The 72,089-nt window shown below is 38.7% G+C and overlaps 1 long non-coding RNA gene across 1 annotated transcript; it reads left to right on the top strand.

Moving 5' to 3' along the window:
* Positions 1-13,982: 13,982 nt before the first annotated feature.
* LOC129148713 (uncharacterized) lies at positions 13,983-62,615 on the top strand. The gene is made up of 3 exons (XR_008555674.1): positions 13,983-14,071; positions 54,759-54,848; positions 62,597-62,615. It is a non-coding gene; the product is annotated as an uncharacterized LOC129148713 (long non-coding RNA).
* Positions 62,616-72,089: the final 9,474 nt, after the last annotated feature.

The following is a 72,089-nucleotide window of genomic DNA, read 5'->3' as shown; positions in this document are numbered from 1 at the left end:
TTCACCAAATGAGGATGATTAGCAGCGTTAGAGAGTCAAGAAAGCCTAAGTCGGACTGCAGAATGGCTGTGGACTAATTACCTTTCTCAAACCTCAGTCTAGGGAATCGTATTGCCTTAATTCACTAAAAAATGCCTGAACAAAATGTTAGCCCCTCACTCAAACACAAGAAAGAGATGTAGAGCACATGGAATTTAGCACCAAAGGAATTATGAACTGATATTTGCTCAGATTTGTTATGTTTATTTACTCACTCTAAGAAAAATATTTGCCTTTTGTAACGAGATTCTTTGAATTCACAGGAGAGCACCACTGATCCTGTAAATTTGGTTGTGGGGAGTTTAGGGGTGAAACAAATATACATTTTGGAAGCCTCAGTCATGGCCTCCAGGAAATATAGGCTCTTGGCTTTTTACCCTCAAGGCTCAAAGAAAAGATTTCAAATATTGTACAAGTTTCAACTGCCCAGACATCAGCATAAAGGGAGCATTTATGTTTACAATGGGACTCTGACTTTCCCATTCTAGCCTGCCCTGCGGTGCCAGATCCCTGAGTCCCTGGCTCACTGGCAGCATTTTAGCTAGGCTATTGGTATTCAAAGGGTCAAGAACTGAAGTCATAATCAGAAACCAAATGGAATAGGCATTCACCTCAACTGTCATTTGTAAGGCTGATATAAACAGCGAAACTATTGAACCTCTCTTCCTCTCAGCAGTGAAACAAATCTTAAAATATGGAGATCAAGGACTGCTGGAGATAACAGACACCGAAGAACTGAAACCTCTTAACAGCAGGTGGTATCAGTGGGGCTTGCCTTTTGAAAAATGTGCCAGATCCTTTTAGAACTCGGTTAAACACTTCTGGTTCCTATGGTGATGCTGATAATACTTTGTCAATCATTGTGATATCTAGATCCACATTGAGTAGTTTAAAAAGCACCTTGAAGGGCTTGAACATACTTAGTTTCTCCTCTAAATTGCTTGGTGTCCATTGTAGTTGTGATAATTGGAGGAGATATACTCAGTTTGTGAGAAATACTGATCAATGTTTGCCTCTTCTAAAGCTCAGAGAAAGAGAAGCCATAACCTGAGCCCCTTCACAATAGCCCCAGACACTAATCAAAGTCCACGTCTTCTTCTGTCTGGAAGAAACTAAGTAATTCATTAGTCTTTGGGCTGTGCCCAGACCTTCACTTAAGGAATGTCATCCATTGCTCTATTTCCTAATCTCAAGGATGGCAGTTTATTTGTCTGGTTCTTCCTTAATTAATTTGTTTCTTAGGAAGGGAATTTTCTAATAAAATATTGTGGAAACATTTTCACAAGTCCGAGGTAGGCATAAACCACCTGCCACTGATCCATATCAAAAGCTGGGGTTATTTGGTGTTAGATTAACCATCAACCACAAATTTTATGATTGAGAGGATGGAAAAGATGGGTTTTCTGTGTTTTTTCTTTCACTGGTTTTTGCAATTATTAATTTTAGTAACAGTAAATAGAATTTTGCCATGTTGTGAGATAATTATTGAATTTCCCAGTAGACAGAATTCCAGAAGTTTTGTTAGACTCATTTCTACAAAAGTCTGGATTGATTACTGTGTAGACTTTTGTGTTCCTCACTCTGAAACTTTGCCGGTTTCTCTTTTGAAGTTGGGTTGACACGCTGTCCTCCCAACTGGAGGAATCATTCCTCCTCAGTTCTAATCCCATTGCTCTTTAAAGCAACAGCACTGTTCCAGGGTTTTGATGGGAAAGGAGGCATTTTCCACGGGATTCATTAACAAGTTTATTCTGTGACCTCGGTGCCACTCTCAAGTTATTCTCAATGAGTTTGTGAAGATTCTGTTATCAAAAGTCATTATTCTTCAGAACATGGAAGATGTTCTTATGCATCTAACACACTATATGACTTACCTTGAAAAAATAATTTTAATACACTACCAAAAATATTTCAGAAAAGTATTTTTTACTGCTAATATAATTCCAAAGTAAAAAGAAAAACTAATTTTTATTTGCACTATTGAATGAGAATACCAAAACTTTTTAAAATTTTTTTATCTTATTTTTAATTACAGTTGATATATAATATTATGTTAGTTTCTAGTATACAATATAATAATTAGACATTTATATAATTTATTAAGTGATCCCCCCAATAAGTCTAGTACCCATCTGACACCATGCACACTTATTACAATATTATTGACTATATTCCCTATGCTGTACTTTACATTCCCATGATTGTTTTTATAGCTGCTCATTTGTACTTCTTAATCCCTTCACCTTTATGAGTGTGGTATTTATGGTTTTAGTTTATAAAGGATCATAAGTACATTTGCTTATTGTCATTACATGAAGTCAATACTATCTTTTGCCTATTTTCAGGTTATAATAATAGTAATAATAGCTAATATTAACTGAGCACTTATGGTTATGCCTGCCATGCCAACTCACATAATCCTTGTATCAACTTCATTAAGTAGAATCCATTACTGTTCCAATTTTGCAAATAATAAAACTAATGTCTGGTGAGGTGACAAAAGAAGGATAACAAGAAAGGTGTTCTGCCTGACTAGTTCCTGAGATCTTGATCACCACACTCCATATGCACCATTGCCAGCCACCCCTGCCCCCTAAATTTCACATTTCCTCATAGTTCATGTAAGTTTACAGATGTAGTAGTCTGCCAGGGGTGCCATAACAAAATACTATAGACTGAGTGGCTTAAACAACAAAAGTTTATTTCTCACAGTTCTGGAGGCTGTGGAGTCCAAGATCAAAGTGCCAGTAAGTTTCATTCTAAGGCCTCTTCTCTTGGCCTCCAGGTGGCTGCCATCTTGCCATGTGCTCACATAACCTCTCTTGGGGAGCTTGCAGAGTGAGAGAAAGCTCTATGGTGTCTCTTTTTATAAAGACACTGGCCCTATCCAATCCTATTTTATCAGATCAGGGCCCTACCCTTATGACCTGGTTAAACCTTAATGACTTCCTCTAAGGTTCTATTTCCAAATACAGTCACACTGGAGGTTAAGGCTTCAACATAAAAATTTGAGGGGAGATGAGACACAAACATTGTCTATCACAAGTAACACACCGTATTTGCAAAAGAAAATTAATCCAAGTTCATTAAAATGTTAACAGACAGGTACTTCTCAATTCCAAAATTTCCCCTTAAAAAAATTTTCTATGTCATATGTATTGCAGACTTCATGTGGATAAACAGATTTAAGAAGTAAGATTCTTCATTACTCATAGCAACTTGGCTAATTAGATGAATAACGAGGTGACCTTTGAGGAAAGCTGTATCAGAGAACAAAAGCAAAAATTTAAGCAAAACAATGAGCCCCTGCCTGAGTCACTGGGAAGTCAGCACTGATTAGACTCCAGATAAATTCATCAGCCAGTAGTGTTAAGTTGATACCTTCAGCCTGCCTGGAGCATACTCTACTTTCAGTTATTATGGTAGAAAAAAAATCATTAATCTACTCAAATGTTATAATCTAAGCACGTGTATATTTATGCTCTTGAAGAGATTAGCACACTGTTGGGTGCAAGGTCCTCAGCCAGGGACTTGACCCCTCTGGGTGCAGGAAATTGGAAGAACACATGAGTGACCGTAGGGAGGTGGGACATGCTTTATTACGACCAAAGCAGTAATGACTGACTGGTCAGTGGCACCTTATATACACGCTCAAACAAAAGAGGCCCCGTGACAATTAGTGATGTCCGTGCTACATTAACATACACGGGATATATAAGGGTGTGCTTGTGCAGTATGTATAGTGCTACTGCTGAGGCATTGCCCTCATGCATGTGGAGAGCAAAGGGGCCTTTAACATAGTAATACTGCTGTGTCAGTGCCTGCACACAGTGTATGGCAAGTGGGCCTTTAACATCTGGCGTACTCTGGTCAGGGCTCCCATGCACACACACACATTCCAAATAATATAAATAAAAAATGATCAGTTGTAACATTTTCCAGAAATGTAGTTTGCACTTCTTTTTTCATTAAGCCTAATCATTGAATGATTTATGTAGAAAAACAAGATTGGAAGTAAGCATGTGTATTATATATAGTTCTTGATTCACTAGAAAGAAGGTAACTAGAAACAAAGCTCCAAGGCCTCCATAAAAACATGTGCTCTGTTATATTTCAATTGTCTGACATGGTTCAGATCCTACTCAATTCATTATGATATTCTCTGTCAATATTTTTCACTAGCTCAGTGAAGCATACCACAGTATTTGAAACCATAGCCTGTAACTATTACTGTTACACAGCCTTCTGCTCCCACGATGGTGAATCAAGATATATGCTATGGATTTTCTCAGATGTATTCTTTCCACTATCCACAGTAGCAGGCTGGTCAAGCAGAGAAACCTCTAACATCTATGCAACTAATTTAGGACCTTCCATGGAGCCATAATCTCTATTAGCAGGTGCCAAATTACAGTGTTCCATGAGGAGAAACATTTTGCCCAGAAGAATATTGTGGCAGCCCTTGTAGAACTTCAATGTGATGGATGACTAATTGACTGAAAGTACAAGTCACTTACCAAATATATAAGAAAATAGGTAGATGGTAGACAGAGATGATAGATAGATGGTAGGTAGGTAGGTAGATAGATAGATAGATAGATAGATAGATAGATAGATAGATAGATAGATAGATAGATAGATAGAGCTTCCTAATTGTTTGCCAGACTTCCAATTCAATGGCAATTGGAAATGATAGCTCTCCTTTGGGACAGAGGAAAATGGCCTCAGTGCTGAATTTATTTCCTTTTGGTAAATGAGTTCACATTTTTTTCTCTTTATCCCCACTTTTTTATCTTGTTACTCTGTTACTGTTTCACAAAGAGTCAAGGAATATCATGCTGAGGGGTAAATATAATTCACACACCTCCAGCCTGCTAATTCTTTCCCAAACAGACTAACGAAGCACGTTTCCCTTTGGGTGTTGGAATCAAATGAATTGTAAGAAAAGGTTTTTGTCCTTTGTTCTGTTTTAATTCCATTCCACGTGGCCTGACTTGTTTGTCTTCTTGTCAACCTTCTACACTTACCTTGGCATTTCTCCTAATCAGCAAGCAGGACTACATAGGAATGTCGGCCTGTAAGTCAGTTAAGGTAAACCTAGCCACCTGCCTTCCTGTTAGGACTTCCTCAATGACTGTAAACTCACATCATCCAGTGCCAACCAGACAAAAATAACCACAGGATTCCAAACTGGCCCTTCCTCTGGGAGGATCACTCTCCCTCTCCCCATTCCTTTCTGTTGGCCTTTTGGAAAGAGGTGTCTGGCTTCTTCAGCCCTCTCATATCTTATTCCTTTGCACAAGAGCATTTTCCATCACTAAACCATTGATACTGAATGAGGCATTATGAATGATATAATTTTTATAACTTCTAAAATCTAATTTTTCTGTAATACTGAGATTCCCAAATTCCACAAGTATTTACCAAGCAGCATATTAATGGATATAAGACACAGTCCCTGCCCATAGAGTAATTTGTGCATAAATAATAATTCTGTTAACACATGGCAAATAGAATATGAAAGGTATAAAAGTTCCAGGAGTAATTCAGCACAGAACAAAAAGAAAGGTGAATTATGAATGGGAGAATGAGCATTAACAGGGAGAGAACAGCATGTGAGCTAGATCTCAGTACAGATGGATTGAGAACTGAGGGGGAGGGGTAGAGAGTAATCAAGAAGCTTACAATTCAAACAAAAGAGAATGGGCAATGAATGGAAATTTTCAAATGCATTCATGAAACAATAAAAAATTACATTTAATACTGCTTAGAACTTTCACTTTATTCTGTAGACCCATGTTTCCCAAAAGCTGGCCATGGGCCAGTGATAGTTTAAATCTAAGTTTTCACTTGACTGGAGAGAAATGGGAAAAATAAAGACAATTTGTAAGGGGGTTGTCTTGTTTCTTTCTTTTTTTTATGAAAGAAAGTTATTCAATTTAAAAGCCTTTCCTTTATTTTGGGATTATGTATTTTCTATATTTGGAATCAAATACAATAGCTTTTATGAAGTGGTGGTAAGAGTAGATGGCAGTGTGGTAGAGGGTACTAATGTTCTTACTTCTCAAGAAAAAAATTGACAACACTCTTTTGGGCTCCCTAATATATTTTTGTTTCACTAGTCCATGAGATCCAAAATTTGGGAGCCACTTCCAAAGGTAATGCGGACCCTTGGAAGAGTAATGTAATGGGAATTGTTCTTTATGAAGCATAACTCTAGAAGCAGTAACACTAAAAGAGAAAAGAAAGGGTGGGGAGGAGAGGGAAGGCAATAAATGAGACAGATAATGGTAGTGTACAGGGAGGTAGTTAGAAATCTATGGCAAGAAGCAATCAGGATCTAAACCAGGACATTGACATATAAAATTGAAAGAAAGCAATGTATGCAAGATACCGAACCTACAAGATTGGCAACTGAGTGAACCTACAAGATTATATGCTGAGCCTAGAGTCTGAGCCACTGTACAAAAAGACAAGAAAGAATGAGCAGAGTCTTGGGAGACACCTGGAGATGTGACAGGCTGGGAAGTTGGCAAAGCCTGAAGAGATACTCCCAGGAGTTATTCACATAAATCTAAGAGCTGAGAGAGAATAGTCAAGAGAGAGCCCAAGAGAGAAGTCCAAGGGATAACACCTCCACCACTTGATTCCACTGGATGTACCCTGATCAGTGAACTTTGATTTTTGCTGTCATCATTTCCTTATTGGTCAACATCTCATACTATAATTTTGGAAAATCTCAAAGTTTCTCAAGATCCTTTGTATTGCTGCATTTCTCTGTTACCACATACTTCAATGAACTTCAGCAACACATCAACTTGGTGTGAGCTGAAAAGTTATGAAATAGCCATCATTGAGCCTAAGGGAATTAAGTCTTTCCGCCAGATATAAGGAGGGAGAAAGAATAAAATTTGAACTAGAATGACACTTCAGCATTATAACAACTTGTGTAATGTTTACAAAAGAAGGGCACTCAGATTTAAAAGCTCTTTGGAGATACTTTTTGGCCTGGATATTAGGGTTGTGATACCATTTATTTTTCGTATGGTTATACTAGCTAATATTTATTGAGCATTTATTATGGTCAAGTCTTTAACAATCACAACTTTAATTAATCTTCACCAAAAAAAAAATCAGGTAGATAATTTGAGTAGTTGTTGTTGTTTTTTTCAAGTGATTAAAGCAATTTTGAGATAAACCACTTGTTCAGAGTCACCAAGCAGTAAGTGACTGAGCTGGTGTTAGAACTCAATTACATTGATTAGACTTCATTCTTGGCAAATGATAGAAAGCCCAAACTACAGAGTTTATGGAAAGGGGGAATTTATGAGTTCCCATAAGTAAAACCTCCAGGAGCAGGACTAAGACTTAACTGAATAATGAAGAACAGAGATAAGGCTTTGTACATTGACAGGCGAACCCTGCTCTTGGAGAATCCTTCAAGATTCTTTAACAGTTATTCAAAACTACTAACACTTTGCAAAAAGAATTATAGGATGAACTACACCTGTTTCTGCTGTGGGAACAACAGATCTGAACACACTCTTCCAAAGAGACTTCTTTTGGGGAGCCAGGAAGGAGAAGATGAACATTGAACCTTTGTCTTGTTTCACTCTTGAAATGATTGAGAGAGAGAGAGAGACGCAGGCCTCCATCTCTCCCTTTGAAGCCTAGTGTTTATGCCAGAATTCAATGTCAAATTTCTGTCCATCTAGAAGATTTTCTTCCATTTCCCCCCTAATACACTGGATTTAGATTGGGACAATGAGGCATTAGTGCCCATTGCTCCATTTATCCTTTTAGAGCCTATTGAAGATCCCACAAAAGAACCAATCTTATTTCTGCAACAGGTTTCTCCAATTAGGAAAAGACAAAAGAGAGAGTGCCCTGATCCTATTTATGATCGTCCCTTTCTATTTCTCTAGGAATATTAACTTTCTGGTTTCCTCCAAACCTTCTTTCCCCTTTAATTTCAGCTCACACTCTGACATTATGGTAATAAGAAAACAAAGTACATGGATGCCTGTTACTTCATGGATATATTGATGAAATGGTTTGCAATGCAATTAAATCCCAGTTCTTTGTGCTTAGCAAGAAAAAGGAAACACCCTTTTGGGCCATCTCTTAGCAGTAAAAGTTCAGTGAAAGTCTGTTACTTCCTCTCCTTTAAAACTCCAGCTTGCTAGACAATATTGCCAGACAAATGGAACAGTTTATTTCTGTCCTTTATGTTGTAGTGAATGTGAAAAGAAGAGTCTGTACTTCAATGGGATGGGTTTCAAATGAGAATCGAAAAGCCTGTGTTCTTTTATAGTTTCAATACTTCATTTAATAGTTTGCTTAGACTCAAAAATCCTATAGGAATAGCAAATGTATACCTTTGCGCATAAGCAGCAAAAATGTTCCTTTTGAAACTTAAGCATAAGACAAATGGTGAACTGAATCCAAAAAGAGAACTAGGTATGGTTTTCTTTTTTTTCCAAAAGGTTGTCAAATATAGTTGGAACAATTTTATGAAACATTTTTTGAGTGGGAGACTTATTTTTATAGTCTTTACTTTTCTCTTCCCAATTGTGTTCTGATATAAAAAATTAAACTAAAATTTCTCAAAGAAAATATGGGTTCCTATTCTTCATATTGACTTTCCAGACTAGTTCATCCAGCTCCCATCCCACACTTCACTCCAGCTGGTTGACCAGCACTTCCCTAGGGAATCCCCTCTGACTTTCCTTTGCTCTGTTGCATTCTGGGATGCTGATGCATACAAGACAACTTTTTCACTTACTGAAAGAATAGGCAGAGCATCAAAACAAATAGGATGGCCAGGCAGGCCAGGGCTAATTAATTTGTGAGCAGAGTCAGCAGGTAAGCCAGAATTTATTATAAAAATATATTAATATATTCTGCAAATCAGTAGGACTTGTTCTATATTTGAATCCTTACAAATTAGAGCATACAAGTATGTTTACTCCCACAAATATTTTTGGAATAATTTTGTTAATTTTCATAATAACAATTCCATATCATGTTAACCAAAAATGTGGAAACAATTTTTACATGCACGGAAGCAGCATTTTCCAGAGTATGATCTAAAGAAGGTGAGCCATTTCATATTTAAATAGATTTGTCCAGAAGGTCTGACTATCAAAACCTTATCAAAATGACTTCAAGCTACCATCTTCCCAGGGAACTTACCTAACTTAAGTACATTTGTCTTTGCACCTTGCAATGTTCTTCTTCCGTGGAACTTTAGTCATGGAAGATTTTCAAATCATGTTTATTTTCAAATTCATCACTGTACTGAATTGAAATATTAGAGAGAAGCAAGCAAGTCAAGGTGCATAGATGTTAATAAGTTTTTGGTCAGGTTTAGCACCAAATAGATGACTGGCAGTAATTAGCTATAGTTCAATAATTCTGAGATGTAAAAAGTGCCTTAAAGGATGAGTTGAAGCTTGACATGGAAGGACTTCTTAAAATTACATTAAGTGTAGGGCCTGAGAGAAAACTTTCCTTTTTAATTAAGGCAAAAAACTGAAAGTAAGATGTCCATATGTCCTTCACAAGCCTTTTTGAAGTATTTTAGCTTGTTGGTAATAATTTGATTTGGACAATGTTAACTACTAATAAGGTGAAAATGTGTGTGGGGAGAAACCTCCTAAGGATGTTGCTTTACATGATAAAATAATATTTGAAAAGCTGAGTCGAAGGTCAAGGGGAAAGAAAGAGAGAATAAATTTCAGAATACTGATATCTTTTCTCCTAAAATAATTGGGGAATACCCAATAATGAACAGTGAACAATGTTATGATTAGAGTTACTTACTTTTTTAAGGATTTTTTCTTGAAATTTTCTCAAACTTGCAAAAAAATTGCAAATAATTACAATGAATCTTTTTCTAGAACTATTGAAGAGTAAGTTAATGATCTGATGCCCATCCACCCTCTGATGCTAGTGGGTAGTTCTGACAAACAAGAACATTCTTCTACTAGATTTTCGCAGCATAACCATCAAACTCAGGAAATGAACACAGACATGTTACTGCCAATTCACCCTCAGAGCCTCTTTATGTTTTGCCAATTATCTCAATAATATCTTTTATATTAAAAGAATCACACATCACATTTACTTGTCATGTCTTTTCAAAGTCTTTCCCTCTGGAACTGTTCCTCAGTCTCACATTGACTTTCATGACCTTGACATTTTTTATGATGGCAGGCTAGTTATTTTATAAAAGGCCCCTCAGTGAGATTTTTAAAGTCTTCTCATGATTAGATTCAGACTATGATATTTGGCATGAATATCACATAAATGATGCTGTCATTCCTTTTCTCTTTGTAATTAATAATTAATTGTGTGACCGGTTTCTTTTAAACTATGTAAAATTCTATTTTTCATATTTTCATGTATTTATGTATTTATATTAAAACAGATTTGTGCATCCCAATTTTATTCAATGGCCTACAACTCATTATCAGTATTTATATTGATGTTTAATTTTCCCCAGATTTGGTTAGTGGAGCCCCTTTCCTCTGGGCCCTGCATCCTTCTGCTAGGCCCCTATTATTCTTTGAGCACTTTTTCACTCTGTGGCACAGTATGTTCCAGCATTGTTTTGTAATCCCTTCACCCAAGCCTGGAATCAGTCATTCCTTCCTTTCAGTAGAAAACTGGATTTGGAAATCAAGATCTAGACATTAGATCTGCCACTGTCACTGAGGAGTTTTTGATCCCAAACCCTCTTACTGGCAAAACAAAGGAATACCTGTTTGTGTGTGTATGCATTCATTTACATTTATGTTTATTTCTTTACCTGTCTACATGCTGAAAACCAAGTATTTATACCAATACGTGGTTTTTTACACCAATTCATCTAACACCATAAGGTTCATTCTAGTCTTCTGCCTTTTTGTATTTGTAAGTGCCTCCTCTGACAGTGAGAAACTTGATTTATATTATTCTTAGAATGCTTATTAAATTAATCCCCCCATAATTAACCCGTTGCTCATCATCACCGCCTCCTCTTCCCTTGCAAGGGAGTTCTCCTCACACCTGGGTTCTGCTACCTGTTCTGAGCTGCCCCGTTGTATGGATGTTCTCATTGTGGTTAGCCTTAAACACCATGCTAAGCTGATCCCATGCAAACATGCCTTCCTCACCAAGCTTAGGCTCTGACCCTCAGCCTCCTCAGACACCCACACCTTGCTCCTGGCCACCATGACACTCTCCCAACCAGCTCCAGTGACCTCCCAGCCCCCCTCCATTCTCTACCCTACCCCAAGACACCTACCTTGCTCTGGCCCTAAAGGCCTTTTAGACTCAGTATTTTAAGAGGAAAAAGAAAAGAAGAACAGGAATAAAAAGGAGAAGAGGCAGAGCCACTGTTGCTTTTGTAAAATTACTTTCCCGCTTCCCTTGTGGGATGGAGGGCAATGGTGTGATGAGAGTATTTGTGACAAATTTGATAACAGAAAGTGTAAGTTCTACTTACAGAATAAACATTCTTTTACCCTAACCCAGAAATTTGTATATAAAAGTTACACAATATTATGTGAGGTAATTCATTTTTTAACAAATCACATGTTAAATTTAATATTTCCTAAGAAGACAGACTTAATGCAAAGAAGACTCTTCTTTAATCTACTTACATTGGAATCATTAAGATAATATAGTCACACACATTAAATTCCATGAAAGAACAAAGAAATTATTTGGAGACTTTAAGACAAAAAACTTTCAAATTAGCCCAATACTGACAAAAGAAAGGATTATTTTGCCTGGAGTAGCCAGATAATTGCTCTAATTCTCATAATATAAAGTGTTCTTTACCCCTAGCATGTCTTCCCTGCTCTTTTAAAAGCAATTATCCCTTAACGCAGGCTCTGACAATTTGTAGTACAAATACTTTTTTACCAATCCAAAATTATGGGCACTTAAGGATTCTAAATACCAGTTATTAGAAAAAGAGAAAGTAATATTGTAGATGTATTGCTGCCAAAGGTAGTCCAGGCATTTAATTCCAGGATAAAGAACACAAATAATTTCGATGTTTGTTTTTTTTGACTGGGATTGAAAAGTATACAAATTATGGAAGTTTCTTGGTCAGCCATGTAGAGATGTCCTCACAGTCAGCTACAATATGGTCTGTTAGCATCTGATTTTTAGCTAGAACAAATATATTCCTGTCCCCCCAAAAAAGCAATACACACAAATATTTCACATTATGTAAAGTCTTTTTTCCAAGAAAATATCACCCTGTCAGGATAAGTCAATTCTAAGACACTCTTCTCGGTGATGAATAGATCTTTTGTGGACCATTCCAATTTTTTTTCTGTCTATGAAGCATGTATTATTACACCCAGTTCAGTTTGGTTGTTAAGAGGAAATGGCACAGGGAAAGAGAGTAAAAAGCTAGGTAGGAGGTAAAAAAACAACAACAATAGTGCACATTAGTATCGTCTATGATATGAAATTCTGCTATAATAGTGAAAGATATATTGATTCATGAATTCTCAGTGGTCATTCACTAAAAGATCCAAAGAACAAACAATGTTTTCTCAACTCTTTTTTTTTTTTTTTTTTTACAATTAGAAAAATATTTTCAGATTTTGGAAAGCCTAGTTTTCAACAGTCCTTTTAAATATTTAAATGAGAGCATGAGAGGGAATTGTTTTTTACAAAGTTCATTATTCTGTATATTCTTTTTAGCACATACCTATGATAGTCCTGCCAGTTTTGTAGTCTCCCTGTAACTTTCCTTACCTTTGAGCTAACTCTGAGTTTATTTTCCCTAGATAATTCTTTCCCTTCAACCTCTCTAAAATAAAGAAATACATAAGGCTCAAACAGAGTCCTTCGATTTGCTAAATCACATTTCTGAAATTTGTTTGTTTCATACTATTCATACCATTGAGTAGTGGGAGATGACCACATAGATATGTGATAACAAGAAAGAATGAAGATAAATGAACTAAGCTTTGAATTCATAATGCTAAAAAAGGAGCAACCAAGCAAACCCAAAGAAAGAGATTAATAGAGATACAATCAGAAATTTATAAGAGAAAAGTAGACACAACCAAAAAAAAATCTTAATCCAGTAGCAAAAATCAACAATCTAAAGCTAGATCTTTAAAAAGATCAGTAAGCTAAATAAACTTCTAACAAGTGTAATTAAATTTGATTGAGTTAATTAAAGCTAAACAATTAATTACTATTAACACACTTATTTTCTAGAAAAAAGGACAAAATATACATACCCCCAATGTCACGTGGACTCAAAATAATGCTGGTAGTGCATTTTACTTATGCCCTTTTTATTATCCAAAATCTGAAAAACTAAAAATATCTGATTGTCTAGTTTGAAGCATATCTTTCATCTCTGTGTTAAATATGTCTTTGAAAATTGCTTCCTGGAAAAAATTTTACTTTTTAAGTTTTAAGTATATGTGATAAATTATTTTGATTCTCTTTTCCCTTAGTAAAGTGAAATGCTTTTTCTCTAGTTCAGCAATGGACTCTGATGTCCAGGAGTGGGGAAAAGTTACAATTAATTACTATTTCTTGACCATGTCCATATCAGGTGAAAGACAAATAGAACAAAATTAATTGTCACACACAAAAAAAAAAACAACAACACACAAATGACATTTAATCAGATGGTGTTTCTCATTCTCACTGAAATATTAGAATCCAACCAGAAAATGTCATTTTGAACTAAACAATTAATATTTGGTCAGCTCATTTAACACTGTGGTAGAGTATATTTCATATATACAAATATAGTAAAAGCTTTAAATTAAGATAGACCTGGAGTTAAAATATAGCTTCCACTTGCTACTGTGTGACCATGGGCAAGTTTATTCATTTACCATGGTGCCAATTTATTCATTATAAAATAGAAATAATAATAAGACATTCCAATTTCTTTTCCAGATAATACCTATCAATACTGGAAAAATACAAAATACAACTACTCAAAGTCTTTAGGAATTTGGGAGGAAAGCTGAAATTTTAAATAAAAGACAAGCATATGGTAAGTTTCTGATTTTTATTTCCTTACATAGAAAATCCAAGAGAATCAACAAAATAACCATTAGAACTAATAAATGAGTTTATCAAAGTTACAAGATATAAGGTTAATAGACAAAATTGTGTCTTTTTTAAAAAAAAAAATTATTGTTGAGAGTATTACAGATGTCCCTCTTTTTCTGCCCAGTACCCCCCTCCACATGGTTCCCGCCCCAGGCCAAGTCTTTACCACCCTGTCTGTGTCCATAAGTAATGCTTATATGCATATAAGATCTTTGGTTAATCTCTTCCTGACCCCTACCCCTCTTCCCTCTGAGATTCTTTGGTCTGTTCCATGTTTCCATGCCTCTGATTCTATTTTATTCATCAGTTTATTTTGTTCATTAGATCTCTTGTTCTTTTTTTTTTTTTAGATTCAATTATTGATAGATATGCATTTATTGCCTTCTAAGAAAATTAAATTTCAGATTCTTGTTGCTTATTGAAAAAGAAGGCAAAATAATGCCAGTGATTCTCCCACCAGATCTTAATCAAGGACAAAAGTAAAGCATGCTCCATAGTTAACATTATATGTTCTCTAAGCTTTCTTGTAACCAGTCAGTTAGTAGTAGATCAAGAACATAAACACTGCATATCAGAGTGATCTCGATTCACTTCTCCCACTCCCACGCTTAAGTAATCAGGAGATATGGTAGAGATGTCACCCAAACCATCCAACTGTACTTGGAGTTTAAAACTCTTGAACATTACAGCCAGGCCTTTTAAACTTTTTAAATTAAAGATTTTAAAAGTTAGGAAGTAGTTAATTGACCTAATTAAAACAATGAATTTTATAGATGCTTATACAAGATGGAAGGGTTATTTGTTGTTGTTTTCTTCTTTTATTTCTGTGATGTGGATTTTACGTCTGTTTATTTGCTTATATGCTTGAATTAATTCAGATTTTATGGGCTCCTTGTGTGTTCCTGGAATAAAGAAAAAAAAACTTAAAGAGCCATAGCCAGCATGTACCTTCAAAGATATAAAAACCCACAGAATATTCAAGATAATTTCTGGATAGTTTTCCTAGCTCAGTTTGCAAAACATCGAAAATTAACTATAGGATCAGAGAAGCTTTCAACATAAACAAAAGCCTTGAACAGAGGGCTTTGGGAACAATATTTTAAAACTGAGTACAAAAGTACAGTGTGCATATACTTAAAGTTTACCTATAATAAACATTAGAGAGGGAAAAGGAAGAACAACCAGAATCTGGTGAAAGTAGAAAATGGCTTTGGACTTCCCTGTCATCTTCGTTGCGTTTTCTCTTGCTCAGGCACTTCTTTCAGATTAATATATTATTCAGGGATGTCCTGTTTATCTAATAATAGTACAAGTGAGTCCTGTGCCTTTCTACTGTGTGATTAAACTGTCTTTTGAAGACTTCCAGTCTAGGGTCCATCCAAGGTATTTCACATAATTATCAGGTACTTCATCTGATGTATGAGGATCTATAAAAACAAAGAAATATCGTGGTAACTGGGTTAGCATTACCAGAGCCATAAGTGTCCTCCATAGTTGATGTCTGTGCTGAAAGTCAGGAAAACATTTCTGGACGTGATAGTCATTAGGCTGTGAACTCTGCTGAAAGAGAGGTGTAAGAAACTTTGCCGGTTGAGTTATTCAAACCCAAGACTGGAGCAGGCTGTGGGGAACAGTGGACACATCCAGAAAAGAGGCTGGACAACCCCAACCAACTGGGCCTTTTCTACTCCAATTCCTATACTCCTTTTGGAAATTTGTTCCTCCTATAAATAAACTCAAGACTACCAACAACTATTAGAAAAACTATCTGATTTGCGGTCTAGAGGTCTGATTTTCTTGATATAATGGAATTCAGCAATGCTTCTCTCCTTTGGAAAGCCCTCTTTAAAGAGGAACAAAAGCTTTTAACCAAAATTGGAGCATATGGGCTGAAATTATTCTAACTATGGAAACAACTATTTCAAACAAGAAGTGTTTAAAATCTAGGTAACATGGTCACCATAGGTAGCTGCTCATGGCTCGACAGAGCATAAGTCAATGAAAAACAGCAAAATAAATCTGGATGTCACCAAGTCCATGTAAAAATTACTATAGTACTTATGATGAGACTATGATGATATTGTGATATAATAAGAAATATATATTTGGTCTTCATTCCCCATTTCTAGCAAAGAGTTTTTAAAACCCTTGGAATTTCCTGAGTGATATGGGAGAGAGGAGCACCTTTTTACTCATAATAAGCCCCTTTAAATCATAACTGAGTTTATGCTAATGAGGTGACTCTTGGTGGGCCCCTCAATCACTTCAGGATGGGAGCAGGTAGCAGGAGGAACCAACCCTGTGATCAGAAGGTTGGATCTTTCAGCCCCACACCTCCAACCTCCCAGGAGGGAAGAGGGGCTAGAGATTGAGTTAGTCACTAATGCCCAAGGATTTAACCAATCATGCCTATGTAATGGGAACTCTGAAGAAACCCTAAACAATGGGCATTCTGAAAGTGTGCAGGTTACTAAAGACACTGAGGTACTGAAAGGATGATGTGCCTAGAGCGGGCATAGAGGTTCCATGCCCCTCCTCCCAGACCTTACCTATGCATCTCATCTACTTGGCTGTTCTCAAGTTGTATCTTTTATAATAAACAGCAAATGTAAATACAGTGTTTCCCTGAGTTCTGTGAGCCTTTCAAGCAAATTATTGAACCTGAGGTGGGGGTCATGGAAACCGCCCCCCGATTTATAGCCTATTGGTCAGATGTACTGTGGCCCAGACTTGAGATGGTTCCTGAAGTGGGGGGAAGTCTCCTGGAACTGAGCCCTAATATGTAGGACTGTGCTAACTCCAGGTAGATAGTGTCAGGGTTCAATTGGATTGAAGACATTCAGTTGGTATCTGGAGAGTTGGAAAATTAGTTAGTGGCCGGGGGGGGGGGGGGGGGGGTCATTCTGTTGGTGGAAGTGTTTTGTGTAAGAAAAGATTATAGTATCTACTTAATTGAATCTCGGGGCCCTGTAATTATTAGAAGCAACAAAAATGGGGAAAGGAAAAAGCATTCATGAAGGTGGGCACACTACAACAGAGGTAAGTGACCCATCACAGATTGATAGGAGACAAGTACTAGAAGTATCAAGAACTTCAAAAGCTTGTGATCGCTTTATTATATTTAAATGAGGCAAAGAAATCTACATAACACAGGAATCCTGAAGAATGCAGTATAGTATTGTGATTATGTGCACACTCTGAGACACACAGCCAGGGTTTGGATTTTGGTAGGTGTAACTTGCCCCCTTACCTGTACCTCAGTTTTCTCACCTGTAAAAGGGGGATAATAGTACCTCATAAGATTTTCATGCTAGTTATATTACTTAATGTATGTGACATGCTTAGAACAGTGCTCATACCTTATAAACAATATGTAAAGGTTAGCAATGATAGCTGTGTGTGTACATATAAACTGAAGGGTTTGGATCAAAATGATAATTATACCATAACTTTGCAGAGTGCTTCAGAAGATCCCAGGACAGACATCATTATCACACCTTCCCCCTCATTAACGAAAGCAAAACTCATACTTAATTAGCATCTTGTTCAAATCATGAAATGAACGTAAAATGGTAAAGATTAAAAACTGGTTTCTAATTCATTTTTAAAAGATATCTATTTTTAGAAAGTAATTGAACCAAGAGATTTTTGTTACTGTTGCTTAGGGGAATAAGGTGGACATATCCAGAAAAAAGAGTTGCATATGTAGATATTATCTCCTAATGACACTACATCAAATAAGTGGTTTATGTAGAACCCATATATACCATGTACTTTATTCTTGATTATGTTGTTTTGTTTTCTAAAGTTAAAAAGAAACTTCCCACTTTTCTATCACTTCTCTTACACAAAGATCATTACCCAAAAATTCAGATAGAATTCTGAATTCAAAGATACCCCAAAGAGGGAGCAATTGATAATTGATTATTGGTGTCATTATTTAAATAAAACAAAAAGAAAATTCAGGAAAGCTAGATATCTGTACTAGAACTTACCTTCTAGTCTTCATTCAAATCAGTCACTCTAAATTATATAAGATGTATAGATTTGTAACAGAGCTGTCATAACTTCTAGATATTAGCTGCCACACAGGAATTGTAAACACAAATTTCACTGGACAAGGCTTTAGGTAAGCTGGCTTCTAACCCAATGGCTAAATGCATTACTAGTTCAAGTCCTAAATATGTCAGTGCTTAGCTCAGTCAAATTCTTAAACTCTCTGAGCTTCAGTTGCTCCATTTTGTTAATAAAGATGTTTTGAGGCCCACAGAGGTTAAGTGGCATATTCAAGTTTTCATAGCTAGGAAGGGGTGGATATAGTGAAACATGGCTAATAATAATTCCTAACATTTATTGAAAGCTATCCATATTCCAAGCACTGTGCTATATCCTTGCATTATATACTTTAGCCTTCAGAATAACCTATGAGATAGATCATTACTGTTATCCCCATTTTATAGGCAGGGAATGTAAAATTTGGAGAGGTTAAATTTCACAGAGCACATTGCCAACAATTGCAAAAGCTGTGATTTAGAAAGCTTCCAAATAAAGCTAGTTATTATTAGAACTATTAGTATTATTGGGCCACCACATACTATTCAGGTTACTCTGGACAAATAACATAACATGATATTTCTGTTATTGAAATTCTATTTGAACAATAATAATAATAATGTCTGACCGGCCTATCTTTCATGTGAAATCCAACTAGAAAAAGAGACCTTACCTTCATCTGATCGTGCTACTATAACAACCTACCACAGACTAGGTTGCTTAGGAAACAATACAGTTTTATTTCTGGGAAGTCCAAAATCAAGGCGCTGGCAGATTCAGTGTCTGGTGAGAACCTACGTCTTGCATGGATAGACATCTTCTCACTACACCCTCATGTGGCCAAAGAGACTCTTTTATAAGGATATTGATCCCATTCATGAGGGCTCTGCCTTCATCACCTAATCACCTCCAAAACCCTCACCTCTAAATACCATAGGGGGATGCAAGCACTCCATCTATAGCAGACCCCAAAGTAGGACCACAGTGAGTACTGGGCACTGAATATGACATCTTACTGACCAATTGAGCGAGCACTCTCTTTCACTACTATCTTTCAGTATTATTCATTGCTTGTTCATAGAAGGTGGCTTTAGAAATAACTAGTTTTTAAAATCCAAAATAAATTTAAGGAATTTAGCACAGAGCTCAATAAAAAACAAAGGTATTATTATTATATTTTTTTTATTATTATGTTAAATTTGTGGTTTAATCTAACATCTTGAAGTGATGTACAATTAGAGTCTAAGTCAGTGATAACCTCTGTAACACTTCACAATAAAATAGAGTACAATGAAGAGACTCCACAGTTCACAAATTGATAGCAGCTTCAAGAAATGTATTATCGTCCAATACATCTGGATTTTTTTTCTTTCCTGTAATCTTCAATTACATCCTTGTGATATTCATTTAAGTACACTTTCTTGCCTAAAGAAATAAGATAGTTAGGAGTTGGATATTCTCTTCAGTTAGCAGAATACTTACAATACCTCCACCAAGTTAATTAGAAAATTCTCTCTCAATCAACTGCCTTCACCCTCTGCTAACAGATATTTATGCTAAAATCCATGGAGTGGATCCCAGTCCACAATTCAGCTATTCCACTTTTCCACATCTCCTGAATGAGCTATGATCTTGTAGTAAAAGGGGGAAAGTAGTGTTATTGTTCCTTTCCCCCACTCTTCTACACAAAATGCTACAAAGGTGCTATTAGGCCTGACAAAGCAGACAGGACAAATTGGGGAAGTTCACCCCAATCTCTCCGGAGGGGCAGATATGTATTTTCTCTATAACAACAACTATTAATTTCTCCACTGTATCTCACACACACAAAATGTAAGATATTCATGCCCTTCTCAGTTCTGTGCTGGGTCTAGTTCATAGTTGGATAAATTCTGAATATTCACAAACTTTTCCTGTCATATTTAAACTAATGTTCACTATCTAGAATATAGCTCAATAGCAAATGTCCCGCCTGCTTTGTAGTTAGTTTTGTCACATGAACATATTTCCACTGGGTGTTTCGTATGATAATCATTCATTGTATGTTCATTATGGCAAAGACCATGTCCAATCTCCCAGATCCTCCTTCACTAATACATTATGTGTGGGCGCTGAGATAAACCTCACTCAACGCTTGACACTAAGTTTAACCTCTTAGTGCCTGGCAATTTAAAAAGCTTCCAAATAATGTTAGTTATTGGAATAATGTTAGTGATTGACTGACTACACACAATGCAATTAAAGGTATTCCTTAATAGATATTCTAACGATGTAAACTATTCTGCAGCTTTAAGAAGCCATAATACCTGCCTGGTGTTTTTATAATAGTCACGTGTCTGCCTTTGCTGACCTGAGTGTGATCAGTGTGTCATCTCTTGCTATTCTCTGAACATCACAGAGAAATGAGCTCTTCAGGGACTTTGGGCGGCAGATTACAAAGGGAGTGTGGTGATGAGAAACAAAGTCTAAAAGTATCTTAATATGTTTACAAGAAGCCATGTTCCAAAAGCTCAGGCTGAGCCCTGAAAAAATAATAGGTATTTTCCAACACTAAGGGCACCCAGTGAAAGGGTGTATCTGAAATCTCCCAGGTTGTGGTTCCCATGAAAAGAAGTGTGAGAATCAGATGGTTCAGCAGATTTTAAGTGCTTATTTCCTTAGGAGGAGGTTAAAGTTAGTGTCAAGTGTTGAGTGAGGTTTGACTGCTTTTCCAGGTGCCAGGGACATCTTTGTAAACACAGGAGTTGGAGATGAATGCAATTCATTTATTCATGTATAAACCTTTTCACATGTGCCTGGACTGAGGCATCAGAAAGGTCTGAGCAAATCCCAACATGATTTATAAAGAGGCCTCCCCTCCCTCAGTAAGACCCCAGACATTTAGGGTGGATGCAGGCCGAGGCAGTGGGAGAAGAGCTTCCTCTACCAACCATTCTAGGAAAGCCTAGGAAAGGTCCGTTGAAAAGATAATCTGCTCAATAAAGGCTAACAAGCTCCCTTTTGGAAGAAGAAAAACTTTTCTGCTAATGCATGCAATTGCCTGTAACACCTAGGTCTATAACAATAAAAAATTATATTTGTGGTCAGCACAAAAGAGAAGGAACAAAGAAATGGTTAGGATGAGAAATAGACCTTTTTTGCCTTTAATGGCATGATTTTCAAACTAAAGGTTTCTAGGGACCATATGACCATTCTTTCCTCTTGAGATTGGCCCTTGGGTGAGCTAACACTCCTACTTCAGTTGTTCACCCTCCCAAGCCCCCAGCCAGAGAGGAAAAGGTGAATCTGTTTCCACATAACTTTTATTTGTGAATAGGACTATTTGTTTTCCAAAAACTTTCAAAGGGTAGATCCTTTTTTCATCATAAATGACACTGACAGCCATCAGTTTATTTTACATACTGAATGTCCAAAGGAAATAACTTTATTTTAGTAATTTGTTATTGTGGTAAAATATACATAACATAACATTTACTACTTTAACCATTTTTAAGTGTGTAGTTCTAATGCATTAAGTAAGCACATTCACGTTGTTGTGCAACCATCACAGCTTTATTAAGATATATTTGACATATAACATTGTGTGAGTTTAAGTTGTACAACATGTTGATTTGATACACTTTATATTGCAAAATGATTACCACCATAGCTTAGCTAACAACTTCATCATGTCACATAATTACCATTTCTTTTATGTGGTGAGAATATTTAAGATACTCTCTTAACAACTTTTAAGTGTATTATACGGTATTATTAACTATAATCACCATACTGTACATCAGGCCCCCAGAACTCATTCATCTTATACTAAAAGTTTGTGCCCTTTGACCAACATCTCCCAATTTTCTCCACCCCACCCCCAGGCCCTGGCAACCGCCACTCTATTCTCTTTTTATAATTTGGGCATTTTTAGATTCTGCATATGAAAGATATATGGTTTGTCTTTCTCTGTCATATTTCACTTAGCATAATACCCTCAATTTTCATCCATATTGTTGCAAATAGCAAGATGCAAAGGAAATAACTTTTGATTGGCATAAATTGATACTGAAATAACTTCAGCAAGTTTAATTGTGAACAATGAACTTGATACTATTAACAATTCACTTTTATGGAGTTTTGATGAATAAAATATTTAAAATGTATAAAAATATGGAATATAAGACATTCTATAAAACACAAAAAAGTGAATGACAAGTATTATGTCATTCATTTAATTCCCAAAGTTTATTGTAATTCATGCCCAAGGCAAAAAATAAATAAATACAACTCCAATGGAAATTTCTTAATATGTTGCTCTCATCAAGCATTAAAAACCTTTTCTTTTTAATTGATAAAATAAACAAATTTTAAAGATCATAAACTCCATGGACATGTCTCCGAAGTTCACACGTAAATGGGTAGGAAGGGCTACACATCTGCATGTAATAAAGATTATGTAAACTGTCTTGAGGCGATTTAATTTTGCTCACTTACTCTTCCAACTCAAGAGGCTAGTGCAGTGGAAACATGTCCCCATCTCCACCCGCCTTGCCAGAAGGGCTCTGCCCAGAGAGAACACCGAGTTAATGAGGGGTGGCCGAAGATGTCAGGGACCAGCTGAGTCCCAGGGACAGAGCTGAAAAGCCATCTGAGGAGGTTGTGAGGCTGTAATAGCCACATCTCAGGTACCATAAAGCAGTAAATCACTTTTCAGTGGGTTCCTGATACTTTATAAAGTACTTTTAGGGAATCTAAAAGATCATTTCAAAGTCTAAGGAGGCAATCCAGTATCAGTACCTGCTCCTGAGTTATTTTAAGGCAAACAACATCAGGTGAATTGTTCTTTTGACAAGGAATGGAATCGAGCTGGTGAAGGACTAAGCAAACCTTGATGGGTGTGGGATTGTCTTGAAATAAACTCCTCCCCTGGGTTTTTAAGGCATCGGCTGTGGCAGATGAGACCTCCAGGCAATCAGATGTGTGATTGCATCATGTAAACAACACCCGCTGGACTTGCCTTATTTGCTCTTATGAAATCCCTGTCAGTTTTAAGACATAAATAATTCAAGCAAATGGCTTTGGACACCAGAGACTGCCAATTATTATTGTGTCACCAACTCACCACCATTTGTTTTGATCACCAGAGTATATCTTTTAAAAAAAAACAACAACACTTTCAGACTCAGAATGAGTTCCACGTTAAAGCAATTTTCTTTCCCTCCAATTTCTTCCAAATTGGTTTTATTTGTATTTTAAAAGAAGAAATTGAAATTTATCATTTAGAATGCCTTTTGTGTCTCTTTGATTTCTCTACAAAAGTTCAAATATAATAGAGTTGGGAATTAAATAGTACAAGCAATTACATCAGAAAAAGGGAGCAAAGCTTTCTGTATTTCTAAAAGAACTATAAAATTTCCAGAGTACAATCAACACATTTAAGAATTCAAGAGGGAGAATTACAATGCTTACATCAGTCTAATAACTGAAATGAATCCAGCATTTCCATTTTAAAGCCACTAATCCAATAATAAAGGGGAGATGAAACAAACGCGGACAGCTATAAAAGAGCTGTTTGGGACTGCACATTGTGGCTTTGCCTCAATTTTAGGTCTGAGCTATGACAAAACAGCGTTGATGGGACTGGTGACTTGACTGTAACCACCTCTAAAAGAGCCAGAAGTTGCTAGGTGGGCTTCAAGGTCATGTTGCTTTTCTGATTCTGTCCCCTTTGTCATTAGCATGACAGTGCCATTGATATCTATATTGTTACTCCATCTAATAAGAATTTTATTATGGCATATTCTCTTCTCTTTTTCTGTTCTGCACTGTGCATTGTAAAACACTACCAGAATTGTTTTTCTTTATGTGCTTTAAACTATAATGCCACAAGTTTTGTAGCCCACCTGGCTGCAAAAACAAATCTACTGAAAATTATTAACAGTAGCACATCTTATCCTTGAACACAAGAAACTTCCAGAAATGAAGTTACTTTATTTTAGTTCGCTTCACACCTCCATAGGAGAAAGAGAAAGAAAGAGTTCTGGGCTCTGAATTAGTCATTGACTTTCTTCTGCAGTTTAAATTGCTGTTACGAGATGATTAAGTGAAGCTCCAAGAGGCACTCAGTCAGACAGTCAAGTCATCATTCCCATCAACGCTGTTTTGTCATAGCTCAGACCTGAATTTGATGATTATTCCCATTATCAAAGTCTGAGTCACTCCAAAAGAAGCACATATGGAATTTCAAATGATTGTGATGTCTTCCAATAAGTTTCAGTTGAATCAGCTCTTTTCCCACTAAGATTTGGAAAGAATGCTTCTGATGTAGGATTAACAAATCTAGCAAATAAAAATATAGACTGTCCAATATAACTTCAATTTCAGATAAAAAATGAGTAATTTTTTAATATAAGCATCTCTCATGCAAAATTTGGGACAGACATCAAAATTTATGTCTCATCTCCACTTGGAGTGGTGAACACATAATACAACATAAAGATGATGTATAGCCTTAGCCAGTTTGGCTCAGTGGATAGGGCCTGCAGACTGAAGGGTCCCAGTTTTTATTCCAGTCAAGGGCACATGCCTGGGTTGTGGGCTTGGTCTGATGTGCAGGAGGCAGCCAATCAATGATTCCCTCTCATCATTGATGTTTCTATCTCTCTCCTTCCTCTCTGAAATCAATAAAAATACATTTTAAAAAATTAAAAAATAAAGATGATGGATAATAGAATTGTACACCTGAAACATATATAAATTCAATTAAAAATAATAAAAAATAAATAAATAAAAATTATGTCTCATGCAAAATCTGGGACATATTTATACTAAAATATCATTCATTGTTTATATGAAATTCAAATTTAACTGGGCAGTCTGTATTTTAGCTGGCAATTCTACCTTATGACATCACTATTAAGTAGACAAGTAAGACTAGAGAAGAAGGATGGATGGCTGCAGGTAATTTAACTACCAGCTGAAAGTCAGGTGGTAGCCAGCACAAAGGCCTTTAAAAATATTTTTCCTACAAGCAAAGGGAGCTCTGGCTGGCAAGATAAATTAAGCTGGACTCTGGAAAGAGGCTGAGCCCCGGGGAGAGCCTTGGCCAACAACAAAGACCTCAGTGGTGCTCATGGTCGCTCAATAAAAGACACACACCTGCTCTCAATGAGTTGTCACCATAAGGTGGTTTCCCTTCGTGTATTCTTTTCAAGACTAATGATGTGTGACAAAAATAGTCAAGCAAGGCTAGGAAAAACCTTCCATGCAGAAACTTGCCATCCAGCTTGTTTTAATAATCACCCCTCTTTTAGGTATCTCTGGCTGTTCCACCCAATCATTCAAATAAGTCAAAGGTCAAGGGACAATAATACATTACTCGAAGCAAATTTTGTTTTAAAGAAATTTCCTGAGTCTTTTAGCACAAATATCAGTTACATTTTTTTGTGTGAAAAATGTATTAAAATAATAGAAAAACAGATTGCTTTTATATTAACATGTAATATGTACAATTGTGGTTGCAAGCAGAGAGAGGTGGAAGGAGATAGGCAATAACTAAGGTTAACTAACATTTTGGATATAGTTTTTGCAACATTGTCCTAAAAACCATAATTCTTGTGTTTATTTCTATCATAATGACTCTAAGCAATACTGTGTCTGGCAACCATGAAAAATGCCTAGATATAGGTGTTATGGTCCACCCAGTAATCTACTCTGTGATCCTCTTTGCATCCTTAGAAACATTATTAGGTAAAAGAAGCATAGGAAAGTGTAATCATGGTTTCTCTCTCATTCTCTCTTCGTATCTATCCCTTATGTCTAGTCACATAGAAGCTAGTTGACAGGTATACTTCTAACTAATTAAGCAATTAGTATCCTTTTCACAATAAATATTAAGATGTCTTTAATAAGCAAATGGGCTCAAGACCTGTGCTGTCCAATACAGTAGCTACTAACCACATGCAAATTTAATCTGAAGTTAATTAAAATGTATGTATGCATATAAGCATTACCAATGGACATAGACACTAGGGGATGAGGGCATGTGCTAGGGGGTGGGAGTGGCTGGGGAGGGGTCAATGGGGGGAAAAGGAGACATATGTAATACTTTAATCAATAAATAATTAAATAAATAATAAATGTTCATTAAAATGAAATAAAAATTAAGATTCAGTTCTTCAGTCACACTAGCTACTAAAGTACTTAATAGCCATACATGATGGGACATTCCCATCACCACAAAATGTTCTATTGGATGGTATTGTCCTATAGACTATTACATTTTTCTACTGAATCAGAAAAGATGTGCATATTTTTGGAGTACCACTCTGTCCAACAGTCATTACAGAGAAATAGAAAAAAAAAATTTTAAAAAAGAAAGACATAATTAAGCAATTTAATTGGAGAAAATTTGCTAGGTTAGATACCCTAAGTGCAACAATTTCAGGACAGTTTTGAGCAAATAAAGACAACAGGTATATAAATATGCATTCAAATGTGAATAAGGTTTGTTATTACAACTGTTACTAAGAACTAGAGGCCCAGTGCACAAAATTCGTGCACGGGTAGGATCCCTAGGCCTGGCGGGCAATCAGGGCCAATCTGTGGGGCGACCAGCGGGACTATCAGGAGGCTTCCGCTGGCACCAGCCTCGGCTGGCCTGGGGCCTGCAGGCTGGGGGCAGCTCCTGTGTTGAGCGTCTGCCCCTGGTGGTCAGTGCACGTCATAGCGACTGGTCATTCTGCCGTTCAGTCGATTTGCATATTAGGCTTTTATTATATAGGATAGCCAAGATCTAGAAACAGCCCAAGTGCCCATCAGTAGATGAGTGGATAAAAAAGCTGTGGTACATTTACACAATGGAATACTATTTGAGCATAAAAAGAAGGAAATCTTACCTTTTGCAACAGTATGGATGAACCTGAATATTATTATGCTAAGTGAAATAAGCCAGTCAGAGAAAGACAAATACCATGTGATCTCACTCATATGTGGAATCTAATGAACTGATGAACAAAATAGAAACAAAGGCATGGATACATGGAACAGAATGACAGCTGTCAGAGGGGAGGGGAGAAGGAGGAACTGGATGAAAGAAGGTTAAGGGATTATCCATAAAACATAAATACATAACACATAGACACAGACAACAGTGTGGTGATAACCAGAGGGAAAGGAGAGTGGGGGTAGGTGGAGGTGGGCAAAGGGGGGTAGAAATGGGAATGGAAAGAGACTTTGCTTTGGGAAATAGGCGTACATGCAGTGTGCAGATGTTTTATTGAGTTGTACATTTGAAATTTGTATGGTTTTGTGAACAAACATCACTCCAATAAATTCAATTTTTTAAAAATGTTAATGGGTAAAAAAAAAAAAATCTCCCCTCTGCACTCCCATTTTACAACTCCTTTATAGTGTATGGGACAGATGTAACCATTTATTTACCTAATTCCTAAGTTAGTCCCCCTCTAAAATACGTATACTGTCTGTTTCATGAAAGGGTGGCCAGGGACTGTGGTTCCTTTCCTTATCCTGTTACTAGAGGCCGGGTGCACGAAATTCATGCAAGGGTCTTGGCCCCAGCACCCCCCTGCTGCCGCCTCGCCCCCCACCCCCCGCCACTGCCGTGGCCGGAGGCCGCTGCCACCACTGCCGCAGCCCCCGCCCGCTGCGGTTTTGTCCGGAAGGAAGGATGTCCAGAAGGAAGGACGTCCGGTCTAATTAGCAGAGTACCCTTTTATTATTATAGATAGCCCCATTGGGAGCTCTCAAACAAGACTGTCAGGGTAAACTTCCTATTTATGACTTCCTAGCTGTTTCATCGTAGGCAAGTTACTTAAGCTCCCTGTGTTTCTGTTTTCTCATCTATAAAGTGGGGATAGTAATAATAACAGCTACCTTTTTCAGCAGGGCCACCTCACCTGTGTGATTGGTGATCCCTGATGTTGTACAGCACACATCCTGTGCAACTGGCATGTCAACCTTCCTTACTGGGTTTTGAGGGCATTGAAAAAGCAAATTCATTTAAAGGAGACAAAACTTGGCACATATTAAAGCACTCAATAAATGGTAGCTATACCTAAACTGTTTTTCAAAAGGAAGTTTCTCAAAGGGAAGAATCAAGTAGTAGAATTTGAAAGTGATTTATAACTAGGGTTACCAGCCACCATGGTTTGCCCTAACTGAATGAGTTCTCAGCATGCAGAAATTTTGGTTTTAAAACCAAGCAAACCAGGATGAGTTGGGTACTCATTAAAAACAAACAAAACAAAACAAAACAAAACAAAACAAAAGAAGTATGTTTAACCCCAAGAAACATCCAGAAGTGTATAAAATGTATTCACTCTATTCAATGATTACCAATATTAGTAACAGCATCTGGCTAAATGTTATGAAGTCTTCAAACTAAATACAAGGGTCATTTGATGAATAGGATTAACATGGTTCTTCTTGGCATTAATGTGGAGATCTAGCGAAAGTCAAAATGTCAGGCTGGAGAAGAATATAGCACAGTCCCTATGTCTTGTGGCTTTGAAATAACGGCATGGGATGCCTTCTCAGCATATAATCCAATGGCCAAGCTAGGACTGCTTTTTTTTGTGGTTTTGTTTTGTTTTGTTTTCTCTTTTTTGACTGAAGTGGAAAGGTTTGAATGCTTCCCCATAGCCTCTTCTGGAAACCTCAATTCCAAAAGGAACTGCTGACCAGGAAATATTTAATTGCTACAGGGCATCTTGTTCTGTTGCTCTACTTTTTACAAACCATAAAAGAGGAATTGCATTTTATCCCTACGTATTTATTGCATCACCATTGTTCAAATGTAATCTATACCTTGGCACTTGGAGAAATGAGGCGAGAAGTGGGTTGGTAATGGCCTTAATTAAATCAAGTATTTATGATTTCCTCTGAAGGTTTTTATTTGCACAACCTAGAGCAAGAACACAGCAGGGAAGCAGCAGTCAAATCAATAGAAGAACAGATAGAATTAGCTTGGCAGCCCTAAAACACAAGTTGCCATCTCACTCTACAAGTCTCCCTTCAACTGAGCACTAAATTGGATTTTATTGGGCGAGCCCCAACTGCTCGATGCTTTTGTGGGTCCCATGGACCACAGCGTTATTACACATTCACATTTATTTGAAATGCTAAGAGATAATAAAAGAGGATAACAGAGAGGTCAGTCCAAAGAGATCTCTTTTACTACGTAGGGGTCTCTTTTCAATGGGAATTTTTCTTGCCTAATAACTCTATTCGGGTGTCTTTCCTCTTCCCCATCAGGAGAGTAGTCAATGTGAGATCCTAGGCATAAAGAAAGGGAATATTATCCTTTTTTTCTGTATCTGTTTCCAAGTCAGCATCTTCTATCTTTGTCCTTATAAGCAGGTGTGCAAAGTTTTGTGCCAGCCCATTCCTCTATCAGTTCATCCTTATTAAATCATCACTAATGTGGGGAGCACTCTAGGGGGCAGAGCACACTAGTGCGGGGGAAAGGCAACATGAATATAGAGAAACCCAAAGTTAGCTCCCAGTTTGGGGTGATTGTCAATGATGGGGGCAGCAGGAATGGAAAAAAGTTTCTGAAAATACAAACCTGCCATTTTTATTTTACTTTAAAATATTTGAAATAGTCTGAGGAGGCAGTGAGGAGGAAGGGCAGTTTTAACTTTCGGATGATATTTCACCAGGATCAACATTAAAATCTGTTGCGCCTCTGAATGCTCACAGATTGATTGGCATATCAGGTGGATGAGGAGAGTCCAGGGGAGAAGAGGAGTTATTAAAATTAGATGGCGGATACCCTGCAACAGTCTCATGTTGATCGTGGGGAGATTACCATGCAAAATTATTTGGCTTTAAAGTCCATTAGATGGATCCACATACCTGATAGTTTTAACCATCAAGTTTGTATCATGCAGATATACCATTTTAAATCATAAGGTCAAGGACCCGGTTTTCTTCATGGAGTCCACGTCATTAACCAGTCTCATACTATTAGTCTTCAACACACATCTTTGTGAATCTCAAGGTGGAATCCCAATCAGGCCAGGTGCTCACTTCCTCTCCGCTGTGTAGGAGTGCCTTTGAAGTACATGAGGCTCCGTGTGTGGAATGGATGAAGAGACCCAGGCCTTGGAATGGAAATCTCACTGGAAAAGAAAGTTAACAAGGGAGAGATTTTTCTAATATGATAGTGAGTTAAGTGATTTAGGTCTAATTTAGCTATTCTGTTGACTTGGGATGCAATCTTTCATTTTATTACATCTCTCAAGTTTTCTGTCTACAAAATTAGAAGCAATAATCTTATCCTGACCTGTGGAAAACTCCAGGTTATCTCACCACATTTTGCAAACTATCACAGATACTTGGTCCTAAGGCTTGCAAGAAATTAGGCCGTGCCTAAAATAAATCATGTCCAAAGAAGATAAATAGTTTCATAAAAATTAAAATGATTGCCCCTAGCAACTGCACTAGACTTCACAAGCCTCTGATAGTCACTAGAATCAGACCCTGGCACTAAGTGAGGGAAAGACTGTTGACAATTTTGTAGATTAATAAAGCTTCTTAACAACTAATTTCTTAAAATATGTCTGTCTGTAAAATGATATTTAGAGATACTCCTTGGATTCAAGGTAGGAAAGACAAATCTATCTCAACATAGAGAGAGAATCTTTTTCTAAAGATTTTCTGTAAAGGAAATTTAATATTATCCTTCATTTACAAACCCAAGCTCCCTCGATAAATCACTAAGAACATTGAAGATAAAGCCATTTGCTAGTAGGAAGTGCCAGGTAAATGCAAACTGTCCCTGTCCTAGCATTGCAGGAGTGGCTTTACCAATGATTTCAAACTCACCAATTCTAGCTTCTAGGGATTCTGTCTACCTTAGAACCTCTGTTCTTCAAAAATTGAATGAAAGTAGGAAACTTCTTCAAAAGGTCTTAAGGAAATTTTAGAAATTCAAAAATTTTTATAATTTCCCAAATTTTAAAAGCAAAAACTAAAACAATAGTTTTTTAAAAAGGCAAACAGTGAGGTTAATAGCCACACTGGTAATAGCTTAGCATTCTGATGCTAGGCAGTTACAAATAGGAGTTACTTAGATACAGAAGCATTATTCTCACATAGTTCAGAAATATGAACAATTGATCATCTGAGTGAAGGGTACACTCTTTGTTACTACAACTTTCAGTAAATTTGAAATTATTTTTAATAGAAGTCATTTTTAAAACAAAAAGAGTCGAATGTTTTTCTAGATCAGTCCCTCCCACAGGGTGGTGTCTGGACCAGCATCATTACCTCAGACTTGCTAGGAAAGCAAATGTAACATATAGTGAAGAGTCTATCACTGCTTGCCAGAGAAACTTTGCCAGACTCAGAAGCCAAAGGAAAAGAGAGACAATCAAGGTCAGGATTAATATGCAAATATGCCTCTTGGTTAGTAGTGAGACACAGACTCAGGGGGGAGACAGGAACCCAAGGAGAATAAAATCTGAGGCACTGCTTGCACAGAGAGTCAAGTGCTGGGCTCTCTGTCGGCATCTTATGTTGGGGATGAGCTGGCCCATCTGAATATAGAAATCTCACTACTCAGGGGAGCTAAAAATCCAGAACCTGCCTGCGGACAAGTGAGCAGGGAGGAGGTGACATGCCAATACTATACTAAGTAGTCCTGGAGAGTACATGCTCCTGGAAAAATATCTGTATTTGTACATACAGCTCAAAAGTAGCACTTTTAATTCTATAATATCTGCCAACTCTGAGGACTTATAATGAGCTTTCATTTTAAAGCTGAAGGCCGCCCTAACCGGTTTGGCTCAGTGGATGGAGCGTCGGCCTGCGGACTCAAGGGTCCCAGGTTCGATCCCGGTCAAGGGCATGTACCTTGGTTGCGGGCACATCCCCAGTAGGGAGTGTGCAGGAGGCAGCTGGTCGATGTTTCTCTCTCACTGATGTTTCTAACTCTCTGTCTCTCCCTCTCCCTTCCTCTCTATAAAAAAATCAATAAAATATTTTTAAATAAAAATTAAAAAATAAAGCTGAAGGCCATGTGTATGCTCAGTTAGTTCACAATCAGATAATGAGCACGAGAAAAGTACACCGCAGCAGCTACTCCACAAGCAGGAAACAAATCTCCTCCAGAGCATTTTAGTGGAGGGACAGTTATCATTCAGGGGGCGGAGGGTCAGAAAAGGTAGGGTTGAGTAGTGTTTGAGGCGGACCCAGAAAGCACCATCTTGAAAGATAAACGGCATCTTTCTCTCTTTGGAGTTTCTAAGAGGAAAGCTTCTGGGGAAAGAAAGGCTAAGATGGAAACTTTCAGAATGGGATTACAGCCGTGCTCCAAGGAATCAGGATTATACACCAGGACTGAGAGCCACGGTAGTACCTGAGATGAGATGTTAGGATTGCACATAGATAAAAATACTTCAGATCCAGAGAACCTGTGGAAAAGAGCAATGGCAACAGGGCAGAGAGACAGCATTTAGCAGGCTGCCTGTGAGCACCAGCATAACACAGAGCAAAGAGCCCTGAACCTGGACCCAAACATGGGGCCTCCAGTCTCAGCAACGCCATGGGTACCAGTGGTCTGGACAACTCGTTTATGCTTTCAAATCCCCAACTCCTTTATTTACAAAATAGGAGGTGGGAGAGGATCAGAATGATGATCTCTAGAGTCTTTTCTTCTCTGAAAGCAATATGGTAGTCAAGCTGAGGGGGAAGCAGTGAAGATAAAGTAGACAAAACACTTCTAGAACACAGAAGTTCAGGAAATATGAATTGACCCAAAAGACAACGAAAAAGCATGTTTCTCCCAGGTGCCTTTGAAGGTGGCCTTGCAGAAGCCAGGTCAGCCTGGGCCTGAGGCTCTGTCTACAGAGGTGAGCACTTCCTCATACCTGGGCCATCTTCAAAGAGGTTGTGAGCCGAAACCGGTTTGGCTCAGTGGATAGAGCGTCGGTCTGCGGACTGAAGGGTCCTGGGTTCGATTCCGGTCAAGGGCATGTACATTGGTTGTGGGCACATCCCTGGTGGGGGGTGTGCAGGAGGCAGCTGGTTGATGTTTCTCTCTCATCAGTGTTTCTAGCTCTCTGTCCCTCTCCCTTCCTCTCTGTAAAAAAAAAAAAAAAAAAAATCAATAAAATGTATTTTAAAAATAAATTAAAAAAGAAAAAAAAAGAGGTTGCAAGAGTCCACCATTTTGTGGAGAAGCAAGATGCAAATCCCGATACCATCAAAATGTGGCTCCCAAGAAGGACCTATCCCTTAAGTCCACTAAATGAAATTCTTTTTAATTATAAAGTAAATATTTTCAAGCATATTAAGATCTCCACATATTAGCAAGCTGGTTGTAGAGATAAATCCATGGAAGAAATTCCTTCCTGAGCAGCTATAGCCAAAGGTCCCGGTTTTGCCTGCAGAATGAAGCTGAGTGAACCCATCACTCTTCATCCCCTTCAAACTAGGGCTTCATCAACTTGGGACACCTGGGCCCAATTAGGCCCTTCATTTTCTTTGCATGTTAAGTTTTATTGTCAAAATTATTGCTCCAACTAGCCAATGCACTTTACCTGGCTCTGAGCAACCAAAGAGACTTAATGCCAATAGTGTGAACAGATTAAAGATCCAGCTGTTTCCTGTGACAAACAGAGCCAAAGCCTGCATTATCTTGATTGGTTGACTAAATTAACCAAGAAATCTGGGCAAACTCACTTGAAATCTGTACACCAATGAGCATTGGAAATTGTGAAGAAAAAAATCATACTAGAAAGAATATCATTTACATTTATCTACTTTCCCCCTTCAGTAGTGTGACCTTTGAATTTAGAAACCAAATTACTGCAGGCAGACACTAATTGGCTAAAATAATAATAAGGATAACCTTTTGTGCATCATCACTGACAGCTAATATCTTAGATCTAGTCATCTTAATAAGCAGTTTTCTTAATAGGATCTATTACTAAATACAAGAAGGAGAATAAACCTCATATACTGAGTGTTTAATAAACACTAATTAATGAAGACAATGTTCCAATTGTAATGGTTCCCTTTCTATTCTAAGAGCATAAAAATAAGAATACAATGCTTTTATGAAAGTGCTCTTAATTAAAATTGGCTTGAATCTAACCATTCTCCCTTCTCAAAACAGGGAGAAATCCTTGAATTTTATACCTCCATAACCAACAATACATATCATATAAAACTTCTAATAGCTTCAATTTATCTTTGTTGAATTTCTTTTTATTTTTATTATCAATCTAAAAAGTTAATTTGCAATACAATTTCCCGAATCTTGTGTGGGCTGAGATTGATTCAAGTGGATGCTTTTCTCTGTCCTAACTAGTCCCCAGGGACAACTTGCTGGTGCCCCTTTAAACAGCAGGAAGAACTAAAAGCACAGTTGTTCTGATCTATGATGTGAAAATACAAAGAGAGAAAGCTATTTAGGAAGAAATTTGCTTAAAGAGCTGGCCTAATTAAATAGAGGATTCCATGTGATGAAATATAGATCTTCTCTGCTGGATGAAGATGCTCTGGTTCTGGAAGCCAACAAAGCATCAAATAGAGGGAAGGCCCCATTCTTCTGCATGTCAGTCTCAGCTCCTTCATTAGCTCTAGAAACACAATTCACAGGGATAAAGGGAAGTACTTCTCATCCTTTGCTTTCTGTGTACAAAGGTTCAGATTGTTTTACAGGCAACAGTTAATGGGCTACTATCTTTCACAACATAAAACAAACATAAACTCAAAGCATCTTTTTTTTTATGAGACTGTTACTGACTCCATATTTCCAATGTTAAAAAAATGTTGGTAGGTCTTATTCTTGTGAGATAAATACAGCCAAAAATACAAAAGCATTGGAACAGAGAAACTGAACCCTAAGTAACTTGTAGAAATGTTAATAAGTGATGTTATAGGATGTTATAGGATGACAAAGGACTGGTACATGAAAGTATAAGAGAAGGAGTATACGGCATGGGGCAAAAGTAGGTTTACAGTTGTGAATAGATGAAACAGTTTATTTTTCTATTATTATTTATTTATTTATTGTTGTATTATTTTCCATAAGAACAACTGTAGACCTACTTTTGCCCCACCCCATATTAGAAGTTATAAGATTGGGGGTAGCAGAAGTTTGCAAAGATGATTCCAGATGAAGATAGGGGCTCTGTTCAACACACACTGGGGAAGGAAGTTCAGAAAGAAAAAAAAAAAAACACAAAATAAAAACTTGGAGCTTTGAGAAAATAGCTAATCCAATTTTAAAGCTATTTAGAGGCAAAGACAGAAAAAGAATAGAAGTAAAAGAACCATCAACCTGGGATAATGGAGTAAAATGCTGCATTCCCAAAATATAAAAGAGACAGTGTGAGAGAAAATTTGTAGGAAACTTTGGCAGATTGGAATTCAGTTGACACCTTGGAAAGACATTACAAATGAAACTGGATAGTGTGCCCAGACAAAAAATGATTCTTACTACTGGATGGTACAAAGAAATTATAAGAACACTAGAGGCCCGGTGCACGAAATTTGTACATGGGGGGAGGGGTGTCCCTCAGCCCAGCCTGCACCCTCTCCAATCTGGGACCCCTTGAGGGATGTCCGACTGCCCGTTTAGGCCTGATCGGGCCTAAACGGGCTGTCGGACATTCCTCTCACAATCTAGGACTGCTGGCTCCCAACTGCTCGCCTGCCTGCCTTCCTGATTGCCCCTAACCGCTTCTGCCTGCCAGCCTGATCACCCCCTAACCACTCCCCTGCCAGCCTGATTGATGCCTAACTGCTCCCCTGCCAGCCTGTTTGCCCCTAACTGCCCTCCCCTGCAGGCCTGGTCACACCTAACTGCCCTTCCCTGCAGGCCCAGTCGCCCCTAACTTCCCTCCTCTGCTGGCCTGGTCACCTCTAACTGTCCTTCCCTGCAGGCATAATTGCCCCCAACTGCCCTCCATTGCAGGCCTGGTCCCTCCCAATTGCCCTCCCCTGATGGCCTGATCATCCACAACTGCCCTCCCTTGCAGACCTGGTCTCCCAACTGCCCTTCCCTGCTGGCCATCTTGTGGTGGCCATCTTGTGTCCACATGGGGTCAGTCATCTTTCACCACATGGGGACAGCCATCTTGTGTGTTGGAGTGATGGTCAATTTGCATATTATTTTATTAGATAGGATTAGATAGGATAGAGGCCTGGTACATGGGTGGGGGCCAGCTGGTTTGCCCTGAAGGGTGTCCCAGATCAGGGTGGGGGTTCCCTTGGGGCATGGGGCAGCCTGGGTGAGGGGCCTGTGGTGGTTTGCAGGCTGGCCATGCCCCCCTGGTGACCCAAGCAGAGGCCATGGTATCTGGGATTTATTTATCTTCTATAATTGAAACTTTGTAGCCTTGAGCAGAGCCAAGCCTCCTGCTTGCTCCATGGCCACAGCCAATTTTGTTGGGATTTACTTATCTTCTATAATTGAAACTTTGTATCCTTGAGTGGAGGCCAAGGCAGGCCAGGGCTGAGGAAACTTGGCTTCCTCCATCGCTGGGGGCAACTCAAGCCTCCTGCTCTCTCCAGCTCCGTGGCTGCCACCATTTTTGTTGGGATTTATTTATCTTCTATAATTGAAACTTTGTTGCCTTGAGTGGAGGCCTGGGCCAGCCAGGGCAGGCAGAAAGCTTGGCTTCCTCCATTGCCGGGGAAACCCAAGCCTCCTGCTCTCTCTGTGGCTGCAGCCATCTTGGTTGGGTTAATTTGCATAATCGCTCCTGATTGGCTGGTAGGCGTGGCTTGTGGGTGTAGTGGAGGTATGGTCAATTTTCATATTACTCTTTTATTAGATAGGATTCCATACTGACCTGGAGTGAGAGACCTAGGAAAAAATAGAAATATCCAGAGGAAGCCAGTCAATTTAAATGGATATTACATGAAGATTTGGGGCACACATGGCATCTCTGGAGAAATATTCCCCTCCCATGTATACACACACACACACACACACACACACACACACACATACACACACACATACTGATTCACAAACATTAGAATTTAACACAGGGAATGGGGACCAAAATCATTTTGGGACACTTCTCTTTGATGAAAGACTGAGATGCCCCTTCCATTAGAGAGATCAACTGTGACACAAGTAGGGCATTGGATAATGTTTGTAAAAAACAAAACAAAACAAAAAAAACCTAATATTAAATTGTCTTAATTATATATAGACTAGAGGCCCAGTGCATGAAATTCATGCACGGGTAGGGTCCCTAGGCCTGGCTGGTGATCAGGGCCAATCGGGGCCTTCCAGCACCAGCCGGGGCCTTCCTTCATTCCTCTCTGCCCCTGGTGGTCAGCACACATCATAGCGAGCGATCGAACTCCCGGTTGAACTCCCGAGGGGACAATTTGCATATTAGGCTTTTATATAGATAGATAGAGCCATCATCACAAAAATAACTTATTACACTTCAAAGTCAAATAATTCTTTTGAGGAATGAACATTTCATGACATAGGTAGACTTTGTACCCATTGTGTCTTGGTATTTTTTTTCAAAAAGTAAGAAGCAACAGTTTGAAGAAGAAAAAACGGTATTTGTACCTTGTTTAATGATGCTTTCCATTTGGAAATTTTTGGAAGCTAAATTGTCCAAGAATTTGTCCCAATGTCATTAAGGATGATTTATTTTAACTACTCTATAATCAAGGCATACCATCAAAGATATAAGAAAGAAGATTGACAGTTGACATACATGTGGGGAATTAGTGGAAAGCAAGAAGAAAGGCTAAATCCAGAAAATGTCTCTATCTGAGTATTTCCATTCAACCAACATTTACTGGGGATCTCCTTTATGCCAGGCATTGTAATAGGCACAGAAAATGTAGACAAATAAACCATTCTATATACTTTCCTAAAGTTCAGAGTCTGTTGGGAAAAACAGAAAAGTAAAACAACAGTTATAAAGCAACATGATTATTTCTGGGATTCAAGGAAGATGTCCTGAGTGCCTCCATGTTAGAAGGATAAATATGGAGCAGCTAAAAGGAAAGGAGAGATGAGTGCTTCAGGCAGTGGTATCAGCATATGTAACAATATGGAGTGATACAACTGTGGGTGCATTTCAGAAACTACCTTGTGGAGAGAGAGAGGAGAGGAGATTATGAGTTTAGGAGGAGAAAGATTAGTTTGTGTGATAAACAATGGATTTTAAACTGAACTGTTCTCCCAGAACATTGAGGGAATTGTTGGAGGATTAAACAGAGGGTAACCTGAACACATTTTCATTTTAGACTGCTCACTTTACAAGCAGCATGAAAAATGAATTAAACCCATAAGCAAAGTTATGCCAGGGTAGAGTATGTGAGCATTGCCATGGGCACTGCCATGGGCACTGCCATGGGCAGGGCGAGAACTAAGTTTATTGCTGGATGCATTGATTTTCAATTAAATAAACTCACATACGCCCATTTTAAACCAAAAAGAACCACATTTAATAAATCCACTGTTATAACTGGAAAAGACAAGGGTGAAACTGGATTTACTTAAGATTGGAGAAATAGCCTCAAAGCGAGTCATCCGGATTCAGTCTGACACCTGGCTGTGTGTTGGACTCACCTTGTCAGGGCCTCTCTGTGGTGAGGATCTGGGCATGCTTGGGATCATGTCTCTTGGGTTCAGAAAACATGAGTAAAGGGAGAAATGCCTTCAATTCAGAAAACTCCAATGTCTGGTGGTCTGGCTGGGTCCTGTGCTCCTTTTACCAAGCATATGGCTAGGAGGATGGAAGACTCTAATTGGTCAAGCCTAGGTGCTCATCTCCATGGTGATGTGGCAGAAGACTGTGATAGGCAAGCTCAAAACACCTGGAAATGTAGTGGGGAAAGATCTGTTACCTAAAGGAAGGTGGAGGGACTATAAGCACAAAGTGGGAAGAGATTTTGTACAAACGTCCACTATGGCTTAGCAGCTAGGTGGAAACCAACAAGGACATGAACTAACTTGGAGAATTTGGGGTTAAAGAAAAGAACCTGGAGATATTTTGAAAGCAAAATTGATGGGACTTGGCAAATAGTTCATAGAATTGTAGGTACCCAGTTTTGAACCAGATGGTATGGCACTGAAATTTTCTGTCAGGAATAGAAATTGTGTAAATAGCAGAAACCCAAATTAATATACCCATCACAAAAATGTGGGCATACCTGGCATTTTGTTTAACAGCTATAGACACTAAAAGAAAGCCTGGGGGAGGTGAGAAAGAGGGAGAAGTGGGAGATAACCCCTGGTTCCTGACTCAACCTGCTGAGGGGAGCATGGTGCCATTGCCCTGAGTGGGCTTGTGAGAAGGACAGTCTATTCAGTTTTGGCCGTGTCTGGAACATTAATTGGAAATCTGACACATCATCACAAAGGGGGATAAAGGACTTGGTACCAAACTGTCATCCCATGAGGTGTCTTAAATGCAGTGGTTTCAGTGCCAGACAAACCTGAATTTGGAGGCAGAGCCTGACTGAATCATTGTATGACTCTAAGCAAGTTGCTCAAATAAAAAGTGTGAAGAATGCAACACTTGGATTATACATAATGTAAATGAATTGGCATATAAAAAAAATTAAATAAATGCAAATTCCCTTCTGACTGGCGCTTGCCAAAGACTAAGTACAATTGGAGTGGAAGCAGCAATATTTGCCCACTGCATACTGTGTGCCAGTCCTCCTGAGAGACAACATTTGAAGACAAAGCTACCACCTGTTTATGTGTGGCTGCCTGTGACAGCAGAGAAAGAGGCAAAGTATGTAGCTGCTGAATGAGGGTGAGGCGAATAAGGGGATCAGGTGCCTTGTGGAAGGAAGATCTGTGTTTTCTCACTACGCAAGCAAGCTAGACCAGTTGAAGTGTTGGTTGTGAATGACAGAAATCTGAAATGAACAGTGGAAGAAAATAATGAATATAGTAAGTCCTCACTTACATTGTCGATGGGTCGTGCAACTTTAAGTGAAATGATGTATAATGAAACCAATTTTACCGTAAGCTTGATATAAACAAAAGTTAAGTTCATACGGCATCTCATCAATGTCATAATGAAATTATCTTATTCAAGGACCTGCTATACCAGCTAAAGTCTTAAGACTGTACAATAGAAACCACAGATTGTTTTTTTAAAAAGACTTCGTGTCATAAGTACTTTATAGAGATGGTGAGATTATGACTAGTCATAATGCTTAAGATTCTATGACTAATCGGACTTTATGGAGAACATGAACAGATATGAGCAATCCAAGGGGTGGACACCTCTTGTGCCCCCACCTCACAAACTCTCAGCCACTTTTTACTACAGCCATTGCTACAGCAAGGAACTCTGCATAGGGGTAACCTGAAAGCGTCTCACCTCAGCTATAAAGCATTATCACTTGCTTTCTGCCCCAGGCCTTCTCTAGCTCTATGATGTAGGACCACCAGTAATCATATATGTGTGATCTGTCTGAAAAGAAATTAATACCCCCTAGAACAACTCTTTTCCTTTTTTATGTTTATTTTTATTGATTTCAGAGAAGAATGGAGAGGGAGAGAGAGACAGAAACATCAATGATGAGAGAGAATCATTGATCGGCTGCCTTCTACATGCCTCCTACAGGGGATCAAGCCTGCAACCTAGGCATGTGCCTTGACAGGGAATCAAACCATGACCTCCTGGTTCATAGGTCAATGTTCAACCACTGAGCAACTCCGGCTGGGCGGGACAACTCTTTTCAATGAGGGAAGAGAGCTTGTCAAGAATATCTGTCCCTGGTGGGGAGGAGCAGAGGAGCAAGGGGGAAATTCTGTGATGCAGTTCATACAGCTCCTCAGAAGATCCCCAGAGGATCAACCTTAGTTGATCACAGCATTGATCAACTAAAGAGCACGCCATTTTGAACTGGCTTTCTCTCTTTCCCTGTTTCATTCCCTAATGTGTACACTCCTATTTCCCTGATCACTTCCTCACATAAACAAGCCCTTCTCTCCAGCTCTGCTTTCTAATGACTCAACCTCAGACCCTACCTTTTCCCTAAGTCCCCTCCAACCCCTTTCGCATAAATTATATTTGCCAGTACTATTCAGAATATTGCTTGGCAGATACCTTGAAATGTAATATAATGTAGTGTGTAATTTGTAAAGATTATATAAATGAATTTGACCCTCATATTTTCCAGTAACTCATCAAACATGACACAAAATTCTTTATTTTGAATGATCAATTTTGTGAGATTTAACATGATTTAATATGCACTCAAACTGAGCAAGCTAAATAGAAGTTTTCCTTAAAAGGATGTTTTTGAAATACTGATTTTCAAATTGCTATGAAACATACAGTGATTGAACATTGGTCTCTGATCATTCAGCTAAAAATTGGGACTCTAAGATGAATTCTTGATTATCTATATAATTCACATGCTACTGAGAGACTCCCTTTAAAGTCTTTGAAGTACAGCAGGTATTATCTCCAGATTATTAATGTTCAAGAGAGCTCACTGTTTGCCAGTCTGTGGGCTTAACCTTACACAAATATTATTTTAATATCTGTTAATCCTTTAAGTTGAATGATTTCTTTTTCAGCAGCAAAAATAAATTTACTCTTGTTCCTGTGATAATGGATAACTGTTTCCCTAGACGAGGATTTTGGAAAATGCCGATACGGTGGTGCCAGGCTACTTGCATTGTTCATGCACAAGTTTGAAGCGTACACAATATGTTGGCTTTGTATGAAAGATAGAGGCTTAGGAACTGGAAGGTGTGAAATGTCTTTCCTCAGTGCTGTTTGCTCACATCCTGGAGAGGCCCACAAGGCTGATAAAGCTGAGTGATTGTTCACTGGAAGGTTTGTACAAGTTTCTGTGTGGGAATGCTATAAACTCGCACGGAAATGGAAGAATGTTAAAAGATCAGCAGAGAGGAGCCTCAAAGCACTTTCAGAGAACATGCCCAAGGAACGCCTGAAGGAGAGAACTGTGAATTGCACACCTGTGAACGTAATTCAAGACCCTAAGTCAGTTCCCCTGGTGTGCACTTTCCCCTCTCTTGTTTTGTAGCCCCCTGTGGGCTTCAATTATTAGTGCCCCGGGCTGGAAGGTTTTCCACTTCCCTGAAGAAGAGGTCTGTGGAGAACTTAATACAGATTTTCCCTTTCACTTGCATGGCTTGAACTCTCCTTGAGTTGTACTGTCTTTATTTCTATCATTTTGAAAATGGGAAAATAGAAGAGTAAACTGCAGGAAGACCTACCAAAGTGCCAAAGAAATTGAAAATAACTTACAATTGCAGTTTATTCAACTAAAAATGTTCCAAACCTTGAAACTAGGGATCCTTTTCTCTCTTTAAGCACAACTGCGATTTGAGAAATTGGTGGAATCCCTCTTGATTATATGAGAAGTGGGCAATTGAAAAGACAACTGCAGGGAGGTCAAAACTCCGGAATCAGTGATGGCCCAATCTGACTGTCATTCCTGATGAGAATGCACTGACTAAAATCCTTTACTAACAGTGATGCTGGTTTTTTTTTACAATCTATCCTTAAATTAGTCATTATTTTAGAAATAAAGTAGTCACCATGGTGATCTTTAAGGGGATTCTCTATATGCTCAATGGAAAGTTTGCCCTTGTAAAATGACTTGGGATAATAAATTTTTCAAATTGCTGTGAAATCTAAAGAACTCTTAAACATGGCCCATTGCTTCTTAGTGTCAAAACCTATTTATACAAATTGTTGAAACGCTGTTACAAGATTATAAATTCCTTATGTTTTTTTATGTTTCCCTCCCCCCTAACCTTCTGCCCTTACCCCCCCCCACTGTCCTCATCCATAGGTGTACAATTTTTGTCCAGTCTCTTCCCGCACCCCCCACACCACTTTCCCCCCGAGAATTGTCAATCCACTCCCTTTCTATGCCCCTGATTCTATTATATTCACCAGTTTATTCTGTTCATCAGATTTTTTATTCACTTGATTTTTAGATTCACTTGTTGATAGATATGTATTTATTGGTCATAATTTTTATCTTTACCTTTTTCTTCTTCTTCCTCTTCTTAAAGAATACCTTTCAGGATTTCATATAATACTGGTTTGGCGGTGATGAACTCCTTTAGCTTTTTCTTATCTGTGAAGCTCTTTATCTGACCTTTAATTCTGAATGATAGCTTTGCTGGGTAGAGTAATCTTGGTTGTAGGTTCTTGCTATTCATCACTTTGAATATTTCTTGCCACTGCTGTCTGGCCTGCATAGTTTCTGTTGAGAAATCAGCTGACAATTGTATGGGTGCTCCCTTGTAGGTAACTAACTGTTTTTCTCTTGCTGCTTGTAAGATTCTCTCTTTGTCTTTTGTTCTTGGCATTTTAATTATGATGTGTCTTGGTGTGGTCCTCTTTGGATTCCTTTTGTTTGGGGTTCTGTGCACTTCCTGGACTTGTAAGTCTATTTCTTTCACCAGGTAGGGGAAGTTTTCTGTCATTATTTCTTCAAATGGGTTTTCAGTATCTTGCTCTCTCTCTCTCCTTCTGGCACCCCCATAATTCTGATGTTGGTACGCTTGAAGTTGTCCCAGAGGGTCCTTACACTATCTTCATATTTTTGGATTCTTTTTGCTTTTTGCTTTTCTGGTTGGGTGTTTATTGCTTCTTTGTATTTCAAATCTTTGACTTGATTCTTGTGACCCTCTAGTCTGCTGTTGGATCCCTGTATATTATTCTTTATTTCAGTCAGTGTATGCTTAATTTCTAGTTGGTCCTTTTTCATATCCTCAAGGGTCTCACTAAATTTATCGGCCTTTTCTAGAAAATTCTTGAAAAACCTTATAACCGTGGTTTTGAACTCTATATCCAGTCATTTGCTTTCCTCCATTTCTTTCATTTGTGACCTGTTTCTTTGTCTTTGCATTTTGGCTGCTTCCCTGAGTTGATAGAGTGGCTTTGTGTGCTAGATGTCCTATAGGGCCCAGTGGCTCAGCCTCCCCAGTTACCTGAGGTAGACACTCTTGGTGCAACCCTTTGTGGGTTGTGTGCACAGTCTTGTTGTAGTTAAGCCTTGATTGCTGTTGGTATCACTGGGAGGAATTGACCTCCAGGCCAATTGGCTGTGAGGATCAGCTATGTCTACGATGGGAGAACTTCTGTGCTGAAGACACCCTTATGAGGCAAGACTTGCTTCAGTGGGGCTTTGGTGCTCACTGAGTCTGCCCCCTGAGTGTGTCCCTTATGGATCTGTGGAGTTGTAATCTGGATGGTCCTACTCTGACCCCTGGGTAAACTGGCTCTTGGATCTCCAAGGAGGTGCTAATTGAGCCTCTACCTGAGGCCACCAGCAGGAGCTATGGAGAGATCTGCAGATTCCTCTTCTTTGTTTGGGTTTTGGAGGTGCCCAGATGAGGCCCAGCTGTGAAACAATGCAAGCTGCTGTGGCGCCTTGGGCCTTCTTTTGGATGTTCTGGGTCTCTCTGACTCAGCTGCAGTTTGTTAGGTAAGTTTAGATTTCAAAGGACCAGGCCACTCATATGCAAAAGCCTCTGCGCACAGCTTGGATGGGGTGGAGTCTCAGGGCAGAGCAAACAGCAATGGCTTCCCATCAGCCCTGCCTGGAAGAGGTCCCTTGTCTCTGTGTCCGGCGGCACCGTGTAGGAATAATGATTGCTGCAAGCACCTCTGAGAGAAAGCCGCCCTCAAGTTTCACCCGATGCCAGACAGTCCAGTTTCTCCCCATATGAGTCTGGGTCCCCAGAGTCTCGCCCAGAACTGGAGTTCAGAGCAGTCGGGGGCTTGTGTCTCCCTCCCAATTGAAAAAGACAACAGTGTACTCAGTTGCCAGCCCTTTCCACGAGCGCGCCTCCATACCTCTGCACTTCACTTCTGCACCTCTGCTCCTCCTCCGAGTCTCAGTGTGCTTTTCTCTTTCCTTCTAGTTGTAGAATTTACACTCAGCCAGCCTTTCTGTGGTTCTGGATGATACCTGTTTTGTCTTTTAGTTGTAGTTTTGAAGTGGTTGTTCGAGGCAGCAAGTTCAGGTGTTTACCTATGCCACCATCTTGGTTTCTCCCAGAATCTATTATTTATTACTTAGAGAAAATCACTGATTAATATCTTAATCAGTAAAACTCCAAAACATTCAAGAATATTCAATATTATTTAAATATATATCTTAATTTCTGTCATTCAACATATATGGTACTTTTTTATTACTCAACTTTATATCTTAACTGTGTGTTTATATTAAAAAGTGAATATACAATTACTTTATTATTTACATTGAAGAAGTTGTATGTCATAGTATTTTAAGTTCTGGGATCAGTCTACCTAGGTTTGAACCCAGTTCTTACTGACCATCTCTGTGATTTTGTGCAAGATAATTAAACTTCTAAAAACTCAATTTTCTTATTTACATAATACTTACCACAATAGTACCTACGTTTTGGTTGTTGTAAAGATTAAATGAGTCAATTATATAAAGAAGTTACAAGAACACCAGGCATATAATAAATGTTGATTATTTTTAAAGTTTTGTAATAGTCCATTGAATAGGTACTCTACAATTTTTTTGAGAAATCTATTGCTTAGTTATTTGCAAAATTTTGCTATTGAAAATACTGTAATCAATATCTATGTATATATTTTCATACATTTCTGACTATTTTGGTGGGGAATAAACTTACAGAAGTAGACTTTCTCAGTCAAATGCTATATAAACTCATGGGTATTTTGAAGTTGATTGCAAATTTGTCCTCAGAAAAGTTGAACCATTTTTTGTTCATCAAGCAGAGTGTGAGAATAATCATGTCAAAAACATTGAGCATGTATTATATTTTTAAACTTTTGTCAATCTAGGCCCACAAAAGCATTTTTTAAATTATTATTATTATCTGTTTAAATGTTTTCAAATATTCATTGGCCATTTGTGTTCCTTTTTTAATTTCCTGTTCATGTTCTTTACCCATGTTTTAAGTTCTTATTCAGGTATTTATCTTATCCCAATCAATTTATAAGAATTGTTTAAACATAAGGGGAAGCAGCCTTCTGTCATGCATGTTGCAAATATTTTTTCTGTAGTTGAAGTTTTTAAATAACTCCCCTCTAGGAATTGGGGGAACACAAAGCATGAACACAGACTCCCATGAAGAACTTATACATATGCTTCAAAAGGAAGCCAATATCAGCATTGCCAATCATTGTTAGCCCGAGGAGTGGCAACAACCAAGGAAGGAATGCCTGTTTGTATGTGAGCTGACCCTGCCATCTCTTCTATTAAATCCACCACAGACAGGATAGGAACTGGAAGAGAGAGGAAAGGGAGCAATAGAAATGGCTTCACCTATACTCTGAGTGTGAAATGAGACGAGAGAGTGAAACCTCCTGCAGGAACATATAAGATGGGTCCTACTTGAGTAGGAAGGACTTGAAGAGAGGGGATTGCAGGTTGAAACTGACTAGACTGGGGTGTCACCAACCCTAACCCTAACCCACCATGAAATTCCATTAGCCCTACTCCATCATTCATGGCTGTTAGAACTTTCAGGGCCCTTGTCCTGCTCTTGGAACCTTCTATTCCAATCTCCACTGTCAACATTTTAAAGTAGATTAAGAATAGTCAAATTCTTCCTCAGCATAGAAGGACTCAGAACTCCAGTCCCTACAGCTAGGATTTCTTTATCCTTCAGGATTTCCTCTTTATGGGAGAAGAGTTAGTATTATATCCTGTTGCTTAAAACTCTGCATCTGTTATCTCTATCTTGCACTCCACCCTTCCTGTCCTGAGTACATCTATACCTGACTTAACTGAAAGCAAGAAATGAGGTCTAAGCAACTTCTATGGTGAGAATATGTGCCCAAGGGTCAGGGAGGGGGAATAGTGTGTTCTCTGGAAGCCACTATGCTCCATTCACCGCAGCATAACAATTAATAATGAATGGTTTGTCCTTTTATTAGTGAGGATAATAGCATTGGCCCAAGAGTGGACATTCCCTTTCAATTGCTTTTTGGAAGTGGGGAATGACTATACAGAATCTTCCACAGCCCCTTGCTCATTCCCTTTTTACCAGAAAGTTGCAGGTTGGCTGTCTTGACCACATAACACACCAAGACTATGTTTTTTAATGTAAAGGTGGTGTTAAGGGTAAGCAAACCAGCAAAGAAAGCTGAAAGTGGTTGAATGAAATCGTTAAACAGTAGATTTGCTGCCAGAATAAGACAAAATAGGAAACTATTAAAAGCAATATTAACAATTATTAAAGTATAAGAATCACATGCAAGACTTGCAAATAAATGGCGATAACCCAGACATTTTTATTGAATAGTTCTGATTGGCCCCAAGACTCTGAATTTTACAAATTCACATGAAGGTGGGCTCTCAGGTAACCCTTTAAAAAAGCAGTTTTTAAAGAATGGGGAAAGATAAAAGGAAGGCACCAATGCTCAATTTTGCTGTTTATTTTGTCTCCATGCACTTCTAGGTTACTGATAGTTTTAGTTGATTATTAAGCACTAAGATAGTAAAGAAAGAAACTTGGAATATATATTTGTATATAAATATTACATTGCTTTGGTTTGTAAATCTAAGCAAAAAAATACTAAAATTGTCTAACTTTTCTTTTTTTAATGCCAGTTTTTTGTTATAATTATATACTTTAAATATTCAAAATATTATATGTTTGAGCATGTCAGTTTTGGGGGGAAATTGAATTATTTAATAATATGATCATTTCTATACATCATCTCTTACCTGTATTACTTTCTGACCTATAATATTTTTTCTTTCTTCATATTTTTATTGATTTCAGAAAGGAAGGGAGAGGGAGAGATAGAAACATCAAAGATGAGAGAAAATCATCCATCGGCTGCCTCCTGTACGTCCCCCACTGGGGATCGAACCCACAACCTGGCCATGTGCCCTTGACTGGAATCGAACCTGGGACCTTTCAGTCAGCAGCCTGACGCTCTACCCACTGAGCCAAACCAGCTAGGGCCTAACCTATAATCTTCACTGACACAAGGCTTTATTGGGCTGCCAAACAAAGTATCTTGCTTATTTTGTGAGAATAAATTATAAGCTTCTTGCTGATATTTTGCTGTATATCCTATCTAATAAAAGGGTGATGTTCAAATTAACCGTCACTCCATCACAAAGATGGCGGCGCCCATAGCCACAAGATGGTGGTGCCCAGTCCCCTCAGCCTCGCCAGAGTCCCCCAGTCCTTGGGGGGCTGCCGCTGAGAGCGGGCAGCGTGAGTGGCCTGGCAGAATGTTTGCTTCGTTACCGCGGCGACAGAGGGCCTCTGGGCAGCGGGAGAGGAGACGGCGGGCCCGCCTCCCACAGAAGCAACACGGCTCTCGTGGAAACAGCATGGTTCCTGGCAGCGTGCTGAAGTTCCCGCCAGCTCCCGTGGAAGTGGCGGGCAGCCTACTGCATGTGATATCGCGCAATGGGCTACTAGTATATATATATATAGATAGAGAGAGAGAGAGAGAAAGCGAAGTAAATATTGGTGAATCCTGTAGGGGAGGGGAAAAAAGAGTTTTCCTCTTCACATCTTAGGTCATCTAGCTGAGGTCCTATAAATTAGACTGGCAAAAGGCAAATTAACAAGATAAAAACAAACAGAATTTTATTCATTTGTGCATTACACATACACATGGGAGCACCTGATGAGGAATTCAATAGACTGGTTAGAACTTGTGGTTACATAGCATCTTAGGGAAAAGGTGTTTGAGCTTCTAGATAGGGACAGCAACTTATGGGAAGAGGACCAGGAAAAGTGTGATAAGAAGGGTTATTCAATAAGGTTTGTTATGCAGATTTAAATCAGTGTCTTCTCTATTGATAATGTTATTACATCTTCATGGTATGAGAAACTTGCATGGAAATTTATTTTATAAAAGGGAAACTTGTGCCTATATTTAGTTCTTTGCCTGCATCTGCTGGTTCTCAAAAGCCTTTAGCTCAAAATAATCCATATTCCAAATAGGTAGATTTGGGAATGGCATATTCTGGTACCCTTCAATTTTATAGGCTAAGTAATGGGGCTTCCATGTTTTCCCAAACCGTGAGATTGTCAATTCGTGGAATAGTGGAATAATTACCATGTAGGCAAATCCTTCTGGCATAGGACATATCTAAAAACCCCTCCCTCCAAAGTTCTGTGATTCTATACCTCTCTGAACAGGGAATGTAAACAAGGAGGCTCCCATTCTTAGAGGGTAACTTCTGAGAATGATTCACTGTTAGACTGAGTCCAAATCCATAAGACAGAAGGACATGATGTATTCAAGTGAGTGTATTGCTAGCTCTTAGTTTTGGTTTGCCAAGATGTAAATTAGCATTATTTTTAAAGTATTTTCAGTGTTTAGCAAAGAGACTTCTTTTGGCCAGTGGAATAGAATCAAGTGACACCCAAATCATCCGTTCTGTTTGTCTCCAAAACTCCAATTTGCCTGATGCTTGAAGAGCTGACAAGCTTTAGGTATAGGCAAAGGCTTGACCAAGGAAATCACTCCCTCCATAGGAAAAATATATATGATCTATGGGTAACCCTGGGTGACATTGTTTTTCCATACCTCAAACGAATGATCAAAATGGAAAAAAAAAAAATGCTTAGAGCCTATTTCCAATACTATCCCTTGAAAAGTCAGTTCTTTTAGTGCAAGAAAATGCAAATTGTTATATTACCTCTTGATTGAAATAGTGGCCTTCAGACTTCTTGCTGACTTCCTTCTTTTTATATTTTACCCTTAGAGACTGCCAGCCACTATATTTTCCTTCTTGCTGGCTTTATTTTTCTTCCTCTCATCTTTTTCACTCCCCATATCTTGATACCATCACATCATCTGTTTTTCCTCACTTCATCCAAGATGGATTAAAGGTTTCACAGTGTATTTATGATTAAGTCTTGTTGCATCAAATATCCCTTATTTGTATACATAGAATTTTTTTCTCTGTGGATTTGATCAGACAAGATGGTCTTTAAACTTTATATTATAGTTCACAATCAAGTCTTGAATTTTTCAGTTAATCTTGACAGAAATCTCATTCCTATCTTAGTACTCAATGTGAAAGTATTGTATTACTAACAGTTTTGCACCTGAGCATACTGTATTAGTATTGAGTCACACAACTGAAGTATGAAATCTTATTAAAGCTTGTTTTCCCTCTGTTGCACAAAAGACAGCATTGACAGCATATTTTGTCAACATTGAACCCTGTGAACAAAGAGTGCTAAATTACATTTTTAATCCACAACACCATCTTGAATAACATGGTGTTCAGAATTTATCTGGGTGTTATGGGGAAATAGTAGAATGCTTTGAACAAACAATACTGGTAAGTAACTCGGGGCTGAAGTTTCAGGTGACAGCTGTAGCTAAAACAGCTCTTTCCCTGCTGTCCCTGTCGTGATTGAAACCCTCTCTTTCCACTGCAGACCTCCCAACCTCATTTCAGCAGTCTGTGAAATTTCCCTTGCATCATTGAAATACACTCTAAATGGGGTTTTCTTTAAAGACCACCCAGAAGTTACAGCCGATGTAAAATGCAGCTGATTGGTCCAATTTGCATTTATATGTAGTCCAGAGAGGAGCTAGGCCTATGTGGCTTTGAATGGTTTACTTAAAATTGCCTTATTTCATATGGGGCAAAGTGGCAGGATGAGCTGAGATCCCTCAGCTTTCTCTCTCCAAATTCTATGTAAAGTTAGGATGGTCATATAGTTTATCACTCACACTGAAACAGTTTCCAGAATTTAAAAGCTTGCTACTAATAATTATAGTCCAAGTAAACTGAGTCTGTCTGGATAAGGAATTAGGTAAGTGAGGATACCAATGAAAGATCTATAATTCTAGAATCCCTTGCCTGCAATGAATTGACATGAATCTACTGGCCATCAAGGCATTGACATTCCACTAATAACACACTGGTCAATGTTGCTCTGGTTTACAGATGCTTATTATTAGTAGTATGTGATTGCAACCTATATCAGGCTCTATCTCTCAAGTTAGTTAAATAAATGTGTAATTTAAAGATTTGTTTATACATCTTAATTTCCTACTATTTTTCTATAGCAGTGCATTTTTGCCTTGACTTAAACTCTACAAGATTAATTAAGAATAAATTGTTTCTTACCTTTTTTTTTTTTTTCTTTCTACTATGGCTAGGAAATACCATGAATTAACCAAAGTATTTTTTAAAATCTCTTTACTCTCCTCTCGGTATCCTTTGCATTCTTTTGCATTGTTTCTTCAAACACCTCATCTGTTTTTCTTTTACAAGCCAGGGAGAATTAAATTATTATTAAAGAGTCAGTTTTAAATGTCAACAGAAATCCTTTTCCTTCCTCTCTATTGATCCCGGGCCTTTTCAATCTTCATCATGTAAAATATATTTGCATACTTCAATTTTATTATCTGGAATGAAATAACTTGGGTTTAATACTAATATAATATAATTTTAATACAGAAATAAAGCCTAAAATTATTAGCATGAAGGGAAGCTGCTGTTCTTGTGACAATATGCTGCTCTATGACAACCCTAACCATTGTGCTATTGAGATACATTAATCAATCAAATATTTATTGAGTAACCCACATGCCAGCTGACCTAATGATGCAGGGTGCAGTGGCCTAACCAGGCTGAGTAGAGCATCACATGATAGTTGCAAAAAGTCAGAGCATGGGTGGTATGAGGAAATCCTCTGCATGTGGGAGGAACCAGGAGCTGCAGAGAAGATTAGTTATATACAGTGGACACTGACCTAATAATATTAATGACAATGAGAGTCAAGTTTCTCAGTGTTCAGGAAGGAAGTTACAGTAAGAAAAGTGAGAAATGTAGAATGAAACCTATAGTGTGAATTGGAATTGGAGATACTGGTATAAACTTATGTATATTTATATGTATATTTATATTCATACATATATTTTCTAACTCTGTCCACTGTAAGGTACCAGAAACAGGCAGCAGCATTCCATGTCAGATTTTGGTTTCTAAATACCATGGTCCACTAAAAGGAATAAGGACTCCTTGGGGAAATGACTGATTCCTGCTCACTACAGCTGGAAAGGTCCCTCTGTTCCATGAATCCTCATGGCTCTTGATGTTAGTTCAATGGTAAAAATGATGAACTGCTTTGTGCCACAAGTATTTGCATACCTATCTTCCCCCTGAGACATGGACCATGTCTTTTAGACCTTTCTGAATGCTTTAGAGCTCAATGTTTCTTGGACATAATAAGTTCTCAATAAGTGACCATGGAAGGAAGGAGGGAGGGAAGAAAGAAAGGAAAGAAGAGGATTATTCCAGACTCATATTTTTAAAAAATATTTAATACACATTTAATAAAATGTGTTCAACAAAGTTCTTCTCATACATAGGATAGCATACTAGAAATAAAGTATTGTTGCCATAAATATGACATAATTATGGCATGGGAAAAGAGTTTCCAACAAGTAAGTTATACTCTGCTGATAGATCTTTTTTTTTTTCTTTATTGATAAAGGTATTACATATGTGTCCTTATCCCCACATTGCTCCCTCACCCTACCCAACCCCCCACTCATGCCCTCACTCCCCTGGTGTCTGTGTCCATTGGTTAAGCTTATATGCATGCTGATAGATCTTGAAGACTTACTTACCTAGTTGATCTCCAGGTGCATTATTGATGTCCTTTACCAGTAGAAAGAGAGAGAACCCACAGGGCTCCTTTTACACTATTGTACTCTAGAATTCCACTACTTGCTTTCTCACCTGCCCAGCCATTTAGCATGTTCTTCTTATTCCCCTGAAATGAGATTTCAAATCTTCATGGAAATAAAAAGTAGTATTTCTCAAGATCTTGATAACTGCTCATTCAGATTAGGTCTAGATACACCCATCCCATGGATGACTCATTTGCTGAAGAAAAAAAAAACACACACACACACAAGATGACTAGCACCAGGGCTAATTTCTCCCTTCTACTTACTACTTTATGCTCTTACTGCTTAATCTTAATTGTATTCAATTCAGTGTCGACTGAGCATTCAAACAAGTTTATGGAATGTCAGGTATAGTTTTTATTTATAGAATACTGAGATTGCATACAGATGCTAGGTGCACATCCACTAAACAACTTTATATTTTACTTTAATTATGATTCACAAATCTTTAGTTATGACTTTAAGGAAGACCTACAAAAATAGTCAGCACTTTCATTTTTCATGTTAATGTATCATATTGTCTTGTATAATTTAAAATCAATGTTAATAACTAAGTTATATTTCAGAAATGTAAAACATCTTTAAAAAACAGTTATCAACTATTATCTTGAAAAAATACTGCTTTATTAGGCATTTTCAGATGTAACTTATACAGTCCTCTCTGTCTATACTGCCTCATCTCTGTTTCCCCATAGCAAGTTTAATAAAATTATGGAGACAGCCAATTTATGCATACTTTCCTATGTATCTACTCAACTACTAGAAGTACTTGGCTTAATTAAGGCCACAAATACAATACTTAAATCATGAGGTTATTCTGAGGACTTCTCTTCAACTGCTTAAGGTAGACCAATTTATTCTTTTATCTAATTAATAGAAAAAAATCACACAGATATTTGGATTCATTATTCATGTCATGAACATATGCAGCTAATCTCTTGCATCAGATCCTTATTCCTACATTCTCAAAACTTAATTTGAAGTTTTTACTTTGTAATTGTCTGGTTTTGTGTGCTTCTTATTATATACCTACATCTAGCCCAGAGCTAACTACAGAGTAAACATAAACTAGAATTGGTAAAAGAATATTGAATGTTTATCTCGGCATTCATAATCCTCTTGATATTAGAATATATGTATCAATATTAGAGTGTATAGAATGCAAACTCTCAGTAATGGGTAAATGGATGAAATGGTGAATGGTTGAATAAATTATATGAATCTTTGAAAATATGTAAACCATTTAACTTTTATTTATGAATAACTAGATGCCATAATTATGTGAGTTCAACAATAATTTCTGCACTGTCAACAAATATTTTTATGCTTCAGCCTTCTTATTTCAAATAATAGTAAAATTCCAGTGCAATAAGCAATGTTGGGGTTATTGACCTACTTCTAAATATTAGCTTTTGACTTTTGTGGGGGAGGGAGAACTTACTTTTAATATACATTTAGATTTTAAATGGTAACATTCCTAGTGGTTCTTAGAAAAAGTTCTAATAAGGAATACAGACTTTGAATGTTAATTCCACTCTGTTAGCAATACACCAGATGATACTGAATGAATTGATGAGTTTTCTTTCTTGGTATTAGCTGGGGCCATTTTGGACCACTTGTATGACAAGCCTATTTTATTGATTTGTCATAGCTACATGTTTATTAAGTTAGAGAGCTAAAAATTAATAAAAGAATTCTGCCAAATACTGAACCCCAGTTTTTCCTACTGTTTAGGTCATGGGTATTTATGACTACTTGAATTTTCCCATGATTTTAATCTTAATCTAAGCTCTTTTTTTTTTTTTACTTCAATCATTTTTATTTCAAGTATTTAAAGTATATATTAATATTCATGTTGTCTTAGTCAATAGAATGTAAGTGAATATCATATAATCTTTCTTTTGATTTTGTTTGTTCCAGGCCAAAGGCTTATCTCTATCAGCATAATTTTAGAGAGAATAATAGATACAAAAGATGTGGAAGACAAGTACTGGACATGTACTGATCAAGGTAAATATTCTAAGCTGATTTTGAAGTTTTACTCCCTAATAGAAGCTTTGTTGATTTGATTCTTTCTCAGAAAAAAAGGACAGTTACATTTTAAAACTCTCATTCATTAAGAATTCTGGCTAAAGTCAGTATCTTATTATAGAAAAACTCCAAGCAAGATTAAGCCTGCACTATTATAGTTCCATTTTACTTTAATGATATTGTAATATATTAAAATAAGTATAATTAATTAGACAGTGTTTATACAGACTCCTAAACTTAAGCAGAAGTTAACTATAGATATTTCTTAGGCTATAAAGTAAAAACTATTCTATGAAAAATAATATTAATAATGAACCAACCAATTTTTTCAAAGAGAGTATATTCAATAGAAAATATTATGCAGCAAAGTATATGTGACATCTAGATCATTTCTAGTTAGAATTTTTAGTATTCAGGGCATTGCATAATTTTTACCCATGTCAAGACATAATTGGAAAATTTATTTCTCATGTTGTAGAAAGATAACGAGAAAGTCTTAGTTAACATTTGGAATCAAAGTTTAAATACATCTTCTAATACCATTGGTCCTGCTCTAGATCTTGCTCTCTTTTCTCTTTATATGTTCACTAGAGGCCCGGTGCACAACATTCATGTACTTGGCTGCGGGGGGAGAGTTCCTCAGCCAGACCTGTGCCCTCTCGCAATCCAGGACCCCTTTGGGGGGGATGTCTGCCTGCCGGCAGTTGGACATCCCCCAAGGGGTCCTTGGCGCTGCCACCACTGCCGCTGCACTTGCCAGCCATGAGCCCAGATTCTGGCTAAGCGGTGCACCCCCTGTGGGAGCACACTGACCACCAGAGGGCAGTTCCTCCGTTGAGCATCTGCCCCCTGGTGGTCAGTGCACGTCATAGTGACCGGTCGTTCTGCCATTCGGTCGATTTGCATATTAGCCTTTTATTATATAGGATAGCTCAGCTTGATCTCAGATTGTCTTGAAATCAATAACTTCTGCACAATAAGAAGCAAAATTGGACCTTTGATCATTGGTATTCACTCTCACAACAGGAGAGACTAAAAGAAAAGCAGGATCTCACAGCTCTCAGAGAGAAAAGAATGTTTAAATTCCAAAAAAATATGTTTTAAAAAAATTGAAACAAAACAAAACAGTTTGATTCTGTTTTTTAGACTCATAGTTATCATTGTCAGATCATTACTGAAAAATTACTGAACCAAAGTATTTTTATTGTTAATTCATATTGAACCATCCAGGAGAAAAATCCTCAGAAAATTCTTTCCTGCTTGCTCAGGAAATACCTGGTTGAAAAAAAATCAACTTCATCAATAAACATATGTGTGCATGTGGCAACATAAAGGTGCCAAACTATTAGATTCTCTCAAATCTGTACAAAAACAACAGAGTTAGCAACATACTGAGCCTCCTGGCAGTCTGATTTTCCCCACTGGGGTTCTTCTACTGACAAGAAGCTATGATTTGTGTTACCAAAAAATGTCAGGTCCTAATTTGGATGAAGCTGAGATGAATTATACATAGATCATTAGAAACAGTGTGGTCCACAGTGAATGCGGAATCTCAACAAAATTCAACCACTGATGTGCTGAGTGCTTTGAATAACTCAGTCATCATCCATCTGCTCAATTTAAGCATTCAAAATATGCAGGTGTGCAGAGAACTAATTATTAATGTATGCTTATAAATTATTTTGAAATTCTATTTAAAAACATGGGACGAAGAGAAAATATTCCTGTTCATCTATAATTATCATCATTTCTATTGTCTATAAGTATCATTATTTTGTTTTCTTTCGGGCCTACATTTTTCCTGGTTCCTTGAGTCACTAAGTCACTGTTGCCCAGATGTTTCTGCCTGATTTATTTTCTAAATGATCATTTCTAATGATTTTCTGGGTCATCTCTTATAGGAGAATTTTAAAAAAGAAGCTGGGGGCAAGGGGTGTTTATAGGTGTGTCTGCATCATTATAACACTTATGTCAAGCAGTGGGAAAGTTCCAGTTAAGGAAGATACAGTTACTTCTCTTTCCTGGCTTGAGCTGAGCAACTTGGCAAATGAAAGACTTCAGGTGTTCTCATTCTCAATGGGAGATAGGTGGATTATTTAATACTCATATTACAGCCATGTTTTTAACACTGAATATTTTAAACATAGCTTTTTATGCAGTAAGTATTGCAATAGCATCCTGAAAATACACCTTAGAATGAGGTGAATTCAATAAAAAAATTGCTGAGCCCGATTGGTGGGAAAGAATTGGGCTTGTTCCCTGATCCTAACTGGGAGCTACATGGCTACAATTGAAATTAAATCCCGATAAGTTCTCAATATGTGAATTCTTACACTCTTATAAACAAATTTGGGCACAAGCTAGGACTTGGACTAGGAATTTTTTTAAATGACATAGAGCAATTTAAAACCAAGAGATAGCCCAGCCCGTGTGGCTCAGAGGTTGAGCGTCGACCTATGAACCAGGAGGTCACAGTTCAAGTCCCTGTCAGGGCACATGCCTGGGTTACAGGCTTGATCCCCAGTAGGGAGATGCAGGAGGCAACCCATTGATGATTCTCATCATTGATGTTTCCATCTCTCTCTCCCTCTCTCTTCGTCTCTGAAATCAATAAAAACATATTTAAAAAAATAAAACCATGAGATAGACAGTGATAGTTTAGCTAAGAATAGCCAAGTGTTACAGAGTTCTTTTTTAAAATATATTTTTATTGATTTCAGAGAGGAAGGGAGAGGGGAGAAAGAGAGAGATGGAAACATCAATGATGAGATAGAATCATTAATTGGCTGCCTCCTGCACGCAACCTACTGGGGATCGAGCCCACAACCCAGGCATGTGCCCTTGACTGGAATCAAACCTGGGACCCTTCAGTCCGAAGGCCGATGCTCTAGCCACTGAACCAAATCAGCTAGGGCAAGTATTACAGAGTTCTTAAGTTCTAAGTGCAGGAACCACTGAGCTAGAATAGCAGTTTTAGATGAAATCCAAAATCCTGAAAGTATGCAAACCAAAGGCAATTAAGATCACCTGTCAAAAGAAATGGTTCAGAGAATAATGCCAGGAATTCTAGACTTGCATGGACCCAGCTATCTTACAAACACATTCTGCAGGTAACAGAGAATAAAGGTGATTGTTCCATAAAAAATGCATCATCTCCCCTGTGAAAGCAACTCAATGGACATACTTCATCTTTATACTGTTTAAATCTATATTAACCAAAAGCCCCATCTTGCATGTATTTTTAAGCAACATAAAAAGTTTTTGTATAATACTTTTATATGAAGAAAAATGGCAATAGTAATATGAGTCCACTATACCCAAAAAGTAAACTTACACCTGCATTCCTAACTCATCTTTTCAGGAAGCTTTGAGGGAACATTGTGGGAGTGGCGGGAGGAGGGAGAGAGAAACCATTAGAACTAGTATTACTGAAGAGATCCAGTAGCAAAGACTTTTAAAAACTAAACCATAAGCAGGGAAACTTAGTCTGAGCCACAGAAGAAAAATAAGACAAACAAAATTTTCATAAACCAATGTCTACTTGTCTTGGATATTTTGCAAATGGAAAGCATTATATTATATTAAATCTTAAATTGTTTATTTGAGGTTGATATTTTACATTTTGAGTTCACACCATCACCGTTTCATAAAAATCAAAGCAAGTCTGTTTAACTTTTTCTTTCCTCATCCTTATACCAACATGAAAGCTGAATAGGAAAAACCAATCTGGCTAACTACAGGTAATTTATTCTTGTCCATGTTTCAATATAAAATACCAGGATTGTGGAGAGAGAAGGATATGGGGAGAAAGCAGATCTTAAAATAATAGTGAGCAATGTATATCTGTGGATCTGGCCAAGACTGACCAACAACTGACCATTGAGGCTGCCACTCATAATTGAAAATATTGAAGTTGCCCAATTTTGAGTAATCTCATCCATGTCAAAAACCCACAGAATGCCAGCTGTCATTGTTTTGGCACAGGTGGTATTGTTTCTTCTCCTGCCAGGCCCACACATATCCTTTGTCTCCAAAGTTATTTTTATAAGCCAACCAGCCACTCCTAGAGCTCTCCCTGCTGTCTCTGAGGTGCAATCCTTTGGAGATTTCCTACCTAACTTGTTTATATGTCAGTGAGAATAAGCTAAAATTTACTGGGCATGAGAAGAATTATCCCAGTAGTAGTGGTAAGTAGTAGTAGTGGTAGTAGTAGTAGTAGTAGTAGTAGTCATCATCATCATCTAAAGGTAATGGGAAAGAGATTCTAGGGCAGGGTCTCCACATACAGCCACGTGGCTTAGGCTGCACACCACACAATACCATACAACTCCATGGGACAACATTCATGTGGGCTGTGATGTGAATGGTGCCGCCAGATGTTGTAAAGTGGAATGGCTCTATTCTTTATGTCCATAGAAATACAGAGTTTAACAATCAAATGAAACTGGTTCTTCTCAAACATCTTTCTAGTATTCTTCTTTAAAAGGCCTGTAAATCATGTTTTATTTTCAAGTTGTACAGAGAACTTCTGTAGGATACAATTTCCTATTCTTTCATGGTTCATTATTAAAAGAATTAAAGAGGGAGAAAATCTCAAATACCTAATTTTCCTTACTGAAGAGAACATTTCCAAAAGAAGGAAAGGTGTTTGTTTTTCAGCTAGTGTATTGTTCACCAGATCTCAGCTATACAGTCTTTATTTTTAGTGTGCAAATATACAAATTGCCTTCTTTGAAAAGAACATCTTAATTATATGAATAGTCTTCACTATGTTATATTGAATGGCAAATTTAATTCACTAGTTTAAATCATTTCAGAGTTAAATGGTTCTATTCACATCTATTCATCTTAAAATAACAAAAAAATAATTGAATTTTTTATTGGATTTAGTTTGATTTTTTTCCAATCAAATTTAATGTGGGTCAAGTGTTTGTAGATGCTGCTGTGAATCTAAAAATGTCTATCTTAACCCCTATTATATTTAAGAAAATAAAGAACCCTGGGAATGATGTATCTCCTTTTTCTATTCCTCTGAGCAGTATTGAGAAGAAGGAAGTCACAAACATATAAAAAACAATTTCACTGATACTCTCCAATCTGAAGGATGTGGTCAAGTGAGGAGGAAAGTAAGATCATAAGACAGAGGATGTAGAATGTCCTTCCAGATTTGAAATTCCTTGCTGCCACAATAGAGAGATCATAACACATCAGAAACCAAAAACATCCTAAATCACCAATTTGTTTCTGTCTCACTTAAAGGGACCCAGTAGCGACTTTCCAAAAATAATGCTACCCACGGCAAATGCTCAGCAAAATGGAGTAAGGAGTAAAATAAAAACACACTAAAAGATTAACCAACCTGGTGAAAGAATATTAGAAAACCTTATGTGAATATCATCTTCTTTTTTGCACTTAAATAGCACCAGAATTATCAGGAAGAATTTCTAAATTTTTACTTTTCCACCTCCATAGACAAAGGATGAAAAGCATAGAAACAACTGGGAAGAGAGAGGTAGATGAGGGCTTTGGATATGAAGGCCTGGCAAGACAAAATCTGGAATCCAATGACATCTTTCAAGGGGTTGGGATAGACATTTGATGCCAATGATCTCCCTGGGGTATACTAGAGGCCCGTTGCACAAAGATTCGCGCAAGAATAGGCCTTCCTTCCCCTGGCTTTGCTCCCGGCTGCCCAGGAGCCTGCAAGTCCTCGCTCCTGGCTGGAGCGCCACTCCTGTAGCTCCCTCCACCCCCCACCCTCCCCCTCATAGCAGGCGTCCCACCCTGCCCAGCTGCTCCGCACCTGCATATGCAAATTAATTTGCATACTCACTCCTGATTGGTTGATGGGTGTTGCAGAGGTGTGGCCAATTTGCATATTTCTCTTTTATTAGTGTAGATATACTAGAGGCCCGATGCACGAAATTTGTGCAGAGGGGTTTCCCTCAGCCCAACCTGCACCCTCTCCAATCCGGGACCCCTCGGGGGATGTCCTACTGCCTCTCACAATCCTGGACCACTGGCTCCTAATTGCTCACCTGCCTGCCTGCATGGTCATCCTAACTGCCCCCCTTGCCATCCTGGTCTCCCCCAACTGCCCCCCCCAGCCTAGTCACCCCTCACTTCCCCCCCCGCCAGTCTGGTCACCTCTTACTGCCCCCCTGCTGGCCTGGTTGCACCCAACTGTCCCCCTCTGCTGGCCTAGTCACCCCAAACTGCCCCCCTCTGCTGGCCTGGTCGCCCCACGCAGCCTGCTTGTTCAGTCATTTGATCGTGCCTCACTAACACCCCTGCTGGCCTGGCCATAGGCAGCCATCTTGTCAGGGAATGATGGTCGATTTGCATATTACCTCTTTATTATATATATACTAGAAGCCCGGTGCATGAAATTCGTGCACAGAGGGGGGTTGTCCCTCAGCCCAGCCTGTACCCTCTCCAATCTGGGACTCCTGGAGGGATGTCCGACTGCCCATTTAGGCCCGGGCCTAAACGGGCAGTCGGACATCCCTCTCACAATCCAGGACTGCTGGCTCCCAACTGCTTGCCTGCCTGCCTTCCTGATTGCCCCTAACTGCTTCTGCTTGCCAGCCTGATCACCCCCTAACCACTCCGCTGCCAGCCTGGTTAATGCTTAACTGCTCCCCTGCCAGCCTGTTTGCCCCCAACTTCCCTCCTCTGCCAGCCTGGTCACCCCTAACTGCCCTCTCCTGCAGGGTTGATCACCTCCAACTGCCCTCCCTTGCAAGCCTGGTCCCTCTCAACTGCCCTCCCTTGCAGGCCGGGTGCCTCCCAACTGCCCTCCCTTGCAGGCCGGGTGCCTCCCAACTGCCCTCTCCTGCTGGCCATTCTTGTGGTGGCCATCTTGTGTCCACATGGGGGCAGGATCTTTGACCACATGGGGGCAGCTATATTGTGTGTTGCAGTGATGATCAATCTGCATATTACTCTTTTATTAGATAGGATAGAGGCCTGGTGCATGGTTGGGGGCCAGCTGGTTTGCCCTGAAGGGTGTCCCGGATCAGGGTGGGGTTCCCTTGGGGCGTGGGGCAGCCTGAGCAAGGGGCCTGTGGTGGTTTGCAGGCCAGCCACGCCCCCTGGCAACCCAAGGGGAGGCCCTGGTATCTGGAATTTATTTTCCTTCTACAATTGAAACTTTGTAGCCTTGAGCGGAGCCAAGCCTGCTGCTCCCTCCGGGGCGGCAGCCATTTCTGTGGCAGTTAATTCACCTTCTACAATTGAAACTTTGTAGCCTTAAGCGGGTGAGCCCGGCCAGGGTGTGTGGAAAGCTTTGCTTCCCCTGTTGCCGCCGGCAACCCTGGCCTGCTCTCTCAAGCTCCATTCTGCCACCATTTGTTTGAATTTGTTTACCTTCTATAATTGAAACTTTGTAGCTTGAGTGGAGGCTTAGGCCTGCAACGGCTATGGAAAGCTTGGCTTGCTCTGTTACCTGGGAAACCTTGCTCTCTGTGGCTGTAGCAATCTTGGATGGGGTTAATTTGCATACTCGCCCTGATTGGCTGGTGGGCGTGGCTTTGGCTGGTGGGCGTGGCTTGGCTGGCAGAGTGATGGTTAATTTGCATATTACCATTTTATTAGAGAGGATATATATATCATGGCCCAGTACACTTCTGCTGGATTTCTCTTATACCAACACTCAATCCCATTGTGCTGGATCCTGAGAAAACTCAAGCCTAACTATGTTTTCCATGTGCCCATTTTGCCTGCAGGAACACTCATAAATGTTTGACTCCCACCAAATTAACAGAGTACAGCTTAACCAACTGCTAGCTCAATCCTTGGCTCACCAGCAAAGGAAACATCAGCCTAATTCCTGCCTGCAGAACTTTCCAGACAAGAGGTAAGCACAGATTTCAAGACAAGAGGTAAACTCATTTTGAAAACAGCTTTTAATTTTCTAGATGGTTCTTTTGAGCACCTCCTCACTTGGCTTGAGGAAAAGGCAATGGACTAATTTCCCCTATCCTCCATTTTCTTTCCCATGGGTGAAAGGAAAAGAAATGCCATAGTATTCTCTACTCCTAAAAATTCTCTTCAAAGAATCCACTTTGCAAATCTTCAGTCCCCTCTAATGTAGACTAAAGTATAAAGTTGAATGCTGGTCACAGATCTGTATGGTTGCCTGTAGTGCATGCTGCAAAGATATATCTGACATATCTATTTAGATCATGAAGTATTTGTCCATTGATCTCAACTTTGAGGTTCAGCCAGTGTTCTGAACTATTAAGAAAAATCTTACTTACTTTATGTTTTGTAATATTTGAAATACTTTGTTTCTAACATTTGTTTGTGGCCATATATTTTGGGTTGGTCTAACTCACATTTGCTAAACTAGAATGCCTAGCTTTTCTTTGAAGACTTGGAAAAATAAAGCATCTATCTACACTTTATTATCACAGAGGGGCCATGATTTGAATCTTTTATTTTAATGGTTCACTGAAATATCAAACAAGAAGTTCTCTATTTTTATTAGTTAAAACAGCCAATTATTACTAACTTCAGTTTTAATATGATGTAAATTTAATCTTCGCCCATTTTTCCAGATGGTCTTTTAAAATGCCAAATGAAGTAAGATATGGTTAGATTTATTTAATGTGTCTTCTAAATGCCATACTTTCCTTTTAAATACAAATAAGAAAGTCAGCCCTTATGTCTGAAACAGAGTATGGATGCTCATATTCATAGACTTGCAGATAGCTTAGGAGGCAAAAATTAAGTATATTATTGTAGGGAGAACTTGTACTCTAAGCTGTGTACAGCTTTTGTGTGACTTTAACAAGGCACCCAATTTCTCTAGAACTTATTCTCTTAAGTATATAGCAGATATGCCAGATGCCACTCAAAACCCACGTTAAATTTTCTTTCTAGTTATACAACTATACTACATTTCCCCCCTCCCATCAAGTAAATGTGGCCATGTGGCTGAGTTCTAGTCAATAGAAGGTGAGCAAAAGTAATGTCTGTCTTGGAGGCCTATCTCATAAAAACCTCCCAGATGGTCTCCTCTCTGTTCTGTCTTTCTCTGGCTGGCTACGAAGGAGATGACCCTTAGGGAGACATTGGCAGCCCTGCTTGTTGGGCACAATCCTGTGTGCCATCTCAAAATGCCTTATTGCTTCATTCTTTCCAAAAACACCAATCACCGCCTGGACCACTCCACAGCTGCCTTTATGGTACCATTGACTAGTTCCCCACGTTTGCGGAAGTCCCAGGTGCATCCCCATGCCTGCCTGGCCCTCATAGCCCACTCATGCCCCATACTGCTCTGTGATTCTCTCCACTTCCACATCTGCATGAAATGTTACACTGAATCTGCAACGGCTGGCTTTCTGAGTGGTCACTGCAGGGAAGACCACACAGCCTAGAAGTGCCCTGTAACGAGAAACTTGACCACTCAGAAACATGAATTAGGAAGAGCAACCTTCATTGGAGAAATGGCTCCACATTTAGAGAAGCCCTCTCTGCTGGGCTCCTTTTCTTCTAGCATGTGAGGCAGAGATCCAAAGGGGGATTTTCTACTTCAATCCCTTCCCTCTCCTGAACCAAGCTGTCTTATGCCTTTTCTACTTACCCATTGTATTTAATACCCATTACTCTATTTTTTTGTGTTATTAAACTCCTGCCTTATCATAAGGGCTACTTTTTTTCCAAAACACTTCAACTCACGTATATTTTAGGGAGAAAGTTTTCTTCATGGAGGCAAGTATATCACAAGGTATTATATATTACTTTTCATGAGTTAGCTCTTTCCCTTTGTTGGAAGAGTCAATCTGGTTAGCAGTAAAATAATGGATAATACATTTATCTTACTACGCAAACTATGTGAAGTAGGAAGAATGTAATGACAACTCTGGGTCAATAGCTTTAAAAACATGACCTTTAAATGAACAAAAACTTCCCCTGTTGTGAGAGGGGGACGAATTTAGTAAAAAGAATAAGGACAGAGATAATTGTTCACACCTAATTCTGCAAAAGAAGAGACCGAACTTTCCAACAGGACTCCATGCAGGTTTGATTCCTCTCAAGTGTTGTACCCTCTGCTTCCTTCCTAGGCCCTCTTATGCCATGCTTTTGTTTTGATTTTGAGCCCAGTTATAGCAACCATCTATACTTACTAACCATATCATTTTTGGCAACTAACTTAAATTGTTTAGAGTTTCAACTTTTCACCATAAAATGTGAGTACTATTTACTTCCATAAGTTGTTGGACACATCAAATATGACAATGTACTTAAAACAGTCTAACATAGTCTGTCACATGGTAAGTATTCAGTAATGTAGTACTTTGGATCCCTCCCTTTCCTTGATCATCATCTCTCTGTAGAAAATTGAACATGTGAGTCAATGCTGAGCCAGATCAGAAAAGGTAGATCACATCTGATTGCAAGTAAGAAGGTTCAACTCCTCTTGCCATTTGTGAGGGAGGGTCCTGAGGCAAGAGCGATGGCTATCAAGAATAAATGGACTGCTTACAAATGTCTGCTTCGATAAGGCCCAGGCTTCTCTTAGAAAATCAAATCCTGCATTAATGGGTTTGCCCTCTTTCTAGGTCACATAGGGGAAGTATAGAATCTGGCCTGGAAGTTTCTCTAGTCCTTTAAATAATTGCAAATTTTTGCACTTATCTTTCAAAGACAACGCAAAATGCATTTAGGGAAGTCAGGCAAGTAGAAAATAAACTGTACTGCAGGATGCTTTCTCTTTATTGACAACTGAATGGAGATTGAAATAAAGCAGGGAGGTAGACAATTTAGTTAAATGATGAGTGTGATTAATGTTCTAAGCAATTTCTAACCAAGTCAAACCTTGTATTTTACTATTTGTTAACAGCCCCTATGGCCCTTGATCCAGTTAGTTTTGACAGGCTCCAACCAGAATGCTTAAGAATAAACAAAAAGCCACTTTCTAAGCTGGAAACAAAGGAGTTAGCTAAATAATAAGGTAAAATGAGATCTTACAGTTATATTACTGAACGGAGCTTCCAAAGACTCTGCTGTGTGTGATCCTGCCTCCCAATGGATCAAACATCCCAAATAGGCCCGGCCCGTGTTGCCCAGTGGTTGAGCATCAACCTATGAACCAGGAGGTCACAGTTCGATTCCTGGTCCGGCCATAAGCTGGGGTTGTGGGCTCAATCCCCAGTGTGGGGCGTGCAGGAGGCAGACAATCAATGATTCTCTCTCATCACTGATGTTTCTATTTCTCTCTCCCCCTTCCTCCCTCTCTCAAATCAATAAAAAATATATATTGTTTAAAAAGAAGAAAAAGTCCTAAATAAACTAGTATCCAACCTGTTCACATAGCTAACACTTCATTGTTCACCCAGTCTAGTATCTAATAATCCAAATAGCAGCAAATAAACAAAACAAAAAATAGTTTTATAATAATGGACATTTATTCAAAGTAATATATTTGTAGCTCCGATGGTTCTAAATTGTACATTTCAGGTTTAACCAACATCATTAGAATACTTAGGACAGCTACATCTGCATATTTTGATTACATGATTATTTCTTTGCCCATTCTTCTTTCTTTTTGTTCTGGACTTTATCCCCCTCATATTTTGTCCACTGCTTTTCAGGCAAGATCTGCTGCCTCTTGGAAAGGCCCAGTGCTTTCTTAATGCTTAACACGCTGTCATTATACAGGTTCTCAGGAAACTTTCTTACAGCTTCTTTTACATCATCATCCACGTGCATTGTATTATCTCACATCTACCCCAGTGTATTGGGCCCTGTGGCATTGTAATACCATTTCTGGACACCCTCCAGCCACTGGGCTACTGCAATGGTTCACCATTTTGACCTGAGATTTAAGTGTTTCCAAATAAGTTGTTTTGTTTTAATCCACATATTGTATTCACTTCAATTTATATAAACAAATAATTATTGCTTATACTTTTGACCATGTGCAGACAAGAGTATTAGGTGCTGCATTGAGTTTATTCAGGTCAAGCTTAGTGCTAAGGAAGTCATATTTATAAAATCAAGCTCCCAAATGGTCTAGTTAATGTAGCTTTATTATCTACTAGAGGCCCAGTGCATGATTGAATCATGCCCGTGTAGGGTCCCCTACATGCTTTTGCTTTCGATCACGGGGGAGCTGGGTGCCTGTCCGCTGGTGCACCAGGCCTTTCAGAAGCCTCTGCCCTGCCCGAGGCTTCTGAAAGGCCTGGTGCCTGAGCGGACAGGCATCCAGCTCCCCCGCTTTTGATGGTCTGCGGTGGGACATGAGCTCGCTGCCCCAGAGACCCCTTCTGTGCCGCAGCACAGCCATGGCGCAGACGCTGAGCTTGAGCCGCCGCTGGCAATGCAAGCTCAGCGTCTCGCCGGCCCAATTGGCCCCCCGCCCCCCCCCGAGTCCCGCCCCCCCGCGCCTCCTGGCCAATCGCGGGCATAGCGAAGGTACGGTCAATTTGCATATTTGTCCATTATTAGGTAGGATACTAGAGGCCCAGTGCACGAAATTCGTGTGTGGGGGGGTGTCCCTCAGCCCAGCCTGCACCCTCTCTAATCTGGGATCCCTCTCACAATCCAGGACTGCTGGCTCCCAACCACTCACCTGCCTGCCTACCTGATTGCCCCTAACCACTTCTGCCTGCCAGCCTGATCACCCCCTAACCACTCCCCTGCCAGCCTGATCGACGCCTAACTGCTCCCCTGCTGGCCAGATTTCCCCCAACTGCCCTCCCCTGCTGGCCCAGTAACCCCTAACTGCCTTTTCTTGCCAGCCTGGTAGCCCCTAACTGCCCTCCCCTGCCGGCCCTGTCACCCCCAACTGCCCTCCCCTGCAGGCCTGGTCCCCCAAACTGCCCTCCCCTGCAGGCCTGATTGCCCCCAACTGCCCTCCCCTGCAGGCCTGGTCCCCCAACTGCCTTCCCCTGCAGGCCTGGGTCCCTCCCAACTGTCCTTCCCTTTAGGCCTGGTCACCCCCAACTGCCCTCCCCTGCCGGCCATCTTGTGGCAGCCATCTTGTGTCCACATGGGGGCAGCCATCTTTGACCATATGTGTTAGAGTGATGGTCAATTTGCATATTACTCTTTTATTAGGTAGGATTATATCACAGAGTATTTTTCTAATCCTGGAATTACAAAATTAAAGACACCCATTCCTTGGAGAAAAACCAAGCAAGAGATTATGGTTCCATTAGACCAGTGATTCTCAACCTTTTTAATGCCGTGACCCTTTAATACAGTTCCTCATGTTGTGGTGACCCCCAACCATAAAATTATTTTCATTGCTACTTCCTAACTGTAATTTTGCTACTGTTATGAATCGTAATGTAAATATCTGTGTTTTCCGATGGTCTTAGGCTCTACAGCAGCAGTTCTCAAGAGAACCGCTAGCAGGGTCGCCTAGATATTTACATTACGATTCATAACAGTAGCAAAATTACAGTTAGGAAGTCCAACAAAAATAATTTTATGGTTGGACGTCACCACAACATGAGGAACTGTATTAAAGGGTCGTGGCATTAAAAAGGTTGAGAACCACTGCATTAGACAAAAGAAGGCACAAACCCTACAGAGTGAGCTAGTACCCACTAAGGGAAAGATACCAGTCATTCCATCAGGTTATTTCCTTCCACATCCCTGGTAGAAAAATGCTGATCACTCATTAGGTGCCTATAAACCTGAGTTTTTTAAAGCTTTTTTAAAAATTCTTCTATTTTTTAAGATATATTTTTATTGATTTCAGAGAGGAAGAAAGAGAGAAACATCAATGATGAGAGAGAATCATTGATTGGCTGCCTCCTGCATGCCACATACTGGGGATGGAGCCCCAACTGGACATGGGGGAATTGAATCATGACCTCCTGGTTCATAGGTTGATGCTCAACCATTGAGCCACATCAGCCAAGCAAAAGTTCTTCTATTTACTACCACACTCAGACAGCTGCCCATGCACAGGACCTAGGAACTTCATTAAAATGCAGTTATTATCCAATTGTCTTGTGCTTACTCTTTTGCTGACAGTGTATAAAGAGGCCTTATTACATCCTTCCATGCAGCTTACTCTACTGATACCACATATATTTTTTTAAAAATAAGTCTTCCATGATGTAAATAATATTTATATTAGATGAATCATGGTTGCCCAAGAATAATAAAAGGGAAGGCGTGATGGAGATGCCAGGACAGTTGATAGACTTTGGTTGCCAAAGTTTGAAAAAATATAATTCTTTTTCTGAAGATACCTAAAATTATCTTTTTTATCACTAATGTCCTTAAATTGTTTTTTAATATAATGTTACATTTTTGTTCCATTCAATGTAGTCTGAATTGTTGAGTCGGGTAACTGTTTGACTTACTTTGAAATTGAGGGTATGAAGGAAGAATCTTTAATAATAGCAAATTTTATGTACTCTGTTAGTAGTTACTGTAGTTTCATAGATGTTTTAAGTGCTCAGATTTAAAGAGCAATTGGGACTTTTGGAAATATAGAGTGAAATTGATTTTAATGGATCAAATTACTCCAAATCTTTCTACAATTTTTACTCAGAAAGAACTCATAGGGCTATAAACTACTGAGCTTTAAATTTTTTTGAAATTTGTTCCATCAATTTTCTGAAGTAGATGCATATTTTGCATGAAAGCAAAACCTCTAAAAGAAACAAAGTTGCTAGTCTTGTTTTTCCTAACCATGTTTTAAATAGAAGTATATAATTAAAGATCATATTCTAATTTTTCATTTGTAATATTAGAAATAGAATTGAAGATTGTACTGTGGCTGCCAAGTCCTAGGCACATACGGATGCAGTCAGTCCTCATTATTTATGGATTCCATACTTGAAAATTCACCTACATGCTAAAATTTTTGTAACCTCCAAATTAACATTTGCTGTGTTCTCCCAGTCATTCGCAGACTTGCACGGAGCAGCAAGAAATTTGTGTCATCCAATGGCCACATTCCCAGCTGAGGTGGAACAAGGAGACATTCTGCATTCTTGTCTCAGCTCCTATTATAAACACGTGTCCCTTTTGTGGTCTATTTGTGCCAAATTTTTCACATTTTGTGCCTTTTGTTGGTTATTTTGCTGTTTAAAATAGCCCCCAAGTGAAGTAATAATGTTCTATCTAGTGTTTCTAAGCACAAGAAGGCTTGATGTGACATACAGAGAAAATATACATGTTAGATAAGCTTCCATCAGACATGAGTCATATATAGTACTGGTGGCCATGAGTTCAGTGTTAATGAATCAACATTATACATTAAATAAGGTGTCTTTAAACAGAAACACACATAAAAGAAGGTTATATGTTCACCAATCACAACACTGATCAATGTGACCAGAGGCCCACAGAGACCTCATCCTGCTTTCCCCTAGTTCAGTATTCATTAACTCAGTGTTTAAGGCAACTTTAAAGAATACCACTTCTGTGAATAATGAGACTCTACTGTAAATACTGTGGTCAGAATTAGTCTACAGATGATCAGACGATGGGTATACTCTCAAGCTGCCCGTCAGTATGATTCCACAGATGCCTAAAGTTGATCTTTTACCTCCTCCCACTTAAATAAGAGCTTGGCTCATTTTATCTCCCACCCCCACCTTATTTTGAAACCACTTGTTAACTTAGGGTCTCCTAGTTAATATCATAGGCTCAAATCCCCTCTAGAAATCTGAAGCCCTGCTTGGGATTTCTACAAATACCCAAGGATTGTATGTTTTCTTCATCACTCTGGCTTATTCTACCAGTTCTGATTATTTCATTCAGTCTGTAGACTGCCTCACCATCCCATTTCCATTAAAAATGATAATAAACACAAAAATCTCACATTAGCCACTGACAAGTTTAATGATATGGACTGAAGTTTTGGGGCTATGGAAACAGGACAGAATCATAGTTCAGGAAAATAAGCTATTTGACAGTGAACATTATGCATTTTATTCCCTGTGCCCTTCAGCCACACCATCTCTGAAGACTTTTCAGTGCTTAGTCCCCCTTCATCATGTCTTAACCTCATACCACCATGTTCCTTAGAGAAGTAAAAAAAAAAAAAAAAAAAAAGAGGTAATGAGAATGTGATATAGAACTATAGTTACAGGGGGTTTTAAAAAAAAAAAGGCCAAGTTTAGGAGATGACAAAGTAAAAATAAATTTTGGCAAAGGACTAAATAGATGGAACGAAGAACACAGATAATTAAATGTAACTGAAGATTTGAGGACTAAGAGAGACCACTGATGATTCCATCATGACCCAGAGGACTTCTTAATGTTAATTAGTTAAGAAGTCCTCCTCCAAAGTTCTAACAATGTAAATGGTGGTAGCAAGGGTAAACTGTAACTGAACTGCTGTGAACATATTGATTAATCAGATTCTAATTCTCTGTTAGGGCCTCCATCAACTATTCCAGTAGTTAATTGCCCAAATTAGCTGTAAGCATTGAGCTCATTGATAAACAATTTAATGATAACACACAGCATACAGAAACAACAAAATAGGAACAGCTGAATATCCAAAGTGAGGTAGATCTACCTTATAGAAATTACTTGAGTATTTAGTTGGTACAATTCTCTCACTAGTTACTTAAGGCCCCAGGCCTTCCTATGGAATTTCCACTGAACCCTTCTGATGAAATATGCTAACTGGAAACCTCAGGAATAAATCTAAATATCAAATGAAATGCAGGTTGAAATATCTGTTCAGTACATGGATACTGTACAGGTCAATGAGTGAAATCTCTTAGCCCACTAATCTCTTTTTCATTAATAGGAAAGACTTAAGCTTAATTATATCAATGCATTTGCACTGATGACATGAACAGTGCCAATAAGGCCAATGAGATTATATGTAGATTATCTACAGTATTAACTACATTTCCATTCATGCGATATGAATCTGTGTACACACATTTAGACAAAGAGTATAGCATCTTGCCCTGACCAGTGTGGCTCAGTGGATAGAGCATCGGCCTGCGGACTGAAAGGTCCCAGGTTCGATTCCGGTCAAGGGCATGTACCTTGGTTGCAGGCATATCCCCAGTAGGAGGTGTGCAGGAGGCAGCTGATCGATGTTTCTCTCTCATCAATGTTTCTAACTCTCTATCCCTCTCTCTTCCTCTCTGTAAAAAATCAATAAAATATATATTTAAAAAAAAAAAAAAGAGTATAGCATCTTGACTACGGAACCTTTGGTGAATGGATATTTCTAAATCACTTACTTGCCTGACTCCTGAAACAAAAAATATTAATGAC

This window comes from Eptesicus fuscus, chromosome 4 (genome assembly GCF_027574615.1).
Source record: "Eptesicus fuscus isolate TK198812 chromosome 4, DD_ASM_mEF_20220401, whole genome shotgun sequence".
Classification (NCBI taxonomy): domain Eukaryota; kingdom Metazoa; phylum Chordata; class Mammalia; order Chiroptera; family Vespertilionidae; genus Eptesicus; species Eptesicus fuscus.
Note: the sequence above shows the minus strand (reverse complement) of the source record. Positions and strands in the feature narration are given on the sequence as shown.